At 65.5% G+C, this 66,931-nt stretch overlaps 3 protein-coding genes across 9 annotated transcripts; all 3 read left to right on the forward strand.

Annotated features, from left to right (window-relative positions):
• Positions 1-411: 411 nt before the first annotated feature.
• Positions 412-7,079, forward strand: TH (tyrosine hydroxylase). Of its 3 annotated transcripts, none has more exons than XM_037156341.2 (13): positions 412-514; positions 1,816-2,031; positions 2,841-3,015; positions 3,283-3,371; positions 3,561-3,628; positions 3,881-3,931; positions 4,269-4,414; positions 4,515-4,650; positions 4,739-4,808; positions 5,251-5,307; positions 5,515-5,610; positions 5,811-5,944; positions 6,678-7,079. In XM_037156341.2, exons 1-13 carry the CDS (start codon positions 425-427, stop codon positions 6,835-6,837), a joined length of 1,488 nt encoding a protein of 495 aa, XP_037012236.2. In that variant the 5' UTR covers positions 412-424; the 3' UTR covers positions 6,838-7,079. The 3 variants fall into 3 exon arrangements, with proteins under 3 accessions (XP_037012236.2, XP_053514502.1, XP_053514503.1); XM_053658527.1 differs by having other exon boundaries at positions 5,515-5,562; XM_053658528.1 differs by having other exon boundaries at positions 5,531-5,562; positions 6,678-6,784.
• A 1,795-nt stretch (positions 7,080-8,874) lies between these two features.
• On the forward strand, positions 8,875-9,899 carry INS (insulin). Its single transcript, XM_037156349.2, has 3 exons — positions 8,875-8,902; positions 9,042-9,245; positions 9,714-9,899. The coding sequence occupies exons 2-3, from the start codon at positions 9,059-9,061 to the stop codon at positions 9,857-9,859; spliced, it is 333 nt and encodes a 110-aa protein (XP_037012244.1). The 5' UTR covers positions 8,875-8,902; positions 9,042-9,058; the 3' UTR covers positions 9,860-9,899.
• Positions 9,900-25,422: 15,523 nt separating this feature from the next.
• Positions 25,423-33,189, forward strand: IGF2 (insulin like growth factor 2). Of its 5 annotated transcripts, none has more exons than XM_037156356.2 (4): positions 25,431-25,516; positions 30,535-30,697; positions 32,191-32,348; positions 32,438-33,189. In XM_037156356.2, the coding sequence occupies exons 2-4, from the start codon at positions 30,541-30,543 to the stop codon at positions 32,669-32,671; spliced, it is 549 nt and encodes a 182-aa protein (XP_037012251.1). In that variant the 5' UTR covers positions 25,431-25,516; positions 30,535-30,540; the 3' UTR covers positions 32,672-33,189. The 5 variants fall into 5 exon arrangements, with proteins under 5 accessions (XP_037012250.2, XP_037012251.1, XP_037012248.2 ...); XM_053658530.1 differs by lacking the exon at positions 25,431-25,516 and adding an exon at positions 27,722-28,141; XM_037156355.2 differs by having other exon boundaries at positions 25,423-25,516; positions 32,191-33,189.
• Positions 33,190-66,931: the final 33,742 nt, after the last annotated feature.

Genomic DNA, 66,931 nt, shown 5'->3' on the forward strand with positions numbered 1-66,931 from the left:
TCTCTCCATTGAGGTGGGAGCCTGGGTCACTCCTCTGGCTTCCAGGTTCCCCGCAGCGGGGTCCTGGCGTGGCACCTCCCTGCGTCCCCTCCAGCCACCCCACCTGGTGGGGCTAGGGGAGCTCCAACTGTCCCCAGCCCCAGAGCACGCCCACCCCAGGGAGCAGAGATGACTCACAGCAGGGCCAGGCCGCCCCTGCCCCGGGGGCTGGTGACCGTGGAAGCAATTAGATTTAATGGGACAGTCTCGGGCGCCCGAGCCCACCCCGCCTCCCTCAGGCGGCAGCAGGCAGGAGCGGCATGTGAGGGAGGTGGGAGGTGGGAGCTGGGGGACCCGGGGGGGCTCTGACGTCAGCTCAGCCTATAAGAGGCCGCCTGGCTGAGGGCTGCGGACAGAGCCCAGGGCCCCAGACCTCGCCGGCATCATGCCCACTTCTGGCGCCGCCACGCCGCAGGCCAAGGGCTTCCGCAGGGCCGTCTCCGAGCTGGACGCCAAGCAGGCCGAGGCCATCATGGTAAGAGGGCAGGCTGGTGGCTGCTGGCCGGGACCTGCCAGAAGCCCGGGGTGCCCCCAGGCTCAGGGTCCACGAGGGTGACTTGGACACAGGCTGGGTGTGGGGTCCTGGCCGGGGCCCCTCCTCCGTCCAGGCTGCTGGTGGGCTGCGTGACTCTGGGCAAGTGGCCTGTCTGGGCCCGGCACGTGCGTGAGGGTGGCCCAGGCAGCAGCACAGCTCACGGTGGGGGTGCCAGCCCCTGGGGTCTCCCAGCCTGAGCCGAAGGGAGGCCTGGGCCCTGGGTGACCCTGCCTGCCAGGCACCCGTGTCCCCCAGCCCCTTGCCCTGCAGCCCTGGGCCTTCCGACCCCCGGGACATCCCCAGCCCCTTGCGCCCAGGAGCCCAGAGTCCCGGGGTGTGCACCAGGCAGATGCCCTCCGCCAGCCCCGCCATGAGACTGGATGGGGGGAGGTGCTCCTGGGCCTGGAAGGGGGGGTCCTCAGTTCATTCTCAGGGGCCCCAGAATAACCAGCTCCCTGCACGTTTAAAATGGGTTTTTGCTTTTAGACCTTCAGTGAAAACACGGTTTGAGTTCCAGAAATCTAATTCATGGGAACATTCTTAGCTGAGTCCTGCGTGGAGGCCCGGGGTCCTGGCTTGGTCCATACCCCCGAGGCCGAGTGGGGCCTCAGAGAGGGGGCCCCTGCGCCCTCCCCCGTGTTCCACACCTGAGCCCACCAGAACCTTCTTGGAAGTTCAGCTCCAAGGGATGAGCCCCACCCCATGCAGCTCCTCCTTTGTCCAGGCCTGGGGGGCTCTGAGTACGGGGGGCCAGACACACTGACCCCAGGGGCTGACAGTCTCAGGGACAGGGTGTGGACAAGGGCCCGCGAGTCCCAGGGGAGGGGAAGTGTGGCCAGGTGTCCCTGTGGGAGGAAGGGCTGTGAGGGGCCATGAGGAGGGGTCACTGCTATGGGCAGCTCCGTGGAGGGACGTGCTCCAGGTGGGGCGGCGCCCTGCCCAGCAGCCAGACGCCACGCTCAATGTCCCCCACCCTACTGTCCATCTGGGGGCCGAGGGGCGGCAGATGCAGCTCCTGAGTCACTGCTTCCTGCCGCCTAATTCAGTTAGGGCCAGGCGACACAGCATCTCGGTGCCATGGGTGCCCCCCCGCCCCACCCCTCATGGCGCCGGGAGACCTGGACTGGGGTTCTGCCCCGCCAGCCGGTACCCCCCCCCCGGGGTACACAGCAGGCTGCACAGCTGGGCTGGCAGGTCAGAGGCTCAGGACCCGGGAGAGCTGGGCTGCCCTGTCCCCACAGTCCCCGCGCTTCATTGGGCGGAGACAGAGTCTCATCGAGGACGCGCGCAAGGAGCGAGAGAAGGCAGAGGCGGCGGCGGCGGCGGCCTCAGAGCCCGGGGAGGCTCTGGGGGCTGGTGCCTGGGTGGAGAGAGATGGGCAGGCCCAGCTGAGTCTGCTCTTCACCCTTCGGGGCGCCAAGACCACTCCGCTCTCCCGGGCCCTGAAGGTGTTCGAGGTGAGGGAGTCCGGGGCCCACTGTGGGCCCCTGGGGGGCCAGGGTGGGCAGGACTGAGGGCTCCGCCCAGGCCACTGAGGGCCACAAGAGGAGAGGGTCCTAGGAGTCCTGGGGGCCCCGACAGCCCCTGTCACACTGCCCAGGTTCTCAGGAACCCGCTGAAGCGTCCCAGCTGCTTGGGTGGGTGGGTGGTTGTGGCCCCCAGCAGGGCCGTCAGGGCTGGGCTGCCCTGCCCGCCGGCCCCCAATGGGCGCCGTGGCGGTGGTTGCACTGGCAGCCCTGGACACAGGGCAGCCAGCCGTCGGCACCGGCTCCCAAGTGACATTACAGCCAGACTCCACTTCCAAGCTCTGTGGGGGCTGCGTGGCCCGAGGGCCACGGAGCCCCAGCACCCTCGTTGCTGGGTGACCAGCGCTGGCAGAGGAGAGAGGAGTGGACCCTGCCTGCCAGCCCCCGGGCTCAGTGTCACTCAGCAGGAGTCTGAGCCTCCTGGCCTCACCACAGGGGGGTGCAGGGCCCACCCCAACCCTGGCTGTGGCCGGCGGGACCTTCTGACCAGTGGCCAGGAAGTCAGGCTGTCTGAGTATGGCCGTGGGACCAGACAGCACTGCCCAGAACAGGGGGCAGCTGGCGGACACACGTGGCAGAACCCCGCTCCCTGCCCAGGCCGGGGGGCTGGTCTCAGCCTGGAGAGCCGGGTGCCCATCCAGCAGGGCAGGGCAGGCGACCCAGGGTGCTTCCCCCCACCCCCACCCCCGTCTGCCCATCTCTCCACCTCTCCCTTCCTCTCCCTGCTTTTCTTCCTTAAGACTTTCGAAGCCCAAATCCTGCACCTGGAGACCCGGCCTGCCCTGAGGCCGAGGGCAGGGGTCCCGCACCTGGAGTACTTCACACGCTGTGAGGTGCCCAGCGCCGACCTGCCCGCCCTGCTCAGCTCCCTGCGCCGGGTGGCGGAGGACGTGCGTGGCGCCGGGGAGAGTAAAGGTGTCTGTCCTGAGAGCTGCCCTGTGACCCCAGAGCATGGGGGAGGGGACAGGGAAGGGGACCCCCTGCAGTGACCGGGTGGCATGGTCAGGGACTCCGTCCCTGCTGGTTCTGCCCTCCCGTCCCCCACCTCTGTGTCCTGGCCTGCGCACCTCAGTCTGTCACCATCTGGGGCCCCCTCCCGTGGGCTGGCCAGGGAAGGCCACTGCCAGGGTGGGCTGAGCTCTGCCCGCAGCTGGACACTCACTGGGCCCACCCGCTGTGCAGTCCTCTGGTTCCCAAGGAAAGTCTCCGAGCTGGACAAGTGCCACCACCTGGTCACCAAGTTTGACCCGGACCTGGACTTGGACCACCCGGTGAGCTGGTGCCTCTCCAAGGCCACGAGGCCCCTGCCCTGGTGGCTGGGTGGTGGGTATGGCCCCCGGGCTGACCCCAGAGGGGGTGCCGGCCCCCAGCAGCTCCTGCCCAGACATGGTCACGCCTGGGCCGAGGGGCGGGGGAGGGCCATGGGGGCGCTTCCTGAGGTGCGTCCACTCTGCCACCAGGGCTTCTCCGACCAGGTGTACCGCCAGCGCCGCAGGCAGATCGCTGAGATCGCCTTTCAGCACAAGCAGTAAGGACGACACTGCTGGGGGCCTCGGCCCCGGGGCCAGACCTGATCTGGGGTGGGGGGCGCCTTTGTCAACGTCCCTGCCACCTCCACTGTCCCTGCCGTCACCCTGTGACTCGGGGTCCCAAGATTATCGAGGTGCAGTGAGGCTAACCAGAAGCTACCTGGTGGCCAGAGGTTCAGCCCCACCTGGCCCTCCCCGCCCACCCTGACGCTGCCCCGGAGGGGCCCTGACAGACTGCTGCCCCTCCGCAGCGGTGACCCTATTCCCCGTGTGGAGTACACCGCGGAGGAGATCGCCACCTGGTGAGACCCCACGCTGCAGCTGGGGCAGGCTGGGGAGGACAAGGGGGCCTCGCTGCACCCCGCAGTCCCGTGCTCCTGGGCAGAGGCATCCGGCAGGGCAGACAGAGGCCAGCAGAGGGGCTCCTCCCGAGGCCCCAAACATCAGCCTGGGAGGCAGGGCACCGCCCTCGGGTGGGTCATCCAAGGAACTGAGGGCCCCCCAGCCCTGCCTCTGGGCCCTGGTGGCCCCCAAACTACGGGCAAGTGTCCTCCCGATGGCCGAGGGCTCCAGGGGCGGAGGTGGGGCCCATGGGTGGCTCTGCGAGGGCTGAGCACCCGGCCCCACCCGCCCGAGCAGGAGGGAGGTGTACACCACCCTGAAGGGGCTGTACGCCACCCACGCCTGCCGGGAGTACCTGGAGGCCTTCGGGTTGCTGGAGCGCTGCAGCGGGTACCGCGAGGACAACATCCCCCAGCTGGAAGACGTCTCCCGCTTCCTGAAGGGTGCGCACCCCCGAGGGCGGGTCCAGGCGGGGCAGGCCCGGGCACGGCCCGCCCCCTGGTGCCCCTCCTGAGGCCCTGACCGCCTGCCTGGCCCGTGCAGAGCGGACCGGCTTCCAGCTGCGGCCCGTGGCCGGTCTGCTGTCCGCCCGGGACTTCCTGGCCAGCCTGGCGTTCCGCGTGTTCCAGTGCACCCAGTACATCCGGCACCCCTCCTCGCCCATGCACTCCCCCGAGCCGTGAGTGCGGCCTGCCCGCGTGTGGGGTCGGGGGGCAGGGGGCCAGGCGCCCCCACCCCGGTGCACCTCCTTCTCCCTCCCCCCACAGGGACTGCTGCCACGAGCTTCTGGGACACGTGCCCATGCTGGCCGACCGGACCTTTGCTCAGTTCTCCCAGGTGTGTCCTCGGGGCCTCCGGCCAGGACCTGGGTCAGCCGAGGGGCTGTGGGCCCGGCCTAGGGCTGGGGCCACCCGGAGCTTCGCTCCCCCAACCCCGGCACCGTGCCTGAGTCTCCCTTGGCTGGCCTATGCCTGCTGGAGCCCGTGGGTGGGCTCCGCCCCCAGCGGGAAGACCACCCCATACAGACAAACAAGCAAGTACCCTTCGCCAAGTGTGAGCCAGGGCCCTGCAGCCAGGGGACGGCTGGGGTGGGTTCCTGCAACCTGGGCTGCCCCCTGCTGGTTCCCCGAGGAACAGCACAGAGCCATCCAAGGGCTCCGGCCCACCTGAGTCCAGGGCCCTCTGGGGCTGAGGACATCCCAGTGCCCTCAGCTTACGCAGGTTCCCCGGGCAATGGCGGGGGAGCCCCTCCTCCGTCAGCCTCCTCCTCCCTCCAAAGGACATCGGCCTAGCATCCTTGGGGGCCTCGGACGAGGAGATTGAGAAGCTGTCCACAGTAGGTTTCTTCCCCGGCGGTGCCTGTGGGTGGGCCCTTCCGTCTGGGCTGAGGGCTCTGCTTCTGTGCAGGGAGTCTGACCCTCACGCTGTGACCGCCGGGAGCCTGGCCTTGCTGCCTGGGTGGGCGGCGTCCTGGGGCCGGGTAGGGGGCAGGAGGGCAGGGGCAGTGGGGGGCAGCCGCCCTCCAGCCCGCGTCTCCCCGCAGCTGTACTGGTTCACAGTGGAGTTCGGGCTGTGCAAGCAGGATGGGCAGGTGAAAGCCTACGGGGCCGGGCTGCTGTCCTCCTACGGGGAGCTGCTGGTGAGCCCCCGCAGCGCCTGTCGGGCCCCTGGGGAAGGGCAGCCCCCTCAGCAGGGCCAGGAAAGCTTGTCTCAGCCCCTCCCTGCGCGCACTGCCCAGGCCCAGGGCGGTGGACCCGGGGGGGGGGGCCGCCAGCCACCCACAGTCGATCCCCAGGGGTGCTGGGGAGCCGGGCCCTGCGACCTGCGCCCTCCCGCCAGCACTCCCTGTCGGAGGAGCCCGAGACCCGGCCCTTCGACCCCGAGGCCGCGGCCCTGCAGCCGTACCAGGACCAGACCTACCAGTCCGTCTACTTTGTGTCCGAGAGCTTCAGCGACGCCAAGGACAAGCTCAGGTGGGCCAGCCCCCCGGGCTGCGACCACCCCCGGTGCCCTGAGACTGGGCCGGCCAGGTGGGCAGGCCGGGCCTGTGGGCCTGGTTCCAGAGGCAGACACCGCAGACGTCTCAGTGGTGATGCCCCGCCACGGCAGCACCCCGAAAGTTCCGGGGCGGGGAGACCTGGCAGGCTGATGGCCAGGTCAAGGCCAGGCTTCACAGTGGCAGAGTCTGCCTTTTGTGAGAAGGGTCTGTGGGGCCCCTCCCAGCTCCTGCCTCCGGAGTGGCTGAGGCCAGGGCCTGGGGTGGAGAAAAGGGGTAGGGAGTCCGGGGATGGGCGCCCGAGGGAGTGAGCAATTCCCAGGGCAGGGGGCTGGGGTGCAGTGGGGGTTGGGCAGAGCCTGACATGCCCCGCCTCTTTGTCCCGGGGAAGGGCCAAGCTGTTGCTGTGCCAGGGGAAACTGAGGCCCACAGGCTGTGCACCCCGGAGCAGGGCCAGGGGAGGGTTGGGTCCCAAACAAAAGCTTAAGGATGGAGACAGAACTGGACTGTCCAGGGCATGTGGTCAGGGAAGGCTTCCTGAAGGAGGGGGTCTGGCTGAGCTGGGCCCTGGGGAGGAGCAGGGAGGGGTGGGGTGTATTGGAAGCTACAGACCCCGCCCCAGGCTGCCTCAGCCCCTCCCTGCCCCCCGCCCCCAGAGGCTCCCCGAGTCCCCACCAGGTGACCAAAGGCCCTTGACGGCCCGTCCCCAGGAGCTACGCCTCGCGCATTCAGCGTCCCTTCTCTGTGAAGTTTGACCCGTACACGCTGGCCATCGACGTGCTGGACAGTCCCCAAGCGGTCCGGCGCTCCCTGGAGGGCGTCCAGGACGAGCTGCAGGTCCTCGGCCACGCACTGAACGCCATCGGCTGAGTCCAGCGGCAGACCCTGGAGTCCGGGGGGCTGGCCTTCGGTCTCTCGGCCCTTCCTGGCCTCCCTGGCCCCTGTGGGGGACTGGGTCACAGCTCCCCAAGTGCTTGCCAGAGGCCCTCCCTGCAGAGAGCACCTCGTGACCCCGCTGCCCTCCTTAGCTCCGACCGCCAGTGCCCTCGTCCCGTGTCCCCCGCGATGCTGTGTGCTGCCCCTTTGCAACCCTAATAAAGAAAGAGGCCCCATGCCTGCCTGTCTGGTGTCCACGCCACGCGCCCCCCAAGCCCAGGCCCGTGGGCCCTCCCAGCCTTGCTCAGAGGTCGCTCCTCCGCCCTGTCCTCCTGCGAGGCCTTACCGGGCAGCATCACCCTCGCGGGCTCTCAGGCCTGCCCCCTGCAACTGCAGAGGGCAGAGGGGGTTCGGGCTGGGAGGTCCGTCTCTGTGGTGGCGCAAAGTCAGGGCAGGGCCCACGCGAGCCCCATGGGGGGTGGGCGTTGGGGGCAGGGCCACCACGGTCCACACGGAGGAGGTCAGGTTCCCGGGGTCCAGTCTGTGAGAGCAGGTGGGGTGCAGCAGCCTCTGACCCCTGCACCGCACCCCACCCGAGCAGGGCCTAGGAGCTCCCCAAATGGGAGCTGGCTCCCAGGTGACCTCTGGGCCTCCGTCCCTCCAGCAAGGCGGTGGCGGTCTGGGTTCCAGGCTCTGGCCTGCAAGGTCCCTCGAGGGGCCCGACCTGCCCCTCCATCTAGGCCCCTGCCCCCTCTAGGAGCAGCCCGGGGCTGCCGGGCCCCTTCCTTCCCGCGGCGTGGGGACATGCCAGACCCCCGCCGGGCCTTGCCCCAGCCCCCCGCTGCCCCAGTGACGCTGCAGAGCCCTGGCTCTGACCGCTCAGGGTGTCAGGCCTGGAGAACCCCCGCTCAGCCGTCAAGTCCCTCCTGGGCAGATCCTCCTCCCCCAGCCCACCCTGGGGGTCGGTCCTTCCTCAGCTCTGCCTCGGTGCCTGACCCTTCAGCCCTGCGAGGCCCGAATTTGGGCTGGGAGCCCATAGAAACCGAGGGAGGGGCGTGGCCGGTGGCTGGCCTCACCTCCCTCCGGCCCCACCGACCCCGGGCTCTGTCCTTCACCTGCCCTGCTGCCCTCTCTGACAGGCCCCGGGCCAGCGTGGTCCCTGGAAGGCAGGGCTGGGCCCTTGCGCTGCCTGCCGCCCAGAGGGCAGGAGGCAGCAAGAGGCAGGTTTCGGGGCGGGTGGGCCTCCCTTTTCTGCCTGTTTGGAGGGGCTGAGGGGCAGCGCAGGGGCTCAGCCCAGGGGATCGCCGAGCGGGACGATGGGGTTGCGGGGCCAGGCCTGAAGGGGTCGGCACAGGGAGATGGCAGGGACTCCAGCAGGAGGTGCAGGAGCCGCGAGGGCGCCTGGGTGGGACGGGGCCGGGCCCGGTCCACGGAATCCTGGGTCCACAACGCGGAAGGGGAGCGGCTGCCCCCACACTGAGGCTGAGACACGGGGTCCTCTGCTGGTCTCAGGGCCGCTGGTCCCCAAGGTCAGCCTCCCTGCAGAGCTGGGGGCCACGCCGGGCAGGGTGGGGACCAGCGGCAAACAGAGAGCTGTCCCTCCCTGTCCCTCCCTCTCCCACACCCATAGCCTAGACCGTCCAGGGGTCCTTGAGGGTGGACCGGGGTCGGAGGGCAGGGATCCGGGCCTGGGGCAGGAAGAGCCCCTCCTCTCACCCCCTGCTCCCTGAACTAATGTGGAACCTTGCCCCAGCTCCTGGGGAGCTGTTTGCCCCCTGCCGAGTGGGGCACAGGGCCATCAGGCCCCTCATTACGATTCTAATGAGCCCCGGGGCCCCAAGAGCTGCTGACGTCCAAGGCCCAAGGAGAGGCTCCTGCAGACCCGGCATCAGGCAAATGATCCAGAAATTGCAGCCTCAGCCCCCCACCCCTGTCCCCCCTCAGCCATCTGCCACCCCCCGGGGCTCTGATGGGCCAGGCGGCCGGACTATAAAGCTGGCCTGGCCCAGCAGCCCCCAGCCCTCCCGGACCGGAGACATTCAGAGGCCGAAGCAAGCAGGTCAGTCAGGGGACTGCGAGTCAGCCTGGGTGGGGGCCGCCCTGCTGGGGTCCCGGGTGTCTGGGCTCTTCCCTTAGGGCACTTGGGGGCCAACGCCGGCCGCGTGCCCCTCACTGGCCTCAGCCCCACTTGTTCCCAGGTGGTCGACGCCCCGCCATGGCCCTGTGGACGCGCCTCTTGCCACTGCTGACCCTGCTGGCCCTCTGGGCGCCCGCCCCCTCCCAGGCCTTCGTCAACCAGCACCTGTGCGGCTCCCACCTGGTGGAGGCGCTGTACCTGGTGTGCGGGGAGCGGGGCTTTTTCTACACGCCCAAGGCCCGCCGCGAGGCCCAGGACCCGCAGGGTGAGCAGCCGCCCGGCCCCTGCCCGGTGCCTCGGGAGGGAGTTTAAAATGGCAGCGACGCTCCCTCGGTCACACCCTACAAGTGGCCAGCTTACTGGTCAGTGGGGGCAGAGGCCGGATGCCGCCCAGCGGTGGGCTCGTCCACTGCCCCATCCGCCATCGGCACCCGGCCCCTCGCACAACTGCCCCGTCCGCTCCTCCCCACCTCTGGGTGCCGGCTGTCTTGGGGAGACCTGGGGGCCGATGGGGGTGCCCCACCCTCACGCCCAAATGCCCGTGGAGCCCAGGAGCTGGGGCAGGCTCCGAGGAGGCCAGGATGGGGGGGCGGGTCCGTGGCAGGCACCAGGGGCACCTGCTCAGGTCCCCTCAGTGGAAGGCACCACCCCAGGGCCCGATAACAGGGTGACCCGACCCGGGGCGGGGCGACGGCCCTGCTCTGGGCCCTGACTGCGCCCGTCTCTCCCGCAGCCGGGGAGGTGGAGCTGGGCGGGGGCCCGGGTGCGGGCGGCCTGCAGCCCCTGGCCCTGGAGCGGGCCCTGCAGAAGCGCGGCATCGTGGACCAGTGCTGCACCAGCATCTGCTCCCTCTACCAGCTGGAGAACTACTGCAACTAGCGGCGGCTGCCCCGCACCTGCCCCGCACCTGCCCCGCACCTGCCCCGCATCCCCACGTCCCCGTGTCCCCGCGTCCCCGAGACCCAATAAACCCTCAACCAGCGCTGGTGCGATTATTGTCTCTGTCCTGTGGCCACGGCAAGGCTGGGGGGCCAGGTGTGCCAGGGTGGGGTGGGGTGCGGCCCACCCGCCGGTCCTTCCAAGCTTCCTCCAGGCTTGCCGGGTGCCCGTGGGCACGTGGCGGGGTCCCCCAGGAGGCCAGCTCCTGTCAGCTGCCCACGGTTCCCTGCCCCAGGTCAGTAGGAGGACTCAGGGCCCCCTGGCTGCTTCAGGACGGGACAGAGAAGGGTTGTGGGGGTCCCTGGGAGGCTGGGGGTGGGGGCCGACTGGGAGGCGACACTCTCAGCTCAGAGGCCCCCGGGAGCTTCCCTCCCAGCTCGCCCCAGAGGTCTCCCTGCAGGGCTGTTCCTGACGGAGGCCTGCCTCTCTGAGGAAAGGGCCTGGGGTGGGGGTAGGAGGCTAGGGGCAGGGGACAGAGAAAGGCACAAAGGCACAAGGCACCCAGTGCTGGGTGGGCCTGGGGCCACCAGACACCCAGCCCAGACCCAGTCAGAGGAGCCCTCTGGGCCCAGTGGGGGACTCCGGAGCGGCCAGACAGAATCCCCGAGCCAGACAGACTGCCACTGACTCTGGGCAGGGGCCTGGGACCCGGCGAGTGGGACATCCTGGCTGTGTCCCCCGGAAAACAGTGCCCGGGCCCTCTCCTCTGACCACGAAGCCGCATCGCTATGCTCCGCACAGGCGGCCCCCGCAGAAGCCCCTTCGGGGCCTGGGCATGTGCCCTCCAGGTGCATGTCCTTGGGGTCCTGACCCCTCCTGGGCACCCACTGCAGCCCAGGGTGGCCCCACAAGGCGCTCTGGGGACCGCCTGGCTGGCTGTGGGCTGGGAGGTCAGCGGGTGACCCGGACCCCCAAGGCCAGCCTGACGGCCCCCTGGGCCAAACCAATCTGCACGGCTCCTGAGGCCCCACCCAGGCCTGGGCCCCGCTGCCGAGGACCACCCCAGCCTCCCGCAGGGGGCCCAGCTGTGCACCCTCCCTGCAGCCCTGAGCTCTGTCCCAGGTCGCCCCTGCCCACCCCAAAAGGGGGTGCCTCAGGCCCCCAGCTAGCCCCACCCCAGGAGCGGGGGCCAGGACTGAGCAGATGGGTGGACGCAGATTTGGGACCCAGAGGAGGAGGAGGAGGAGGAGGTGGTGGGATCATCTGAGACTGCTCACGGGGGCAGCCAGGTGCCCCATTAGCCCCGGCAGAGGCGGGGGCGCCCTGCAGGAGTTGAGGTGTGTGAGTTGGTGGGTGGCCAGGCCTGGAGCAGCTGGGGTGGGAAGCAGGCTGGTGGGAAGGCTGCCCCCCAGGTGGCCGCTGGCCCTGCTGGCCTGGAGACCCTGGGGAGTGGTCCGGAGCTCAGGGGCCAGCACACTCTGAGGAGGGGGCCCAGGGGCATGGGGGCCATGCCAGCTGGATGGACTCCTGGCCTGAGTGGCCTGGGTGGGGAGGACAGCCCACCCAGGAATCTCGGTCATGGGGTGACAGGTGGGACCCCCATGCTCCCAGCACGGATGAGACCCTGGCTGCGGAGTCTGACCCTGGGCTCTGAACCCCAGATGCCCAACTTCTCGGAGCCCCCCAGTCACCCCATGGAAGCCAGGCCCAGGGGCTGTGGCCCCACCGTTGGTCCAGGCCACGCTCCGCCCCTCCTGGGAACTGGGAGGACGGTCCTCCCGGGCCCTCAGGCCCTGCCTGCCTTTGGCACCGGCAGTGGGCTCAACTGCGTCCAGCCCTGTGCGCCACCCTGGTGTGGGGGGCAGAGGAGCAGCTGCCCCCAAAGTCCTCTGACACGGTTGGTCCCCTGCCCCCTCACGAGAGGCTCGGACCTCCCAGGGGACCGCACGGCGTGCTGCCTGCCGTTGCCCCCGTGTTCCTAGTGGGGACCCTGAAGCCAGGCCGGGACGCCTGTCCCTCTGGTGCTCACAGCCCAGGGACGCCCGGCCAGGGGCGCCGCCCCCAGGCCTCTCCCCAGCCGTCTGCTCCTGGCGCGGGTGAGCCGGCACCTCCGCCCGGCCAAGGGGCAGTGCTTGCCCCCTCCTGCTGGCAGTAAATATTTACCGTCCTCACAGGTCTCCAGGCCTGAGGGGCACCAGACGGGGTGCAGGGATGCTGGGCGGGGGCCCTGCCCTTGAGGGCCCAGTGCCCAGTGGGGGCCGCCTGGGGAGAGGGAGGGGGGCCAGGAAGCAGAGCTGCTGGAAAAGGCCCCCTGGCCGAGCCCAGGCTGAGCCCTGGCTGGCACCTGTGTCCAGTGAGGCTGTGAAGGGGCACCTGTGCCTCTGTCCTGAGGAATTCTCCCCGGGCTCAGGGCGGACCAGGCCCCCAGGACAGGCCGTTTTGCTAGGTCCATGCTGAGCAAGGTGGGCAGAGCGGCCTTTCACAGGAATGACCAGCAGAGGGTGCCAGAGCCCCACGTTTGGGGCACATCCCTGGCTATGGGGGGCTGTCCTCTCTGCAGGGTCAGCTGCCTACCTGCAGGGCCCCCCACCCCGGGGTGCCCAGGGGGCCGTCTGGAGGCCTGGCGGGTCAGGAAGGAGGCTGCATGTTCGGTCTCAGGCCCCACAGTCACGGGCCTGGGTGTCCTGTGGAGGGGGGGGCTGGACAGAGGGGCTGGGTCCCCGACATCCTGGGAAAGTCCCCAGTGAGAGTGGGACCCCAGGTGCCCAGAATCAGAGACGTGGCAAGTCCCTCGGGGCGACCTCCCCCAACTCCCCACATGAGAGCCGAGCAGCCGAGGCAGCAGGAGGCCCTGCCGGAGCCTGGGCTGGGGGTCTCTGGGCCCCGGGAAACCGAGACTGGCGCTGGCGGGTGGTTGTCACTGTCAGGCCAGGCGGCCCTCTCAGCCCCTGGAGCCAGAAGGCTCACGGGAGGTGGGGCTCTGGGGACAGGAGACCTCAGGCAGGGGTCGTGCTGGGTCGGGGTCAGCTCTTTCCCATGTCCTCCCCATGCCCGCCTCCCCGCCCAGTGCGGAGCAGTGAGGGGTCAGTTCCAGAAAGAATGTGGAGGGTGCCCAGGAACTGTGGAGGCAGCGAGCAGGGTGGGGGGCAGCCCGCCCCCGGCCCTGCAGGCACTGTTGCTTCTGGCTGCTGCACAGGAACCACCAGGCAGGGGCCTCACAGTGGAGGGACCCCCGCAGGGCCCCCCACGCCCTCCGGTCCTCAGCTCACCTTCTGCCTCAGGCTGCACCCGCCCTGCCCAGGCTCCCCGTCTGCAGCCCCCCCTCGCCTTTGGGGGACTCTACCCCCTACCCACGGATGGGCCTCTGAGGCTGCCCCCGGAAGCTGGGCTTGGGGTCAGTCCCCACACCCGAGGCCCCGGCCCACGTGCACCGGGCTGCTGACCTATCAGAGAGGGAGCCTCGTTCCAGCCCCTCACAGCCCATCTGTGTTTTTGGAAAACAGCCGGTGCCCTGCAACCTGCCGGCTCGGGGTTGTCCCGCTGCGACCCAAAGTGTTTGTTCTTCCAACTCTGTCCGGCTTCAGAACCGGCCTCCCCCAGCACGGCCGCCTCCCGGTCCTCGGACGGGCCCTTGCTGCTCCGGCCTCAGGCTTCGGGCTATGGGTCCGTCCGCATGTGGGCAAGAACAGGACGGGGAGAGGGCAAACCCAGACCCCCCGGGCTGAAGCTGTGGCCGTGAACCTACAGTCCCGGCTGCCCCGGCTGCCCCGGCTGCCCCGGCCCCTCCCCAGCTCTCTTCTCAGGACCGATACGCCCAGTCTGTCCCGGGTGCTGATGAGGGTGGGCTGCACATGTATCTCTTCCCTCGAGGCCGGCGGAGTGGGTTCGTCCTGCTGCCCGCCGGTCACCCGTGCCTCCCAAAAACCCTGGTCATCTGTGGGGAAGGAGGGGACAGAGAGGCCACAAACGGAAGAGGGGAGGGCTGCGCGCCCCTACCTCAGCTCCAGCTGTGGTCAGAGCAGAGCAGGAGGCCAGATGGGACAGGCAGCCTGGGGGGCTTCCTGGAGGAGGTGTTCCCACGCAGCTGCCTTGACCTTGAACAAGAGTCCAGGTGGGGCTGTCAGTGTTCAGGGCACAAACTCAGCCCAGGGTTCAGCTACGGTTCTAGCCCTCTCTCCCCTCCCTGGAGCCATGGTCCCCCAGACCCTCCCCCATGGCTGGGCATGGGTCCCACCGAGCCAGAAAAGAGGGAATAGGCTAAGTTTGGGACACAAGGGGCTCCTTCCTGGGGGTCCCTCATCTCCAGGCACATCCTCAGCATTAGGGCCCCCACACCGGTGCGAGGAGTGGAGGGGGGCAGCCGGTGGGCCAGGCAGGCCGGGGCATCTCCGGGCTCTGCCACACATGGCCGTGTGCCTCAGTATCCTCATCCATGCTGATGGACATGGAGGGCGTGCCCCTCCCAGAGCCTGGGACTCTGGTTCCAGCTGCCTCCCCGCCCCACACATAGCTCCTCCCCAAGTGGGGCACTCGGGCAGTCTCGAGCTTTACCCCCGCCCCCGTCCCTGCATGGAGCTTGCCCCCTGTGGGCTGGGCATGTAGGTGAGGGCCGGGGCAAGCCGCCGGTCGGCCATGGCCTCGGGGCACCCGGCTGCACTCTGGGGCTTCTCCCTTGTGTCTCTGGCAAGTGGCTCCCTCGGTGGGCCTGGATGCCTCGGGGACAGCCCCGTGGGCCTGGGTCTGGCTCTGCCTTGAGAGTTGCAGGCCAAAGGAAGCTGCAGGTAAAGCAACAGTGTCCCTGGTGACCAGCTCCCCGGGGGAGGCGGCCAGGGCTGGGTGAGAGGGGGCTTACCACATGGAACAGGTGGAAGAGGTGGAAGGCCCCAGAGAGCCAGGCCAGCGAAGAGGCCCTGCAGGGGAGGGCTGGGCAGCTCCCCAAACACCAGCCTGTCATCCCTTGTCCACCCTCAGAGCCCCCTTGGGGGCAGCTTGCCTGTGAAAGCTGCTGGAGGTGGAGGGTCTCTGTGGCCATCTGTCCTGGGCACAGCCCTCGGCTGGGTGGCATCTCCACGCAGCCCAGCAGAGAGCAGCCGGGGCAGGTCCGCCTGGGGGAGCAACACCAGGGGGAAGGCCAGTGAGCATCTCCTCCACGCCTGGCCTTGAGGTGTGGCCCCCCGGGCCCTGCACGACGGACCCCTGGGCTCATAGGGATGAAGAGGCCCCGGGGTGCACCGGCCTGGCCTGGGCCAGCCTCCAGGCCTCCTGGGACCCACTCCTGTGCCCCATCTGCCGCAGGGCCCCGAGGTCCCCACAGCAGGGCCCCAGGGTGCCCTGCCAGGTCTGAGGCCAGGTGCTGCCCGGGTGCCCTCTCCCTGGCCCGTCAGTTGCTCACTGAAGGCAGCAGAGCCCTATGTTCCCTGACAGAGCAGGGTTCTCAGGATGGGGTGCCGCGTCACCTCGCCTCTCAACCCCCCAGGTTTGGTCGAATGGCCCAGGTGAAACTCTTAAGGCAATGTTGATTCTTTCTGAGGCTGTGGCTGCACTTCTGCAGGTGGCCACAGGGTGTCAGGCTCGGGCCATATTTGGAAGCCTTGCGGGGGGGGGGGGAAGCAGTGCCCAGAGCAAAACCCCTCCCACCCTTGCAGTCTGGGGGTCCCTGCCTGCCTAGGGGGAGACCCCAACATCCTGCCTCTGAGGAACATATCTGATTATATTCTTATAAAAAACGTATACAGCTCTCTGTAAGTCTCAGAGCACAACGGAAGCTTCAGGAAGGTGACCCAGGTGTAACTGTTGGCTTTGGGGGCCCACCTTGTCACCCACCCCCCCTGGGGGGTCGGTGGAAATTTTCCCTTGGGCGTCCACTGCCCGCTGCGGAGAGCCTGGATGGGAGCAGACCAGAGCCTCAGATCTGAGTGCAAAGGTGCAGAACCCCCCGTACCCTGACACTGCAGGCCCCCCCACATTTGTGGGGAGAAACGTGGCTGGTTTGCACCCCCCACCCCCCTGTCTAGGGTGCCCAGAACACCCGCACCCGAGACCTTCGGGGTGTGCCGTTGCAATCCCAGAATCGACCGCCAGGTGTCAGCATGAGGCCGCTTAAGCAGCCAAGTGGAGGAAACCGAGTGGCGGGGGTTTGGGGGTCCCCCGACTCTCTAACCCAGCTAGACCCTCAGGAGGCGATGGTCCCTTCCTTCCAAGGCCGCAGACACAGTGAGGTAATGAGGCATCCCTGGCTCCTGCACTCCAAAGTCACCCCTTTTTGTCCCTTCATGACCCCAGACCCTCCGCAGGTCACAGGCCCCCGAATGCAGGCAGGGCTGAGGGGTGCTGCCTGCCACGGTACCTCTAGTTCTGCCTCAGCGGCACCACGGCTTCATCCGCTTCATCCTGGAGTGGGGGTCCCTCCCCACCCCGCCCCTCCCCTTGCTCAAACACTTGGGGCGTGTGCAAGGAAGGCTGGATAGAATGGAAGAGCCCCCTGTTGGCAGGAGACTTTGGGGGGAGCAGATCACTGCAGAACTGATTCAAGACTGTTGGGAGTGGGAAGGCCCCCGAGTCCAGGGCCACTTCCCTTCTGCCCCTCAGCTGCCCCCCTTCTCCGAGTGGGGACCCTGCCTCTCGGGGGGCCTCTCCTGCCACTCTCTCCTCTGGCCTGGGGTCAGCCCTTCACCCTCCCCAGCCCCACCTGCCCCAGGAGTCCCAGGACCTGGCCCCAGCTCCTTGAAATGTCCGGGCATCTTGCAGCCGGCACCAGGGGACAGCACTGACCCTGCAGCCCACAGGCCGCAGCGCCCGAAGCAGAGCCACAGCCTGCAGGGGTGAGAGGGGCAGCTGCACGCTGACTCCCACCCTGGGCCCCAGAACCCCCCCTCCCACAGGGCTCAGGGCAGCACCCCTCCCCTCGCCCTCCTCCCAGCATCGCTGTGGGCCTGCTTGGCACACCACCCCCAAGCTGAGTCCCCCTCAAGGCTGACTGCCATCCCCCGAGAGCCCCAAGTTCCCACTGAGGGCCCCTTCCACCAGCTAAGGCAGGAGCGGCGGGGGGGGGGGGGATATGAAGTGTGTATGTCTTCACCTCTCCATGTGTCTTTGCTCGGCCCCCATTTTCCCTGTGGGCTCGGGGACAGGGCTTCAATTCCCAGTGAGATTTAGTCCAATCAGGCGGCACATTCATTGACCGCCCCCCCCCCACAGTGAGATCTCTGGGCCTTGTGCCTTCACTGGAAGCTCTGCCCAGGCCCCAAAGGCTGTGAACCTGTCCACCCCCCGCCCTGGGAGTGACTGTGAGCTGGACACTGCTGCTGCCCCCCTGGCTCCCTGCCCCTTGGTGGGGTACCCTGGGTGCCTAGCACCTATAAGTGTGGGGGCCATGGGGACGGGGTGGGGGGAGGGAGATGGCTCCCAGGTGGGCCCCTGCCTCTGGAAGACAAGAGACAGGACCCCCACTATGCTGCAGCGGAGTGGGGACCACCTGCAGGGTGACTCTTGTGACCAAGCCTTAAATTTGCTCCTTCCCCTGTGGGCCCCTCCCCCATTTTACCCGTGCCGAGCCCACCCACATTCCAGGGTGTCAAGTAGCCGCCAAGTGGCCGCCAAGTGGCCACCTCGTGAAGCCCCGCCCCCCGCCCCCCCAGCCCTGCCTGCAAGCTGGCTGGAGAGCTTTGGCACGTGCGCAGGCCCACTGGCCCCTTCTGCACGTTTGGGGCGGGCCCAGCCTCCCCGCACCCCCCTCGCACTGCCCAAGTGCGGGGCCTCGCCGGAGCCAGCTGCCCCAGAAGCCCCGGCACCCCCAAGTGGGTGCAGAGCTACCCAAATTTGGAGGGGCCAGAGGAACAGCGTGGAGGGGACGAGGAGGTGAGGGACTGGGCACAGTTTCAGCCGGCCCGTGGGCAGGGGTCCCGCTCGGTGGTGGTCGCCCCCCCCCCCCCGTGAGGGCCCCAGTGTCATGCACTCTCTAAAACCGCCCCCCACGGTCTCCACAGCCTCAGCCTCGTCCCCCTCCTCCCCCTCCTCCTCCTCGGCCACCTGGCGCAAGGCTCCCGGCGCCTCAGCCGGAGCACCCTCTGCTCTGGCGGCGACTGCTGATATTGGCCCGGCCAGCGGATCACCGGCCAGGGAGTTTCAGCAGGGAGCTTGGGGCGCCGGTGACTCCCCGGTCCTCTTCATCCACCGCCCGGGGGCCTCGGGGACCACGCAGCGACTAGAGCACAGGTAACCGGGCCCCCTCCCGCTTGCAGCAGCATTTCTGGGCGTCCGCGTGGTGGGGGGAAGGGGCTTGGGGCCTGTGGGGCCTCTGCTTCTGCAGCAGGGCTGGGTGGGGGGAGCGGGAGAGACAGGTGGCCGGGCCTCAGCCACGGGGGCTGCCCAGAGCCAGAGGCTTTGGTGAGGAAAATCGGTTTCCCTCCACTGATCTGTGGGCGATATGGGCGCAGGGCTGCTCTTCCGGGCCCGGGCCGCAGCTGTCGTGGCGAGTGTGAAAGGCAGGGATTTCTCCCCGGCTGCACCCTCCCCTGCCCCATCCCCCAAGACACAGGACACAGTGTAGAGGGGCCAGAGGCCCGGGGATGTTGACGCAGTTTTTTATATTCCACTTAAAAAGTCAAGCCCCCCGCCCCCTGGCACTCCACAACTATGCCGAGGCCTACCAGGCCCTGGGGACAGCACGGCCGAGGAGCAGCGTCCCTGACACTCAGGGCTTAACGTGAAGCTTCTCCCTGCCTGACGAGGGGTCCAGTGCCCTCAGGGCTGAGGGCGGGCAAAGTCTCCCCCCTCGGGCCACTGTCCTGTCTGTCCAGGGTGGGGCTGGTGGACAGCAAGCTCGTTCCCCTCGATAAGCCCACCTTCCGGTGCAGAGCCACGTCCTGTTTGGGCCCCGGCCCCTCCTCACTTCCACCCACGGCAGGACCGTGGGGGAGTCGAGGGCGGGGTTCTGCGCTGGGCTGTGACCCGCCCCCTCCTCAGGCCTGTGTGCAGCCCCCACCCGGGACCGCGCAGTGCCCTTCCATCCTTCGCAGGCGTCTTCTGGGGCCTGATGGCCGGGCAGCCCAGCTCGAGGTGAGGCCGCCTCTCCGGTCCTGGCACGGCCAAGGGAGGGCTGTGCAGCCAGTGACAGGCCAGGGAGCCACCACCCGAACCCCGACAAGGGGGCCCGCAGGCCTCCCCCCCACCCATCGGCCAGGGGAGTGGTGGGGCCCAGGGCTCTGGCTTGGGGGGCACTTATTTTAAAAGATGTCACGGTCATGTCTTCCCAGAGGACGAAGAGTCACCACTGAGGCCCTGGAGGAGGAAGTGGACCCCAGTCCCCAGCCCCAGGACCCTGCAACTCAGCCGGTGCAGCCCCAGGCCCCCCCGGCCCCCCGGCCCAAGCGGAGGTCCAGGCAGAGGCAGGCCCGAGCGGCCCGCCAGCCCAGCCCTGAGGCCGGCTGCTGCAGCCTGTGGCCCAGGCGGACCTCACGCGCTCAGAACTGATTGAGGCCAGCGGCCAGCCCCGGCCCCACAGAGGTGAGTGTCCCCAGACCCTTTCCGTGGGGTCAGACGTGGTTCTTCAGCGCTCCCGGACGCCCAGGCTGTCGGAGAGCCGTCCCCCCTTTACAAGGAGCTGAGGCCCCTGGAGGCTGGGGACGTGTTTAGAGTCACAGGGCTGGCGTGCGGGGGTCCGGGTGGCTTTGCAGGCGCCGCTCCCTGGGGGGCTCAGGTGTGGGCAGAGCAGGGTCCCTGCTGTTGGGCTGGCCACGGAGTCCTCCACAGGCGGTCCTGGCAAAAGGCTGCGGGGAGAGGCAGGGGCACTGTGAGGATGGAATGGGGGAGGCCGGCTGAGGAGGGGAGGGGACGAGTGTGTCAGGGAGCAGTCGGAGGCCCCAGGGCTCGGCAGGGGCACTGAGGCAGCCCTGGGCTGGGGGCTGCGGGGCCTGCACCCAGAGCCCCTCCGGCTCTTCTGGAGCAGGCAGGGGCGGGGGCGGGGCAGAGCTCACGACCAGGTGCTGGTGGCGGGGAGCGCCGTGGGTCTGCGACCTCGTGCCCGACCCAGAAAGCAGCGGGGGCAGAACCACCCGGTGAACGACCCCCTCCGGCCCGTTTGCCCAGCCCAGAGAAAAGCCCCAGAACGTTCTTTTCCAGGCGTCTTTCGTTCAGACACCAAATCCACGGGCACAACAGGGCCGTGCCTGGGTCGCACGGCTGCCTCCCCGGGCCCGCGCCTGTCCCCCCTGCCCTGACCCTGACCTACTTTTGGTTTAGTGCCCGGGGGAGCCTGGGCCTCTGGTGGCTGTGCCGTCGTCCAGTCGGCCCACCGTCCCGGTGGTTGCCCTGGCTCGGGCGCCTGTCCCCTGCTTCCAGTGGGGGCTGACCCCAGCACATGCTTCATTGCCAGAGCCGAGTGCACAGTCCGAGCCCTGAGCGGGGGGTGAGGGAGGGGCGCTCAGGGACCCTCGGAGATGGAGCCGGGTTTGCAAACGCTGGGCTTGGGCCCAGGGAGGGGGAGCGGCCCGGTCGGAGCCAGAGCCGGGAGGAAGCCTGGGAGTGCGAGAGTCAGACTGCAGGGCAGGCGGACTGGAGGGCGCCGGGAAGGCCGGGGTGAGTCCGGATCGGACCCTGCAGGGTGATTCCTCTCTTCGAACCTGGGTTTGCGGCTCCAGAGGGAAGGCGAGTGCTGCCCGGTGCCGGGGAAGGAAGGGCGCGAGGAGGCCGGCGCTGGGGGCTGAGCTCTGAGCCGGAGACCCCAGGTCCACAAGGTGCCGCGGTTGCTAGCGGGGCTCTCTGCTGTGGGGGGCCGGAAGTCGGGGAGCCTGGGACTGCTAGTGCTGGCTGGGGGTGGCCTGTGCCCTTGTCCAGCCCTAGGGTAACCCGGATCTGCTCTGGCACGCCTGCCCCTTCGGCCACACTTTTGACTAAATAAGGCGAGGGTTCTTGGGCAGCCCCGCGGGGGAGGAAGAGCGTGGGCCCCCCGCCCCTGCCCCGATGGCTCAGCCTGGCACCCCAGGGTGGCCTCCACCTTCCTACCTGCAAGGTCCGGGCATGTCTCCAGGCAGCAGGCAGAGGCTTCTCCAAGGCGAGTGCCTGTGGGGGCAGAAAGCAGGGGGGTGGTGAAGGGACCGCTGATGTGCCTGCCCTCCAGGCCTCCCGACCGGGAGTAAAACCAGCAGCCTAACGGGGCTTTTGCCCCAGCGGCTGCCGGCCCCCAGCCTGGGAAGCGGACCAGCAGGAAGGACAGTGGGGGACCCAGAGCAGGGCCGGGAGCCCTGGGCTTGTCCGTCTGAGCAGCCACGCTCGGCCAGGACTAGCAATCTGCTCTGGGCCCTCAGTGCCCCGGGCCCACAGACAGGCACGATTCGAATGCTTTGCACCCCAAAATCTGCACGTCGCCTTGGAGTGGGGAGCAAGGTGTCTGCTGGAGGCTCCCCGCCCTCCCTTCCCGCTGCAGGCCCTGGGCCTGGGGCAGATGGGGAGGGGGCTGTCTTGGGGGAGGGGGACAGGCCAGATGTTCCGGGAATGGGACCCAGGGTGACGGGTGCAGGCTGGAATTCGAGGGGGAGCATTCCCCACATGCCGGGGCTCTGGGCAGAAAACAGGCTCTTTTTCACGGGGGTGGGGGGGCGGCCTTCTGGTGCTGGCGAGCCGCCGGGAAAGGCTGCCTCGTGCAGCCCCCACACCTGTCCTGCCGCATTAACCGCTGTCTTCCCAGTGCCAGGCTTCCAGCCACCCCTTCTCGCGGGGGGCCCTGTGCGGTGGGGGGACTGTGGGGAACCAGGTGCCCCCTGCCCTCTGTCCTGGCTTCCAGGCCCTCCCCGCATTTTGCTGCACACCCCCACCCTGGGGGGGGCAGCACCTTCTCTCTGGCAGCTTCTCTCCCGGGGTTCCCCCTGGGGTCACTGCCACACCCCCCAACACTGCCCAGTTCTGAGGGGTACCCCTGTTCTTGCTAACAGTGTCCCTGGACCTGTGGGTCCAGTGGTGGGTCCAGCGCTGGCCTTCCCTGCCCACCTCCATTCCCAGGGCGGTAGGGAGGCCGCGGGGGGAAATTCTCAGAAACCGAAAGAACGCACCTGGCACCCCACGGCCGCGCAGTCCTGCCCCCCCCCCCGTCCCCACCTTCTCCCCTTCGTCCCCATTTCCTCTCATGTCTTGCGCTACCCAGACAGAACTGGTTTCGCTGCCGTTTCGGCACTCTGCAAGACCTCGGCGCGCTCAAGGAGCGCGGGGGCGGCCGGGGTGGCCGCCGGGGGTGCTCCCTGGCCCCCAAGCCGAGCCGGGGACGAGCCTGCCCGCGGCGGCGTCCGGGTCGCGGCTTCGCCTAGGCTCGCAGCGAGGGAGCACGTGGGGCAAGGTGGCGGGGAGCCCGCGGACCTCCTCGGAGGCGGCCGCGCGGGGACCGGGGCGCCGCGGGGCGCCGCGGGGCGCCCGGAACCTGCGCCTCTGTTGCTGCCTCGAGGCTCTCGGGTTTCCCCTCCCACCCCGACGCCCGCTGAGCCTCCGCCACAGAAAACTCCCGGTGGCGAGAAGGCAAAAGAACCAGTGGCAATATTGCCCCAGGCGCGCGCCCCGGGGGCCCCGCGCTCCCCGCCGGCGCCGCGTCCCGGGGAGGGTGCGCGCGTTCCTCGAGTCCTGGCGCGTCGAGTCCCCAGCGGCGCCGCTTCCCCGACACCCCCACCCCCAGCCCGGCCTCTAAAACGCAGACCGGTGTCGGGGGTAGTAACCTACCCAGAGACTTCCCTGCTCCCCCCAAACTCCGGCAGGATTTCCCCCCCCCCCCGTGATCCTTCAGGTTACAGCTTTATTCCCAGGTCCCCCCACCCCCAACACACACACACAGTCAGCGTTTTCCCAAGTCACACGAGTTTTCTTGGACATTAATTTCCAGGACCTCAAAACCTCTGAAGCCGCCACTGTCCTCCCCAGACTGACTCGGGCGGCCCGAGGCTTCCAAGCAAACGGGCGATTCCTCCCAGGCGCCGGCCGGCTGAACCGTTCTACACGCAGTCGGGGTCCCGCGGAGGCGCGCCCCACCCGTCCGCGCCCCCTGGTCTCAACAGGAACGGCGGGCTGCAGGCGGCTTGCCTGGCTCCCCCGGAAGCTGGACAGGGCTTTCCTGGCACTTAGGTGTGCGTCCCAAAACAAGAGGCACCTTTTCTGCATCCCTACAGTGTGGGGCATGAACAACAAGGTCTCCCTGGCCCTGCCGTGACCCTCCCACGGGGGGCTGCCAGAGCTTGGGGCAGCATCTGCAGGGTTCCACAGAATTACTGGCCCCAACCTGGGCTCCCTAAATCTCACACAGACTCCTAGGTCCCCCCGCTTCCCCCACAACACTCTAAACAGCCCACCCGGAACACCTCCGGGTCGCCCTCCTGGTGTCCACCCGGCTTTGGGAAGTCCCCCAAACACACCAACCCCCTTTGTGAACCCTGAACAGCCTGCTTTCTGGCAGCCGAGTCCCCCCAAACTCGGAGGGCGGGCGACGCCTGCTGCCCCAGACTCCCCAGTGCTCTCTCCTGCCGGCCGAGCGGACCTGGGGCCCCCTTTCTGGGGCTCTGCCAGCTTCATGGACACGCAGGGGCCTTCCCACGGGGACCCTGTCCCCCAGGCCCCGAGAGTGGATGCGCTCAGCGGTGGCCGTGGGCTAGGCAGGGTGCCGGAACCTCCCGGGGGTCCCCCAGTCCCCCCCCCCAAGCTGTGCTCTGCACTCACAGCCAACCTGTGCTTGCTTCCCAGGCCCCTGGGCATGTCCCCAATCACCGAACGTTCTAGATATCTTCTCTGCCTCACAACACGTCGAGTGTTTGAACCCCCCTCGGTCCCACTGTTGACCGACAAGAACCCGGATTTTCTAAAATTCAGACGCTGACTGGCAGTCCCCGTCCTCATGGGCCTCTCTCCCTGACCGCCGGTGCTCGGGGCGGCTGGGCCCCCTTAACATGAGGCGCTGCCCCCCGCGCCCCCACACCCAGTGTTACACTTGGGGCGCCAAAAGGTGACGATGACTGGGGCTCCAATGCACCCAAGCTCCCCACTGGGTCACCCCGAATTTAAGCAACATTTCCTGGGTCCCCCACACAGCTCGCTGTGGGCACTGCTTCTCAGGCCAATGACCCAGGAACACTTCATCCTCCCCCCGAAAGTCAGACACGGAGCCGACTCTCCTGAGGACTCTGGGCAGCTTCCCTGGACCCCCAGGTTCCACATTATGTGCCTGGGGCCTCACATCGAGGGCCTGTCCCCAGCCCTGCACAGGAAACTGAGATTTTTTTCCTCCACAAAATGATGGAGCTCTTTCTGAACATTAATTTATGGGCCCCCTGACTTAATGGACCCTTTCCCTGAGTCCCCCTAAATTTAGGTAAATTTTCCACGGCCCCCCAGATGAAAATGTGCAGGCGCTGGAAAATGCCCTCAGGCCAACGAAACCCCAGGCATGGGCCAGCGCCTACCAGCTGCCTCTCCGCCAGCCAGGGACCCTGAAATCCAGCTGTCAGTCTCCACTGGACGGTTTCCAGGGACCCCCAAAACCGGGGCTGTGTTTCACTAGGGTTTCCCAAAGGCAGACCCCGCTCAGGGACACAGGGCGTTTTCTCCTGCTCACTAAAAATAAAGCAATGGTGAACAAATCGGTTTAAAAAAATACAGTGTTAAAGATGTTGACTTTCCGCACTCCCCAAATGCACCGATCACACCCCAGGTTCCCCCCAGTTCGGATCGTGTTTCTGAATTTGGTCTGCAAAGGTCACCGAGGACTGGCGCCGAAGCCGAGATCAGCATGTGAGTTGCTCTCCCCGAGCACTGGGGCTGCCTCCGGGCCGAGGCCGAGGACTTGCGTTTCTGAGCTGCGGAAATGAATCTCCACTTTTCTCCACCTCGCGGAGGGCTTGCCTAGGTCCCCCAAATGTGCCCACTGTTTTCTTCCCTCGATTTTAGACTGTGTGCCTCTCAGGTCGCCCCCCCTCCCCGAGTTTCATGTGAAGAAGTTTTCTTGAGGGATCACCCAAATCCTACCGTCTCACAAATCCATCTGGGGTTCCCCCAGGCATACGGACCCGGACGCCGGGTTCCCCCCCTTTTACACCGAGGTCCTCCTCCCCCAGTTGCAGGGAGCAGTTCCCTCTCGTCCTCAAACTCGGACTTCATTTTTCTGGAGCTTCAGATTCAGTCGTTAACTGCAGTTCCCCGCCATAGGGGGCCTCCCCTGAGTCCCCTACTTGGGGGGCACTCATTCTTTCCGCCCGCAAGTCAGACAGAGCTCGGACCTGCGCACCCCGATATCTGGGCATTGTTCCCGACCCGCCCGCGGCCCTCCACAGCCCCCCGACCCCACCCACGCTGGGCACTGGTTTCAGGCCTCCCGGCCTCTCCAACGAAGTCTCCGGAGCGCTTCGGATTTAGGAAATGTCCACGTTCCCCAAACACCCTTGGCCTGGCAAGTGTGTCCGCCAGGACGTGGGCAGAACTTCTCCCGCGTCCAGGAAAACGACTGGGCATTGCCCCCAGTTTCCCCCAAATTTGGGCATTGTCCCCGGGTCTTCCAACGGGCTGGGCGTTGCCCCCGGACGTTGGGGACTGCCTCCGGGGTCTCGCTCACCTTCAGCAGCGTCCACAGCCCGCCGCAGAGCGCTTGCTTCTGCTTCGGCTCCTAGAGCGCCCGAGGACGCAGCCTCCAGCCTTGCGGTGAGTTCCCCGCCGCCTCCGCGCCCGAGTCGTCCTTCTAGCCTACACCGGCAGCGGTCCGGCCGGGGCTGACGCTCGCCTGAGCCGACCGCCGGGGAGACCCGCACGGGGAGCGGTAGTCCCCTGCGGGCTTGCCGCTGGGCGGCCGCGCTCCATGCCGCCGGGTGTCCCGAAACCGGCGCCGCTTTCGTTTGTTGTTTGCAAAGATCGTTAAGTGTGGGGACAGCGCCCTGGCAGTCCCGAAGCAGGGCAGGCTAGGCGCTGGGTCGCAGGGACGCCGAGGAGAGGCGCGCCCTGCTCGCGCGGCGCAGCGCGGTGCCTCCGGCCGCCGGGCGGAGGACTCGGGGAGGCGCGCGCGGAACGCGGGCGAGGTGATTGATGGCAGAGTTAGGGGCGAGCCTCGTGCTGGCTTCTGCCGGCAGCCCCTTACCCAGGAGGGGCGCGGGCGGCAGGGGCTCTGGGGTGGGGGCGGGGGAGGGACAGGCGGGGCGCGGGGTCCTGTGCGTGGTTGCGACTTGGTAAAAGTCACAACGAGTTCTTACATCGTCCAAACTCTCCAGGAGATGGTTTCCCCAGATCCCCAAATTATCGTGGTGGCCCCCGGGGCTGAACCCGAGTCTACGCAAGTCCGACGCACTGAGGACGGGGGAACCATTATCCGGATATTTTGGGTGGGCCCCAAAGGCGAGTTGCTTAGACGCACCCCGGTGAGCTCGGCCATGCAGGTAGGATTTATTTGAGCGATGTTTCCCGCCCTGCTGCTTTCTCTGCCGGCACTCGGGGCCTCGCAGGCCCCACGCCTGGCCCAGATTCGGGCCTGACCCGGCCGGTTCTCCCCACAGACCGCACCTGGCGGCCGCCGCGGCTATTTCCCGGCTCCCGCGCGGCACCGGGGGGCGCTCGGGCTCCGGCTGCGGCTCGAGACTCAGTGCTTGTTCGGGCAGGTGGCGGCTGCGCGCCGTGCGCGCGCCCAGGGACTACCCTCCCCCTCTGTTCGCCTGCTCCGCCGTTCCCAGCGGGACCCTCGAGCTGCGCCTAGCTACCTGCGCCCTCACTCTGACGGGGCGCCCCCATCGCGTAGCCCCGTGGCGCAAAGCAGGGACCCCCGCCACCACTGGGGCCTCGGACACCGCCCACCTTGCTGGTCCGTGCGCCCAGGGCACAAGGGCAGAGGTCCCGCACCTCAGAATCTGAGGTGGGGCCCCTAAACACTTTAGAATGGTGACTTGGAATTTCTTGCACACTCTGCGATCCCTGCCCCCACTCCAATCTGGTCCCCGCGCACCCTACGCCCCCTCCCCCACCGCCCGTCTCCCGGGCCCCCTGGCCCGCGCCCCCCTCCCCCTGGCTCGAGTTGCGGAGGCGGTCCGAGGGCGGGGCGAGGGCCCGGCGGGCGCCCATTGGTGCGGGCTCTGAGCCAACGGGGCCCAAGCGGGCGCCTCGCGGCGGGGTGGCGCGGCTATAAGAGCCCGGCGTTGGCGCCCGAAGTTCGCCTGCTCTCCGGCGGAGCTGCGTGAGGCCAGGCCGGCCCCCGGCCCCCCCTTCCGGCCGCCCCCGCCTCCTGGCCCACGCCCGCCCGCGCTCGGCCCGCCAGCGCCGCCACCGGGCTGGCGGCCCCGCGTCGACGTCGTCCGCCACGCTGCTGATCCCATCGCGGGCGTCGTCGGCGGGGTCGCGCTCCGCCGGGCCTGCGGACTCCCCGCCGCCTCCTCGTCTATCTACCTCAACGCCCGTCCCGCTGCACCTGAGGAGGCGGTTCCCCCCGCAGGCAGTCCGGCTCGCAGGCCGCCGGCGTTGTCACCACCCCCGCGCCCCCTCCAGCCCTCCCCGGCGCGCAGCCTGGGCGCTCTCACTCCTCGCTTCTCCCGGGGCGACTCCAGCGCTGCCGCCGCTCCCCCCCCGAGGCCCGGGCTCGCGACGGCCGAGGGCTCCGTCGGCCCAAACCGAGCTGGGCGCCCGCGGTCCGGGTGACGCCTCCACTCCGCCCCCCTCCGCACCGCCCCCGACCCCCGACGTGGCACCCTTCCCTCGCTTCTCTGTGCACCCCTCTCCCCCTCTTCGGCCTCTGGTCCCGGCCCCCCGCTCTCTTTTCTCCCGCGACCTTCCCTTGGCTCCCTCCCGTCCCCCCCAGCTCCGCGCCTCCAGCGCCCGCCCCCCTCCAGGCCCGCCCTCCCGCCCTCGTCCCGAAGTGGATTAATTATACGCTTTCTGTTTCTCTCGTTGCTGTTCTCTCCCGCTGTGAGCCTGCCCGCCTCTCGCTGTCCCCTCTCCCTCTCGCCCTCTCTTCGGCCCCCCCCTTTCACGTTCACTCTGTCTCTCTCACTATCTCTGCCCCCCTCTGTCCTGGATACAACAGCTGACCTCATTTCCCGATACCCTTTCCCCCCCTAAAGTACAACATCTGGCCCGCCCCAGCCCGCAGACAGCCCGTCCTCCCCAAACAATCAGACGAGTCTCCCCCCCCCAAAAAAAAAGCCATCCCCCCGTTCTGCCCCGTCGCAATTCGGCCCCCGCGACTCGGCCAGAGCGGCGCTGGCAGAGGAGTGCCCGGCAGGAGGGCCAACGCCCGCTGTTCGGTTCGCAACACGCAGCAGGGAGGTGGGCGGCAGCGGTGCCGGTTCCCAGGTAAGCGCCGCGAGGGCCGGCGGGCGGGGGGTGCGCCCGGGCGGGCGGCTGGGGGCGAGCCTCGCGCCCTCTGCCCTGCGCCGCGTGGGGGGCGGGCTGGAGGCTGCGGGAAACGCCGGGAGAGGTGTGAGCTGTCTGCAAAGGCGACTTCCTGGTCGGTTTTGGGGGGCCGGGGGGGGGGGCGGGTTGCTGAAAGTTTGCGATCTGTGCCGAGCGGGGGCGGGGCCGTTCCCCCAGGGTGCTGGGTAGCGAGGAGGGGCGCAAGTCTCCGAAACCCACCCTGGTATGTTGACTCCGCGCCAGCAAGACCGACGGAGGGGGGGGCGGGGCCAGGACGGAGCGAGGGGGCCGGGCCGGCCGGGGAGCCCTGCCAGACGCCACATTTGCAGGATTCCCCCGACGGCCCTCCCTTTCCCTGTCCCCAACTTTTCCAAGTGGGGACCCGGCGAAAGGGGCTGTTCTGGGGGGTCCCGGGGCAGCGGCACATTGTGCGCGCGTGTGGGGGGGGGGGTAACTGCCCCTGCGCCGTGTGCAGATGGAAGTTTCCATAAAAGGGGGTGGAAAGCAGCCCCCTCCCTGGCCTCCGTGGCCCTGTGCGGACTTGGGCTGGGGGTTCAGGATAAGCCCCCAAACCCCTCCCCCGCGCTCACGCGGTGCTTTGCTAAAGGGACGGCCCCGAGTTAGCGGTGGGGGCGCAGCGCCGAGGAGGGACTGGCTGGAAGCAGGGAGGGGGCGGGAGCAAAGGGGCGGGGGGAGTGGTCAGTGGGGAGAGGGGTGGGGGGTAGGGTGGAGCCGGGGCTGGGAGGAGCCCGCTCACACATAAAAGCAGAGGCACTGACCAGCCCGAGAACTGGACATTGGCTTCTCCTGTGAGGCAGCCGTCCAGCCTCCTCTTCCTCTGCAGCCCTAGGAGCCTCCTGTCCAGCGGCAGGTAACCGGCGCTGTTGAGCGAGAACCCCGCTGCCCTCCGCTCCAGCCCACCGGCCCGCTGGGCCCAGCCTCGGCCCCCTGCCTCCAGCGCAGGCACTCACTCCCCTGCCTGCCCCTGCCCCTGCCCTCCCCGGGGCATGCCTGTCCAGTCCTCCGCTCCCCGCCGGGGCTCCGGGCTGGACCCCACGGCAGAGAGGCCGGGCTTTCGGAAGGATGGAGCTGCCTGGCTGCTGTGTTCTTAGAATTTGGAAGGGGCAGCAGGCAGACCCACTGGGGTCCAGTCCCGGAGAGCGAGGAGGAGAGCGAGGTGGCCCTTTTATTTTTAGAACCTTCTTTGGAGCTGGCCACGGCTCTTGCCGAGCTTAAGCAAGACTGCTTCTCGGCCCCCTCTCGTCTCCCCGATTTATGGCATCGAGAACCCTCCGGGGCCCGCATGCCACAGCCTCGGTCCAGGCTGGGAGGCCCCGCTGCCCCGGTGCCCACTGGGTGTGGGGCCTGGGAGGGGCACGTCTGGGCAGCCTGCCCAGCCCCTTGCTCGGTCAGCATCAGGGTGCCAACGGGCTGCATGGCACTGGGCCCTGGCCGTGCCCCCAGAAGGGCTTTCACCTGGGTCTGCAGAGGGCAGGCTGGGGCTGCCTGCCTGGGGGGCCTCCACCTTCCGGAAGGCGCGGGGGCATCTCACTGAATCTAATACTTAGATCTGAGACCTGCCACTCCTTCCAGATCGGACCCTGAGGGGCTTGGGGTCTAGCCTCCAGGTAGCTTCATTTGCTCTCCCCAGCTCTCCGGGTGGGCTTTGGTACCCGAAGCCTGGCAGAGGGTCTGGTGGTCCCCAAAGGACTTTGAGGCTTTGGCTTTTCTGCCTGTGTTGGGGTGCCCAGGGCAGACTGGAGTTGGGGGACTCGGCGAGTCTGGAGAACAAGGTCCCTGGGCGTGTGGCTGGTGCCGCCGGGCTGACCACCGGACCCTTGACCTGGGCTCTGCTCAGCCACAGGCTGGGAGGGTGGGGCCGGCCCACAGGACCCTCAGCCGCTCGCTGCCCTGGGTGCACGTGCGGTGTGGTGGGGTGGGGCTGTCTGCCATCTTGGCTGGTGCTGGGCGGCCCAGGAGTGGCCGCTGCCTCGTACTGGCCCCGCCCTCGTGACATCACAGGATGGAGGCCAGGTCCAGTGTCCAGCCCTGGTCCCTGCAGTTCTGGGAAAGGCTAAGCCCCTGCAGGAATGCCAGTGGGGACAGTCGCCCCCATGGGAAATTACTGGCCAGCCCTTGGTTCCAATCAAAGGTGTGCTTCCCACAGGCCCCTGTTGGCCTCAGGAGTTAAAACACTTTAGTTCTCAATCCAGAACAATGACATTCAGGAGAAAGCCACGCTTTAAAGCTGCAGCTGAACTTGAACTTGGTCGAGGGCCCTGCCTCTGGGGGAGCCTGGCTGGCGGGGCTCACGCTTCTCTCCCCGCCCTCAGATTCCAATGGAGCTTCCGATGGGGAAATCGATGCTGGTGCTGCTGACCTTCTTGGCTTTGGCCTCGTGCTGCTTTGCTGCTTACCGCCCCAGTGAGACCCTGTGCGGCGGGGAGCTGGTGGACACCCTCCAGTTTGTCTGTGGGGACCGCGGCTTTTACTTCAGTAAGTAGCTCGGTGTGTGGTGGGGCGGGGCGGGCGGGGGGGGGGAATCAGCATACACGGCAGGTGCTCCATAAATGGATGCTGGAGCCCATTCCTCAGACACCAAGACGGCGGGTGGGGGTGGGGGAGGACTGGCTGAGGAGGAGGAGCCGGGGCTTTGGAGAGTGCTGCGAGGGGCACTCACGCCTCCTGACTCCTGACTCCTGCAGCAGCGGCAGGAGGGCGGTGCCATTCACACCAGGGAGGTTGTTACCGGTGGGCGGGGGGTGGGGTGAGCCAGGCTGGCTGGCTGGCCCTCGGCGGCAGGCAGGGCTGTGGCCACGGCCCTGAGGTGCCTAGCGTTTTGACAAGGGGCACATATTTGATGAAATGGGCTGAAAACCAAGGGGAAGAAAAGCACAGGTCGCTGGTGGGTGGGTGTGCACTTCCCACATGCTCAGGGTGCGCAGCTACCCTGGGAGGTGCAGGAGAGGTGACCAGCCCTGTGGACACAGTACCCCTTGGCCTGGGAGACCAGGGATCTGCGCCCCCTGGGGGGGCCCACCTGCTGGCCCCAGTGCTCTGGCTGCTCCCTGCGCCTCTTGATTTCGGACTCAGGGTATCCCCTCACCCTCGGGACCCCAGTTGGAGGTGAACTCTCCCTCTGGGGCGTGGGCCCTTGCCCCCCCACAACTCCCACCCCCCTCAAACCAGCTGGGCCTCAGTGTCTTTGCCTGCACTGATGTGGCCTCCTCTCCCACAGCCTCCACTTACCCAGACTGAGCAATGGGCCCACAGCGGCCAGTCTTGGCACTTCAGAGCTTCTCTTGGAAAAGCATTCTTGAGTCTCTGCCTGCCTGGCCTTACCCACCTGTGCCCCCTCGCTGTGCCTCGCCTCCCTTGGGGGTAGGAAGGGCACTGTAGGGTCTGGCCCCTTCACACCAGGTTCCCCGAAAGTGGTGCTGGGCTGAGCCCCCACCCAGGGGGACCCATGACAACCCCTTACTAGGGGCTCTTCCCTCTGCCAAGGGGCACCCCGAGGGGAGGCCTGGGTGCTCTCCCCTGCGGCCGAGACCTAGAGCCGGGGGAGGGAGGGGGAGGACGGGAGGAGAGGAGGGCGTGGTTTTTTGCAGCTCCTCACTCCTCTCCTCCCGTCTTCTTCTTCCTCCTCCCATTCCTACCTGTCTGAGTCTCCGGGCTGGGGGCCGCCGGCCCCTGCTCGGTCCAGGGGGGCACTTGTGTCCCAGCCTGGCCTTCAGGACAGGACCCCATGGCCCCGGAACATGGGTGCTGGACCCCTCGCCGGGCGGCCCCTGTGCCCCCTTTGCACACCTCTCTGGGCCTGGGGACTCCAAGGCCCTGCCTGTTTGCAGCCCCCAGGAGGGTGCCCCCAGGCCAGATGGCTGGTCCTGGACTGGGCCCCCCACTTCCCCTGAGGCTTTTTCTGGGGCCCCCTGCACGCCTCGCCTTGTGTGGCGTGTGGTGCTGACCAGCCCCCCCCATGGGACTTGCAGGCAGGCCAGCCGGCCGGGCCAGCCGCCGCAGCCGGGGCATCCGCGGCATCGTGGAAGAGTGCTGTTTCCGCAGCTGCGACCTGGCGCTCCTGGAGACTTACTGTGCCACCCCCGCCAAGTCCGAGAGGGACGTGTCGGCCCTTCCGACCGTGCTTCCGGTAAGACATCGCCGCTCCATGGCAGGCTGGTTAGGGGCTGGAGCCAGGGAGCTGGCATCCCGTGACTGGCCCTGCCCCCTGCCCCCCAGGACAACTTCCCCAGATACCCCGTGGGCAAGTTTTTCCACTACGGCGCCTGGATGCAGTCCGCCCAACGCCTGCGCAGGGGCCTGCCTGCCCTCCTGCGTGTCCGCCGGGGTCGAGTGCTGGCCAGGGAGCTGGAAGCCCTCAGAGAGGCCAAGCGTCACCGGCCCCTGATTGCCCTGGCCACCCACGACCCAGCTGCCCGCGGGGGTGCCTCTCCAGAGGTGTCCAGCAATTAGAAGTGAGCCAAACGGTCGTGATTCTGCGAAATAGCCCCGCGCTCCTCCTGCTGTCCTCTCCACCGGCGGCCTCACCATCCGGCCCTCCGAAAGTCTCTCTGCGTCACCTGCCCCAGCGCGCTCCCTGCCCCGCCCCTGTGCCCCAGCCTCCCCAAGTCAGGCTGCTCTGCTCGGCCCTTCCATCGGCCGACGGTCGCGTCCCAACAGCTTCCAAAACGTACAAAACCAATTGGCTTTAAATACCCCCAAATTAGTACCCCCAAATGTCTGCCAAATTACCCCCCCAAATTACCCCCAAAACATCCCCCCAAATTATCCCCCAAAACATCCCCCCAAAACATCCCCCCAAATCACCCCCAAAAAACATCCCCCCAAATTACACAACAAAATTGGAAAACAAACCCCTCTCTCTCACACACATACCAGCCCCTTAAAATCAATTGGCTCCTTAAAAACACCAAAAAACCAAATTAGCCTAAAAAAAAAAAAAAAACCCTAAAAACAAAATTGGCTGAAAATACACTAAAAAACAAATTGGCTTAAAAACAATTGGCAAAATAAAATAATTCGGCGCCCCCCCCTCCCCTCCTTCTCTTCCCCTTGGACTCGGTCACATTGGCCACGCCTCGAACTCCTGACCGTCCAAGAGAAAGGAGGGGACCCCAAATTCTCCGCTAGGCATGTCATTGCTCAGCCGCCTCCCTGCTCATGCAAAACTCTGCACTGGCCTCGAACACCAGCGGTCACCCAGCCTCGCGCCGCCCGGGCCCCACCAGCCAGAGTCACCATGAGGGGACACGGAACATGAAAACCAAAATTGGCAAGACAAAACCTAATTGGCACGAACCCCACACCAAATTCTTACAGATCCATCCCCACCCAAAAGCAAACAAATACACACATCCCCACAGAAACACAGCCTCACACGCACACACCACACACACACACCACACACACCACACACACACCACACACACACCACACACACACATACACCACACACCACACACACACCACACACACACATACACCCACATACACCCACACACCACACATACACCCACACACCACACACACATTCACATACATACCCATGTACACCTGCACACACCACACACACAACCACACATTCACATACATACCCATGTACACCTGCACACACCACACACACTCACATGCACACCCATGTACACCTGCATACACCACACACACTCACATGCACACCCATGTACACCTGCACACACCACACACACTCACATGCACACCCATGTACACCTGCATACACCACACACACTCACATGCATACCCATGTACACCTGCACACACCACACACACATACACCCCACACATGCATACCCATGTACACCTGCACACACCACACACACTCACATGCATACCCATGTACACCTGCACACACACACACAGCATGCACTCACACGCATACACTGGCATAGCACACACCCTCACGCACGTGCAGGACAGTGAAAACGATGAGAGTGGCCACTGTGCCCATCAGTCCGCTTCACCCCAAATTCTCTCCACGAGGTTTTCATGTTCCCAGCCCCCCTCCCGTCCCCTGCCACGCACCCTTGGTGGGGAGGGGTGCGTCCCAGGCCTGGCCTGGCGCTTCCGTCTCTGAGATGAGGGAGGCCCCTTCCTCCTCCGCGTCGTGTCCACGGCTTCCGCGGCGTGAGCCTGGTGTCCCCAGACCCGCCCCGCCCCCGGCACGCCTCGCCACCGTGCGTGCCAGCGAGGACAGGGTATGGCCAGCCTGGAGGTGCTGTTGCTAAGTAAGACATGCCCCCACTGTAGCCTGACCCCCGGGTGTGCCCCCGTGAGAGATCTCGGGCCCCGCGCCCGGCACACCTGGGACCATCTCTGCCGGCCTCCTGGGCAACCCCCCAGCAATGGGGGGCCCCAGGAGGCCGGCAGAGATGACGGGGAGTGTGGGAAGTATGGCGGTCGGTGGGGTGGGTGGGGGGCAGTGGGGGTTGGGTGGGGGGTGCTCTAGGGTAGGAAGTGGCCCAGTCAGGTTTCGGCCCAAAGTCAGAAGAGTGTCGGAGACTCGCAGAGTCACGGACACGGATCAGAGACCCAAATTCACGCCAATTGATCTGTCTCCCCCCTTTAATTCCATTCTCCTGGGGCTTGTTTCCTTTTTTTTTTTTTTTTACCCCTCCTTGGCTTCTCGCGCTCATGTACCCATGTAACCTCCCACCCTGTAACAGGGGAGCAGCGACCCAAGTGAAAACGCGCCAAGTGACCGTCCACCACCATCAGCACGTCCTGCTCCCCGCCATTTATCTCCCTGCGTTTGTTCAGTCTGTCCCTGTCGCTTGGGTTGAATTGAGAGTGGAGCCTCCCTGGGGTGCTCGCCACGGCACCCCTTGGAGAAGAAGTAGGGGAACAGAGACGGGCCGCTGCCCGGCCTGGCCTCCGGGGACAGTGGCTGGTCTCCGGAGGTCCTGGGGGGCGGAGGAGGGGTGGGGCGGCGACTCCCCAGGTGTCAGGAAGGTGCTCGGTGGCCATCAGAAGGGGCCCCCGGCCGGCCAGGAGCTGCCGGGGGGGAAGGGGCACGGACGTGTGACGACAGGGCTCCATCGGGCTGGAGCAGGTGGCCGCCTTCCGCACACTTGGGGAGCTCTCCCCTCACCCCTCGGTGACACCATACCCGCCTCCCCAGCGCCCGGTCCTGTCCCAGGAGGCTGGGGCTCTGCAAGGCCTCCTGGGAGCCAGGCCGGGTGAGGCCGGGCAGGAGGGGGGGTCAGAACGGAGCCCCGCAGAGCAGAGAGCCGTGGGGTTGACCCATCGACCCCGGGGTTGCTTGGGCCCCAAGGCCCACGGGTCTGGTACCGACCCAGCCACCCTCATGTCGGTGCCTAGGGATGCCCCGGGGATCCGGGCGGCTGGGAGGCCTACCTCCCCCCACTTCTGCCCCCAGCGCAGCCCCCCCCCGCAGGCACCCCGACTAGCAGTCTAGAGGCCCGAGGCTTCGGGGCCCTGGCAACAGGGCTGGCGTGACCCCGGGGGCGGTCCATGCCAGCCTGCCCTTGGCACAGAGGGCCCCTCGGCACACGCCCGGGGAACGGGCCATTCGGACCATTGGAAAGAAACCCAAAGAGCCAAATTGTCCTGATTGGAGAACCCAGATTGGCCAGCGACCCAAAAAGACTTAGAGGCACCCCAAATTGCCCGCCCGTTCTGCCGGACACCCATCCCCCCAGTGTTACTCGCGCCTCTCGGGGATGGGCGCGCCGGGGGCGTCTGCCGAGGCGGCCCCTCTGTGTCCCCCAGCGTGCGGCTCTCGCGGGTCCTTGCCACCGACCCGGGCTCCCCCCGACCTCCCGTGCCCCTGTTTGTGGCCCTCCATCTTGTCTCTTCCCCGAGTCCCCCCCCCCAACAGTCTTCAGCGGGACCCCCTCTTGGGTCCCTCCCTGCGCCATCACCTGAAGACCCCCCACGCGCAGAACACACCGAGTCACCTGCCGCTGCCAGCCCACCGTCCAGCGGCCGTGTTCGCCTCAACTCAACTCCTCTAACATGCTGTCTCCAGCAAAACTCACTGCCTGGGTTTTGCCTTTAACCTTAAACGCTCGCAATCCCAATAAAGTTCTGAAATGCATTTTGTTCTGAGTGCTCTGCTCTTTCACTGGGGTTTTGGGGGAGAGTGCGGGGGAGACTGGGAGACGTGGACACCGGCCCTGCCCCCCCGAGGCTCCCAGAGAAGTTGGAACTCGCCACGGCCTGTGCCTCTCAGGCCACACTCGGGCCAGGGGCTCTGGGTCAGTTGCAGGCACCAAATGCTCGAGAGGTGCCGGGGGGCGGGGGGCTGTGGGCAGCTCTCCCAGAAGCCCACTGGTGAGGAACAAGGTGCCCCAGCTGCAGGGGACCCTCGGGCCGGGGGCAACAGGGGCTGGCTGGGTTCAAAGGGCGCTGGAAACCATGGCTGTTGCTGGAAATGGCAACTCAGAGCTGTGCACGTCTGGGGGCCCACCTGCCGGTAGACACACTTACCCTCCACTGGAGACTCAGGCCGAAGAGGGGGTCGCAGGAAAGCCTCTCCCCTGCTCATCCAGTACTAACCACTCTGTCCTCTGACCCATAGGGTCCCCACTCGGTGAGACCGGCCTGGCGCCTTCAGCCACGCCACCCCAGCCCACAGTTAGCAGATGCGCCCACCTTGGGGAGAGGGGCCTCTGGGTTGGGGGCTGAGGAAGTGGGGGCTGGGAGCCCTGCAGCACCTGGTGGGCTGTTTTCAGGCCTGTCCTGGGGGCCCTGGAGTGGCATCCTCGGGCCAGGCAGCTGCTCAAGCTTCTCTGGGAATTCATCTGAGTGGAGGGTCCGCCTGGAGGGGTGCATCGCCTTAGACCCTGGGGGGCTGGGAGGGTGGAAAAGAGAGAGCTGAGGGGCTGGACAGGCGAGGCCAGGGGTCTGGGGCTGGCAGAGGGCCGGGCTGGGGCAGGGGGACTCTCAGAGACACTCTGGGGGTGGGGGTGAGGGTGCAGCTCGGGGCCCCTGCTCACCCCTCAGACCAGAGCCCCCTGAAGGACCTGTCTCCTCCCAGAACCCTCCGGCGCTGGGCTCAGAGCCTCCCTCCCAGCTCTGTGCAGACCACACCACCTCCACCACCCTGGCCCAGGCCCCCTCCGCCGCGGCCTCCCCTTTCAGCCAACTTGCCCTCTCCGCAGCCCACCCCAGCTGCACCCTGCCTTCCCCAAGACCCCCACGACCTCCACGACTGCCCTCCCCCAGCTCTCCTGCGCTACCCTGGACGCCCCCACCGCACTCTGCTTGGCCCAGCCACAGCCCCGTTATTTTGGAACTGCCTGGTGCCCCTCTCTACCCTTCCCTCCTGCTCCACAAACTCCCAGCTCGCCCACGGGGCTCCATCCATCCACCCCCACTTGACCCACTCAGGGGTGCCCAGGCCCAGCGTCATGGGGAAATGTCGGGGTGCTCTTTGGAGAGGGATGGGACTCAGGCAGTGACGTCGGCATGCAGGCCTGGGGAGACCGGGGCAGGGGCTGCAGCTGCAAGGAGGGGCCCGCGTGGAGGCGAGGTCGGAGCCATCAGGGGCACCCACGGTGGTATGTGGGAGGGGGCCCCTGGAAGACAGGAGCCGCCTGTCCTGGCCCCCGGGATGTTTGCGCGTGGATTCACTCTCAAGAAGGGTCTTTGCAGACTGGATCAGACACGATCAGGCGAAGGATCGTGAGATGTCGTCCTGGATTTGGGGGGAGGGGGTCTGAACCCGATGACGTGTCCCCATAAGAGGAGAGTGGGACGCAGAGGCAGAGACCGGAGGGGCACAGCCGCAAGCCCAGGAATGACGCCTGGAGCCCCAGAAGCTGGCGGGGGCGTGGGGGGCAGGCAGGAGCCCCAGCCCTGGAGCCTCCGGAGGGAGCGAGCCCGGCGTACCTGGTGCTCAGGCTCACGGCCTGTGGCGTGGGGAGAGAGGGTGCATTTCTGCTCTTTTTAAGCTGCCCCGTTAGTGGTCACTCGGAAAACAAACCACAGCAGGAGGCAGCTCCTCGGACCGGTCCTTGTTCCAGGTGCCGAGGATCCTGGGCCAGCCGGGCAGGAGGCTGCGCCCGGTCCCTATGTGCCACCCTGGCCCCGGCCCAGCACCTCCTGCCCGGAAGGTCCTTGTCTCTGCCCTGCTGACCTTCACGCAGCGCCAGGTGGTCTTTTCAAACCGCAGACCTGGTCTGGCCTCTGCTCTTTACTTTCCTGGGAACAGGTGAGGCCTCCTGGTGACCTGCAAAGCCGCCCGGGCCTGCGAGGCCCAGGGTCTGGGTGAACCCCTGCCCACGCTCCCACCTCGGGCCTTTGTTCGGCCGGCCCTGCCTGGGCGGCTTTCCCTGTGGACGGCCTGGGCCACCCTCATCACCTTGAACTCTTTGCTGAATTGCCCCTGCCTAGTGAAGCCCACCCTGCCCACCCCCACCCGGGCCTCTGGTCTCAGGAGCCTCCCCCCCCCACAGAGATGGGACTCGGGCACTCGGACACCCCCGTCACAGGCACCAAGCCAGGTGCTCCCGAGCTCGCCAGGGCTGTCCGTGCGGCACCCCAGCTCAGAGCCTCCCCACCTGGGCCGTGCTCGCCCGGCCCTGTGCCCCGGGCCTGATCCCAACCACCGGTGTCCACCTGCCCGACTGGCCCTGGCCCCCGGGTCCCTGTGCCTCCCAGCTGCTCAGGCCTGGCCCCCAGCTGGTACTCCCGTGCAGGGGTGGCCAGCATGGTGGGGGGGGGCCCTGATCAAGGGGCCACCCAGAAGGCTGGGCCTCTCTACCTGCCCAGCCTCCCCCGCCGGGGCCCGCTGCCGCCGCCGGGCCTCTCCCTCCCGGCCCAGCCCGCTCAGGCCTCGCTCGCCAGAAACCACAGAGAAAATGCCTGTTTGTGCCAGTGCTGCCGAAATCAAAACAGTTTGTGGTTTGTGACCCAAATTTTTTGCCTTTTTTTTTCAGAACATAACAAAGCTCAAGACGACTCCCTCCCCTAGCCCCCACCCCCCGGGCAGACAGAAATGATCTGTTTACACTGGCAAGGACCTTCCCGCCCAGTGGCCTCTCCCCCAGGCCGTGCCCTCCGCTCTGGGCAGCCTCTGAGGAGCGGGGTGCCGGCCTGGCTGGGGCGGGGGGAACGGAGGGGACACTGGCTGGGGTGGGGACTGCCCTGGGGCTTCCTCGCGGAGCTGCAGTGGGGGTTCCACGGGGCCCTGGACAGGGAGGAGGGGGAGACAGCACCCCCTGCTCCCCTCCAAGGGAGCCCCCCGCCCGAGCCCACCTAAGCCCCGCAGCCCCAGCCCGCCATGCAGGCACGAGGTTCCAGGGCCTGGGTCTCTCCCACGCCCCCATCCTAACACCCGAGGCCTGTGTTCCCTGACTCAGCTCCGCCATGGAGCCCACAGGGTAGGCTCATTCTCTGCCCCGGGGGCTGGCTCCCAGAATGGCTGGTGCACGAGCTGGCAGGTGCGGAGGCTGGCGATGCCAGCCCAGGTTGGCGGGAGCGAGGCAGGACCCCTCCTCCAGGCCCAGGGCTCCGGAACTCACTGGGGCACACGGGTGGGATGCCTGGTGCCCTGGTCTGGGGGAGGGACAGGGCCCATCCCCATGGAGACTGTCCCCAGGCCTGGGACCTCCTGTTCCCAACAATGTCCCTTTCCACTGCCTCCCTCTTCACCCCTTCCTCCCCCCCCGCCATCCCCTGCACAACTCCTGCTGTCCCCGCTCCTCTCTGCACCCCTGCCTGAGCTGGGAGCTCAGGAGCCGGAGCCTAAGGAGAAGGGCTTCCTGGGGCTTCTGGGCCCTGAGGGCTGGAAGGGCGTTCTGGGCAGAAGGAACAGCCCAGCGGGTCTGAGGCCATCTGCCATTCTGCATGGGCAAAGCACAGGTGTGGATGGACAGGGACACAAAGGTGCATGGTGTGCTTGGCCAAGAAGCTGAACTTGACCTTGAGAGAGATCTGGACAGCAAGGGTTCTCAAAGGGAGCCACTCAGATTCGAATTCTGGAGAGGGTCAGTGCGGGTCAGGAGCAGTGGCCCAGGTTCAGGTGCGTCAGTGTGTACATCTGGGTGTGGGAGCAGGAGGAAGGACTCCTGGTGGCCCAGGGTCCCCACATGTGTGTCCCTGATGGCCCGGGGACCCCACAGTGAGCAGTTCCTGGCTCCCCAGTGTCGGGACGGGAGGCATTAGAGGAAGAGGGCAGGTCCCGCTGGGGCCCTGGACATAAGCCCCCTGGAGACAGGCCGGCTCCAAGCCCCAGCAGCCCCGCTGGCGGCCCTGCGCCCTTGCCGCCCAAGCATCACCCTGGAAGGCCTGGCCTCTCCCTCGGCCCCTCGCCGCCTGCCACCCCGGCCTCCCTATGATCAGGAGCAGATGTGCCTCTCTCTGAGCAGGAATTCTAGCTGTTTGGTTACCCAGTCACGGGCAGGAGTTCCTGATAAGGAGCCCCGAGTTGGGGGGGCAAGGACATGCGGTGCCCACCCCCACCTTTCTCGTGCCCAGGGGGCTTGCCCCAGCTTGGCTTCTCTGAAGAAGAGAGGTTTGCAGGCCCCTCGTCACGCTGGGGTGTCTGCAGGAGGTGGGAGCAGGTCTCCTCCCCAGGACCTGGGTGCGAAGCTTCGATGGGTGGAGAAGGGACCTGGCCGATGTCAGGCAGCAGCCTCCCAGCCCTTGCATGTGTCTACGGGGTTCCAGCTGAGGGCAGGACCCTGCACTGCCTCCTGGCTGTCCGTCTGTCCTTCCTCCTTTACCCACTAAAGGTCCGTGCGGTGGCTTCAAAGCCCCGGAAGCACTGACGTACACCAGGTCCACCTGGCCCTCTGTCTGTCCTAGTGATGGAGGCGACCATGAGCCAGCGAACTCAAGAGTGACAGAACCAGCGGGGCTGAGGAGGTGCCTGGGGCCACCTTTCCAAAGTCCTCCCTGTCCCAGGTGGCCCCGGACACCTCCTCAGTCTGTGGTGGGCCGGCAGCTGGGAGCCTGGGGATGACACACCCCAGAATTAGTCACTTGGGTCTGCCGGTCTGGGTGCCTGGGTCTCCGGACTTGAGTGTGGCGTCTTGTCCTGCTCTGCTCCATTCACGCTCTTGTTGGTTGGGGCCACTTTGAACCTCTGTTTGGTCTCCCACCCATAGGCCCCAACACTGAGGCTGTATGGGAGGCGGCGTGGGCTCCATGAACGGATAGACCCACGGTGGGCTGGTCGGTGGGCAGTGGGCGCATAGGTGGGCGGATGGGCGCATGTGCGCAACATGCATGTACATGGGAACAGATGTGTGGTGGCTGAGCTGATACACGGCAACACACATGTTCACGTGCATGTGTACACACTAGACATGCAACGTGTGTGGGTGGGTGGGCACACATGGCACATGTACGGGTGCGCACACATGCATGGTTTGATGGGTGAGTGTGTAATGCACGTGTGTGCACATGTATGTGTGGGTGGATACCAGTGTGTCGTGTGTGTGCACACATGTGTAATGCACACACCTATATAGATGGCGGGTAGACCAATGGCTGTGCCCATGTAAACTGTACGTGTGTACAGATGCACACGTGGAGAGATGGGATGGATGGATATGCACACGGGGGAAGCCCACACAGGCCCACAGGTCCCTGCCTGCGCCCGCACCCGAGCCGGCCCCAGTGGGGGCGGAGGCCGGGGTGGAGGCTGACTCAGGGTCTGCGCCCCAGAGATCCCACGTGGTGAGTCAGACTGCGCTCTGTCCTTTGTGGGGTCCGGCTCCGACGATGGGGTTGGCAGGCGAGAGGGGGCTCAGGTCTTCCGTGGGCACTGTCTGGGAATCGCCTCCGCGTGGAATACCCGGACGCACCAACAAGCAGGCTGTTGACGGGCGAGGGGCAGTCCTGTCCCAGGAAAGGCACAGGGCCCAGAGGGGTGTACAGGCAAGCTGTTTTTTTTTAAATGTTCATGATCATTCCTGCACTATCAAAATGTTTCCAGGGTGGACAAAAATTCAGTCCACTCTCTGTGCAGTGTAACCCGAAACACAAGCCCGGTCATGATAGCAAACAGGAAGGAAAATCCACAGGCCAAGTTCACTTGTGAAGATAGACGTGAAAATTGTAAATAAAAGAATTAGCAAATTAAATCCAGCAGTGGGTCGAATTAGAGTAATAATACACCATGACCAAGCAGAGTTTATTTCCAGGAATTCGAGGATGACTCAGTAGTAAGAAATCCGTTAATAACACCATGTTAATAGGCCAGGAGAAGACGAACCATATAATAATGTGGACAGGTGCCCAAAAACCAGTTCATAAAACCCAACATGCACTCCCACCTGTAGGACACGTTTAATGGGCTAGGAATAAAAAGACGCTTTCTTAACCCAAGAAGAGGGGTTCGTGGCCCACTCCTCACCTTCTGCCCCACGCCGCTACCCCACCCCAACCCCGCATCCCTGCCCCCAAATTCAATGAACATTTCTGTCTTTAGCAGACAGCCCCTCCGGAGCACTTGCTGCTGCTGACCTGCCCTTGGCCCCCCTCCCCCGCCAACCAGCCCTCCTGCAACAACAGCTACAAACCCTGGACAGCAAACAACCGGCAGGAACGACCCGGGGGTTCCGGAGCGTTGGTGAAGGCAGGGGGAGGGCGGCTGGGGCACGGTGCCAGCATCTGAATCCCCCAGGGCAGACCTACCATCTTTCTGGCTGGAGAAACTGGAAGGATGGGCTAGGGACACCGCTCGAGAGTGCTACGGGAACCCTGGCAAGACCCGGAGGAGGGGGCAGCCCTCCAGGGGCGATCGGAAAGCAGTCTGAATGGAGTTTGCAGCCGGAGCCTGGCTGAGTGAATTGCGGGTTAGAGAAGGTGCATTGGCGCTCTTCAGAGAAACAGCACACCCGGAGGCTCCGCAGCCTGACGTCCAGGGCACCGTCCAGAATCCCGTGACATCTGTGAGGGCCAGGGACACCTGCCTTCTTCTCCAGGGGAAACACCTTCCCTGTGTCCAGCTCTGAGGTGGCCGGTTGTTGAGAGCATCAGACGAAGAGCTATGATAACGTGTGTCCGTGGAGATAAAGGAAAACATATTCACAATGAGTGAAAAGACAGGAAATTTCAGAAGGCAAATAGAACATATTAAATATGTCTGAATGGGTATTTAGAACTGAAAAATACAACTTATGGCATAAGAAAATTACTGGATGATATTAGTAGCAGAAAGTCGGTGAGCAAAGAAGTCTGTGAACCTGAAGATAGGTCACTAGATGTTATCCAACATGAGCCCTGGCTGGTGAGGCTCAGTGAATTAAGCACCAGCCTGCAAATGAAAGGGTCGCTGGTTCGATTCCCAGTCAGGGCACATGCCTGGGTCGAGGGCCAGGTTCCCAGTAGGGGTGTGCTAGAGGCAGCCACGAATTGATGTTTCTCTCTCTTTCTCCTTCCCTCCCCTCTCTAAAAATAAATAAGTGAGATATTTTTTAAGAAGAAGTTATCCAGTGTGGACCAGAGACAGGAGACTTTTAATGAAAGAACAGAGACCGGGGCCTGTGGAAGGTACTGATAGAGTCAGAGAGTGGGCAGCAGGGGTCCCAGAAGGCGAGGAGAGAGAGACTGGGTGGAGGAAGATGGAGGAAGGGATGAGTGAAACCTTCCAAAACGGACCGAAAACCCACATCCCACCCACAAGCAGTGTGGCACATCCCACGCAGGGCGGACCTGAAGAGAATGGCGCCCCGACTCGCCACAGTCAACACGGTGAGAAGGGAAACCTGGCAAGTGTAGCAGCGACGGAAGGGAACGCAGAGTTCTGACCGGAGGGGGGGGGGCAATATTGGGAGAGGCTGTGCTGACCAACCCACAGGAGCCTCGTGCAGTAAAAGTCTCCTTCTGAGTACGTCCCAGACGTCAGCGGCCGCAGCTCCCCGTCCACCAAGGGTGGCCCTGACCACGGGGGGCTGGGCGAGCGTCGGCCACTCTCATGAGAATGGCAGAGGTGCCGCCTGCACGTCCGGGCGTCAGCAGGGACCTGCGGACGGAGCAGAGGACCCAGGTGCTGACGCACGCAGGAGGGGTCACGGACACCCTCCCCAGGAGAGCGGAGCCGAGAAACTGCGTGTCCCCAGACATTCCTTGGTTCCCCTCTTCCCGTGGTTCTGCTGTGTAACCTGGCCAGGACGCCTGAGATGCGGAGAGGGGCGTTGGGACGAGAGTCCCTCGTCTTCCAGGTGGCCGGCACCTGAGTAAAACCAGTGTCCTCCACACCAGCACCTGCCTCGCGGGTATGGGCCTTGGAAGCGGTGGGCAGCCGGACCTGCATTCTGTCACAGTTTTTGGTGACTCTGGTGGGTCAGTGTGGACCCCAGTGAAACCTGGGCATCCTGACTGGGGTCCCCGTTGTTTGTGGCAGTCCATGGCAGGGACGTCATGGATTTCCCAGCAGCTGCTGAGAGTTCTTTATCTTGGGGACTCTCTTGCTCTCCTTCCCAACCAGTTGGCTGCCTTTAAACACTTTGCCGAGGAAGAGAACAGGTCGCCGGTGGGCTGACGAGCCCAAACCGCGCCAGGCCCTCGCGTGCCCAGCCGGAGCCCTCGGCCTCACCGCCGGGGAGGAATCCGCAGGCGCTTCAGGGCGGTGGGCAGGGCTCAGGACTAAGAGAACCCCCAGTTCCCCGCTGGGGGGTTCAGGGCGTGCTTTCGGTGTCTGGTGTGTGGACCTCTGGTTTTCGAGCATGTGTGTCCTGTCAGAAAGCCTACGTCTGTCCGAAGTGCACCTTGGGCTGTGGGTGTTCTACGCCCACTGTCTGGAGGACCTGGAGGGCCCTCTGCTGTTTTGCTCGCAGGGGGGCCTCCGTCCTTGTCACTGGGTGTTTGTGCCACATCAAAGGCGTGAAGGTCACTCTTGCTCATGTCCCAGTCCGTTCTCTCAGAGCATTTCATTGGACAGTACTCGCTGTTTGAGGTTTGTCTTTGTTCGGGACACAGGTTTTGTTTTTCTGTTTTTTTGTTGTGTTTTTTTTTAACGGATGGCTCAATTTCAATCCCATCGGAAAACTCATTAGGCCACGTTTTAGTGGGCTGGTCCCCCTACAGCTGTAAGTCAAGGACTAATTAGAATCGTTTTGCCAAAGGTCTGGTAAATGGGATAAGATCTCTTACTTACAAGCTTTCATGTTGCTACACCGTAAGGGTTCTACTCAGAAAAGATTCAGAGTGATGGTCCAAAGAGCGGGGGGAGATCTCACTCCCGACCCCCAGACAGCAAACTCAGAAAAAGGAAAAGTGAGGAGATAAGTTTTGACTCACTCTCGGTTCTCCTCCTGGAGGGGCGGGGGCTGTGGGGACATTAATGCCACCCTGAAACCCCGTGGAAAGGTGCTCATGCCCCACCTCAGTAGGGAGGGAAAAACACAGGCACTTTAAACCCAAAACGGTACAGCCAGCCCCGCCTGGCGTCTCCCCTGCCCCTTCCCCAGCCGCGTTCAAGTCGCAGGAGCAAAAAGAAAACCTCACTTTCTCACGATCCTCGATAACACCGTTGATCTGTGTGGTGAATAAGCAAGAACCATCTCAGATGTTCTCTCTTTTTTTAAGGGTCATGTGGTCTGGAAAAATATTTGATATTAAAGCCGGTTAAAATGTAATTGACATCTTTTAAGCTATTAACATAAAATATATGTTTGTTTTACCTGTTTGCTGACATAAGTTCATGTTAGCTGTGCTATAGAATTTGTCGAAGAGTGGCTTGGGTAATAATTGTCTTTTAAGATTTTAGAAAATCGTTAAGGACTAATAAAGAGATACAACTAAAAGGAAAAGTTTTTAGTAAAGCTTTTCAGAAATAATTATGAATAGACCTGAACATAATTTTTCGACATCTTAGGTGACTTGAGTCTTTGGCGTTTGGTTGGGTTGAATGATAAAAATTATTAGATGTCTGGATAATTTGAAATAACAGGATAGTAAAATATTAATGATCTGAGCCTGCTATTTTCACCTTTTTTACTGCAGAGACGCTGGAAAGTGGATTTGCATCTGTTAATGAGTATACTTTGTGCTTTATTCAAAGTATGTTTCTTGCAAATGCAAATGTGCTTGACAATGAGAAAACCTGTTTTTAGAAGTTATGATAAAAATATCAATTTACAAACCCTGACTACTTCCTTTTGGTTGCCACGAAATATCAAAGTTTCTAAGAATTAAGAATTCTAATTAAGTAGAAGAAATTGTACGCTTTGGTAGTAGAAAGTATAAAATATGAAAATACTTGTTGAAGAAAAAGAAAAATAATATGTTTTCAAGTTAGTTATTTCTTTTTTTTAAATTTCATTTAGTTATTTTTCGAGCACAGATTTTTGTCTGTTTCTCCCACCCCTAAAGTTAGTTATTTCTGAATTAATTTTAGAAAACAAGCTAAAAGGCACTGTGTGCACGGCGAAAACCCATACACAGTGAGGACGGTGTATAAAGATCTTAGGAGGAAATTGCATAGTTAAGCCCAATAATGAATTTAATTAGGTAAATGAGTCTAAGTATCAAGTCTAAGTGCAGAATGTGTTGGCTTCTTCTTTATTCTTTGGAAAGAGAAAGAGTTTTTCCTCTACTGCCTACCTAGAAAGAAAAGATTCTATTGAAGAATAGTTACGTGTTCTATTGTGTTAATCGGAAACTTGATTACTTAAAAATCCATATTCTTCATCCTAAGAACTAAAGTTTTGCTCGGTGTGTGTTTATGTTTGAGCCCCATTGTCACCTTGGGTTAATAAATGACTGTGCTTTCATAAGCACTATTGAGGCATTTATATTTTTCTCCCTACCTGATCCCTCTGGAATTTGGAAACTCGTAATGGGTGAGTGTTATTATTTCCATGGCAATGCGTCTTTGCATAAACCCAGTAAGAGTTCGATTTCTCTCTAAGAGGACACATCCAGCCCGATTCCGATTGTGCTTTTATTGACCTAGACTTTGACTGGAATGTCGTGTCTGAGAGAGACCGGCCTGATGTCTGTGCGTGTCACCAGGAAACTTCAAGGAGTGAAGACCGACTTTGAAGCCAGTGACAGACAAGCCCCTGGGAGAAAGGGTGTTCAGCAGGCTCATGGCAGGCTTTCCAGGCAAGGAGCGAAGGCTGCTTCCCCGAGAGATGGCGGGGCGGGGGGGGGGGTTGTCAAGAAATTTGGGGAGAGCCTGAGGAACGCGTCCCAAGTTGTAGGATGGCTTGGTTTCCTTGCTCTAGCGGGCCAATTAAAGCTTAATCCGGAAATTCCTTATTAGATTCCAGCCAAGTACGTTCAAGAGAGCCTATATGGCCCTGGCCGGTGTGGCTCAGTGGATGGAGTGCAGGCCTGTGAACCAAAGGGTCACAGGTTCGATTCCCAGTCAGGGCACATGCCTGGGTTGCAGGCGCGTGAGAGACAACCACACACGGATGTTTCTTCTCTCCCTCTCTTTCTCCCTCCCTTCCCCTCTCTCTAAAAATAAGTAAATAAAATCTTTGAAAAAGTATCTCTCCAAGACTTTCACCAAGCCTGCTGCCTCACCTGCCAGTCTCTCTGGACTCTCCAGCCAGTGTCGAGTGTCGTCTGAGATAGCAGACTGCCTCAGACTGTATTCAAGCAGAACCAGGAGGGTTTGCACGCCCCCCCCCCCTTGCTGTTCCTACGGTGGGTGACACCTCGGCTCAGAGGAAGACAAGCATCACCTGAGTCCGGCCACAGGCCACCTGGCGTCAGAGACCTTGCCCGCCAGGCCCTCCCTCCGAGGGCCCTGGAGACGGGTGTGCGAGCCCGTTCTCATGGCGCCTCGGGGACTCGGGCCCACGGGGAGGAGGGATTTGTAATTTAGGCTTCACCGTTCTTTTCTTGATCATGCTTGTCTTTACTGTTCGTCAACGTCCTTAGAACTCTCTGGGGAAGCCAGCCAGGCCTCAAAGGTTGTACCTGCTCAACAGGCACCTCGAAAAAACCCTCTGCCTTTAACTCACGAGGGTTTGCTTTAGAACGAGCTAAATTTTTTCACTCCCCCAGAAGACTCAGAGGACGTCGATAGCTCCACGGATGTGGAGGAAGAATCAGCAGTGGGGAAGCGTAGCAGCGACGGAAGGGAACGCGGAGTTCTGACCGGGGGGCAATATTGGGAGAGGCTGTGCTGACCAACCCACAGGAGCCTCGTGCAGTAAAAGTCTCCTTCTGAGTACGTCCCAGACGTCAGCGGCCGTAGCTCTCCGTCCACCAAGGGTGGCCCTGACCACGGGGGGCTGGGCGAGCGTCGGCCACTCTCATGAGAATGGCAGAGGTGCCGCCTGCACGTCCGGGCGTCAGCAGGGACCTGCGGACGGAGCAGAGGACCCAGGTGCTGACGCACGCAGGAGGGGTCATGGACACCCTCCCCAGGAGAGCGGAGCCGAGAAACTGCGTGTCCCCAGACATTCCTTGGTTCCCCTCTTCCCGTGCTTCTGCTGTGTAACCTGGCCAGGACACCTGAGATGCGGAGAGGGGCGTTGGGACGAGAGTCCCTCGTCTTCCAGGTGGCCGGCACCTGAGTAAAACCAGTGTCCTCCACACCAGCACCCGCCTCGTGGGTATGGGCCTTGGAAGTGGCGGGCAGCCGGACCCGAGTTCGGTCACGAAAGGGGAAGAAGACGGCATTTCACCTCGTAGCAGGAGACGATGAGTCGGGTCCTCGCCACACGCGTCCCCGGAGCCGTGGAGACCGGCAGACAGTGGAACTGGCCTTCCCGGGCCCCGGGCGGGCTTTCTCCTGGGCCGCTGGGGCCGCCGGGCTCAGCTTCCCTGTCCCCCTTCAGGGGTTTCTGGGCTCCCTTCCTTCAGTGTTGGGGTGCCTCTCCCTGAGCTGGCCCGCCTCCCACGTCCCCTCCGGGGACCTCTGCCCCTGGGTGCGGGCCTCCGCGCCCTCGGCCTGGTGGTCACGTAGGTCCAACAGTCCCCCAAACTCAGATGCCTCTGTCACTCCCGAGGCTGGAGCAGGGACCCCTCTGCTCAGCCTGCCCCGAGCATCGCAGCTCTCGGCCTTTCAAACTTCACTTTCCCCGGGGCGTCCCGTGGTAGGGTGATGGAGGTCTCAGCCCCCTCCTGGCCCGAGCTGGGTTCGGGGTATGTAAAACACCCATCCCAGCCGCCGGAACGTCTGAGGCACCTGTGGCCTGGCCAGCCTTACCATGTACAAGGTGTCCTTATTCAGGGCCACCCGGGGCCGTCTTTTAGTCCTTGAAGGTGGAGCCTGTTCCCCCTCCTCACAGACGGGCTGGCCGGGGGCCGGCACGGTGCTGGCCTCGCCGAGTCGGCCGGCAAGCTGCCCGCCCCGGGAGCTCACTGTCTGGAGGGAGAAGCCTGGCCAGTAACAGGCGTTTAATGAGCCGATTACATAATTACGGCCGCGGAGGGCGACAGGGCTCACCGCCGTACCCCCCCACCCTGCCCGCCTCTTCCCGGCGGTCCCGGACTCAGCTCACAGACAACACCCCCAGGTGCAGGCAGAGCGGGCAGCTCCCCTGTCCTCCTGCGCCCGGCTGGGCCACCTTGGAAAGGCGCCGCCCTGAGGCCGGGACAGCTCTCCCCAGGCCGAGGGGCTGAGGGGCTTGGGTCTGCACCCCCAGGGTGGGTCTGCGGCCCTGTATGATGGGGGTGGGGTCGAAGCTCCGGTCTACAAGGGGTCCGGCCCCACTTCCAATTCTGTGGGGCGCAGAGGGGGACAGAACCTGCTGCCGATGCCCCTTCTCTGCGGCCCCAGCCCCCACGGGACGACACTCTCCAAGCTCACAGGGGGAGGGGCCCAGGCCGTCCCTCCAGCCCTCCTGCATGGTCCAGGTACCCCACGACACTCCTCGGCGCCCTTCCTGCCCTCCCAGCCCCCCAGCCTCTCCTGCACTCGGGGCCCAGGACGCACCCCCGGCAGCCCGGAGGCGGGGCCCAGGTGGAGGGCCACACGTGTCCCTGTGTCTGGGCTTCCTCCTCTGAGTCACGGGACAGGCGGGTCTGCTGTGCTGGGCCAACCGCTTGGGGCAGATGTGACAAAAAGCAGGTGACCCCTGGGCCCGGCCTTGTGCCACGCAATTGTGTCTGGCTCTCTGCCTTGGGCCCGGCACCCCCACCCGGGGGCCTGGTGCAGGCCGGGCCTCGCAGGGGCGCAGGGGTGCAGGGGTGTCTGGGCACTGCCCTGCCTGTAGTTCGGGGACACGGGGTCTCTTCCTGTGGGTGACAGGGTGCAGCGGAGAATACCAGGGGGCCTGCCCTGGTGAGCACCGCGTCCAGGCCCAGCAGGACCCCGGCCCCTTGCAGGAGAAGCGGCCGCTCTGCGGTGGCGTCCGGCCTGGAGCTCACAGCGCCCTCCATGCCGGGGGCCCCTCCACCCCGGGGCCTCCCAGGAGCCGCCGGCCTGGGGACTCAGGGCTCCTAATCCGGGTCATTCCTGCCACCTCAAGTCCCATGGAAACGCCTCACGCCGCTGGGTGTCACAGTTAACGCCTTGTGACGTGCTCGGAAGTCCACCACCGAGCCCGGTGTCTGAGAAGAAGCCCGGGGTGGGCCCTCCAGGCAGGACTCTCCTGCCCTCTCCGCTTGTAATGAGCTCTCATGCGTCCCCAGGGGGTCAGGAGAGTTTCCAGAATCGAGGAGGTGGCCGCTGCCCGGCTGGGGCGAGGGCCCCCTGGGGGGAGAGCTCGGGGCCCTTCCCACCCCGACAGTGGGAGACCGTCCTGTGGGGGTGCAGGGGGCTCTGCCCCCCACAAGTCCACGCCCTGGTCTGTGGGACATGGGAGCACAAAGGGTGGTTAGGGAGGGGACACGGGTGCTCCCAGAAATGGGTTCTCCTCAGCCGGGCTGGTCAGGGAGGGTCCCCTGGAGGAGGAGACAGCTGTGCGGGTGCGAGATAATTGAATCGGAAGGAGGGGGAGGGTACAAAGAAGAAGGCAGGTCTCCAGGGGCTGGGATGCTGCCCCAGCAGGACCCCTTACAAGAGAGAACTTCGGTTTTGGGGCTGGGGTGGGGCTGGGGTAAGTCCCCCGCGTATGGGGTTCTACTCTGAGAGTGTCCCCCCGATGAAGCAGAGAACTTTCATTCCGTGGAATCTTGCCCCGGGCGTGCGTCTGTAGTGCCCCTCGTGTGGCCACGGGCCCGAGTGGCTGGCACGGCAACCCCGGTGTTTCCGAGGACGGAGCAGCGCTACAACCCAAGGAGACCTCGGCAGGTCTCGCGGCAGCCGCGCTTGGCTGTCGGAGCACAGAGACGAACCGGGGCCACGCGCTCAGGTCTCAGCGGAGCCCGGCCGCAGGTTAAGGAAGGAGACCGGCCTCCTACCGCGTGGGCTGGGCCGGTGCAGCTTTCCTCCGAGAAGCCTTTCGTTTTGGAATGCTGTTCACTCCGCAGGCAAATGACAGAGCTAGAGCGGGGTCCCGGGGCGCCGCATGGGGACGATCTGGCACGGCCGGGGCACGCGGGTGACAGTTGGGGAGACACTGGCCCTCTCCAGGTCCCATTGGAACCCCTCGGGGTGGGGGGGGCGCCCTGCTGGGCTCCCAGCGAACCCATCTCGGCTCCGAGTTCTCCCTCCGCAGCCGCCTGCCCTCGGCCTGGCCCCTGCCCACCGCCACCCCTGCCGCCCTCTGGGAGGACCCCCAGGGAGCCCAACCCTGTGGGACCTCGGGGCTGGGGAGGGTGGACCTGCCGCCCTCCTGGCCTGCAGTCGGTGGGCGTTCAGCCTTCACGGGCCCCAGCCCGCTGGCAGGAGGCCCCTCCCGCGACCTGCCACCCTGCATTCTCCTCCCTCGCCCCCCAGAGGAAACCCTCCTCAAACTCACGTGCTCTTGGGTGGGCCTCAGCACCCCCAGGGGTGGGCAGACTGTGGGTCCGAGCCCCATCCTCCTCGGGCTCATCGGACGTGTCCCCGGCTCCCGAGGCCGGGGTCCCGCCTGGCCATTTCCTCGAGGGCCGACCTGACAGCCCATGCGGCTGAGCGCCTGGCTCCAGTCCCACAGGGTCGCAGCCGTGCCCCGGGGACCCCAGCCCAGCCCCCCTCACGTGGGGAAGGCAGCTGCTCCCTGCGTCCACGGCCCGCTCACTGGGCACGCGGGTGGTGGCGAGGGCCGCAGCTCCCCGCCTTCGTGGGCCCTGCCGTTGGAGGAGAAACTTAATCACTTTGTTTTCTTGGTTTAGGTTCTGCTTTTTAATAAAAAAAAAATGACCCCGCTGGGCGCTGGCTCTGGGGCCCTGCGGTGCTGCTTGCACAACAGGCAGCGTTTCAACCCTCGGCCGCCGCCGCCGCCGCCGCCGCCACTGCGGGCCTGGCCAGCACTCCCAGGAGGGCACCGGGCCGCCAGGCGGAGGACGGCTGTGTCCAGGCCCCGGGGCTGGTCTGCCCTGTGGGAGAGCGGGAGGGCTGCCCAGCCAGGCTCTGACGCCCCCCAGCCCCAGGTCCGTGCCCAGGGAGGAGGGCCCTCCGAGGCCAGAGGGGCCTGTGGGTAAAAGACAGGGAGGTCTGGGGGCCACAGGCGGCGCCTGCCTTCCAGGCCAGCCCCTCCATGAGTTGCCTGCTCCCCTCTCCATGCCCTTTCCCAGGGGCCCAAGCGCAAAAACAGTGGGGAGGGGCCCGGGCACCCCCACTCCCCCTCCAGCCTCCTTCCCCCGAGGCCCTGGCCGCAGGGTCTGGGCCCCTGCGGTCCTCGCTGAGGGGGTTCCTGATCAGGGGTTGGGAGGACGATGCCAGAAGGCAAAAGGCCTTGGGACCCGGGCCCAGCCCTGGGGTGGCCAGGCCACTGCCGGCCACTTGCTGGCCCTGGCCAAGGGACACGGTGTCACCCAGCCCCCATGGCCAGGACCTGCTCGCACCCAGAGAAGAGCAGCGTGCAACCCAGCTTGGGGGGCTGTTCAAGGGGCTGTGCTGGAGCTGGTCGAAGGACCCTCTGGGCGGGAGCAGCCTGAAGGGACCAGGACCAAGCTGGGAGAGGTGAGGGCAGCGGAGAGGAAGCGGTGGCAATGGACCCACATGGGGCTGCAGGCCTTGCTGAGAGCCTTTCCTGAGTGACGGGCTCCCAGCCCGCCCCTGGGTCTGCCTGGAGCACCTGGAGGACCGGGGTCTCCCCACGGGGTGGAGGAGGGACGGGCAGGAGCAGGCTCAGGAGGGCATGGGCGGGGCTGGGGCCGGGGCTGGCCAGGCAAGGTGGCCTGGAACATCTGGGAAAGGGGACTGTGGTGAGACGGTGCCGGACAGGTGGCGGGCAGGGCCCACTCCCAGGGACCGGGAGGCCCTGGCTGCTGTTGGCCCCCACCTCTAGCTCCGTGCACCCTGTCTGGGCTGGCCTCTCAGATCCTCCCCCGTGGGGGGCCCTGTGTCCTGGCCGCCCCCCCGGCAAAGGCCAGCTCCTGGCCCTGGACTCCCAGCAGCACTGTCCCGCACGCCATACAAGGCAGAAGCAGTAGGGGAGGGGGGTGCAGGGAGAGGAGTCCTGAGTGGCAGCCTGGGGCTGGGGCTGCAGAGAAGAGGTTCCAGGGGGAGCCCTGGGCCGCGGGGTGAATCGGCCCAGTCGTCCTCTGCATCAGGGTGCAGGGCAGTGAGGGGGGCAGAAAGGGCTCCGCTTCCACCTCGGGCACAAAGGGATGGGGTCCCTCGCGGGTGTCCCATTATCTGGAAAATGGCTGGTTCTGGAAACCTAGGACCTTCCGGGGCGGTGCGTTCTGCGGAGGGGCCCCTGGGCTGCGGCCGGGGCTCCAACCCTGCTCACGGAGCTCGGCCAGGTTTCTATGGCGCCCGGGCACCCTGCGTGGGGCTCTGGAAACTTGCTGGGCTAATCTGGCGCTAATCCTAGCGACCGGTGGGCCCGAGGTGCGTGACAGGGACAGCATGGGACACGGGGTGGGCACCGGCAACCTTCAGGGGGGCCTGGCCGCTGAAGCGCCTGGGCTCTCTGGACCCCAACATCGGTGAGCCTCTCTGGGACCCAGCTTGGGCCCCCTTCCTGGTGCCCCCTGAGCCACTGGAGTCCCTGTGGCTGCTCCCGCCCCGAGGTTGTCAGGATCAGAGCAGATTAGGACGCGAGAGACCAGGACCCTGTTGGACAGGTGGCTCCCCGCTGACGGAGGGAAGCCCCCCAGGGGCTGTGGGCCGCTCCAGGGCCATGGCCTCTGGGTCTGCCTAGTCTCTGAAGGCCCGACTGAGGGGCCACTGCATGTGTGTCGGGGTGCGTGTGTGTGAGTGTGGGCACACGTGAGTGCACCGCGATAGAGTTTGTGTGAGTGCGTGCATCGGTGAGTGACCGGCACACGTGCGCATGTGTGCACACACGAGTGTACGCATATGCGAGTGCACAAGTACACACATGTGAGTGTATACACACAGGTAAGTGTGTGCGCGTGGGCATGTGCACATGTATAGTTGAGTGTATGTGCATACATGCGACCACAGGAGTGTTAGGTATGCGTGCACGTACTATGTCTGAGTGGGGGCATATGGGTGTGCACACACGTGTGACGATGGGTGCACGTGGAAGCTTGTGCACATACGAGTGTGAGTGGGCACAGCCATGCACGGGCATGTGTGTCTGCACATGTGTGTGTGACTGTGTGTGGTGCACACAGTGTGTGCACACGTGAGTGGGAGAGACGGTCAGAGGGCTGCCCCCCGGAGCCTCTGCCCCGGGGCCTGCCCTGTGCGTCCCCCGGAAGCAGGTTCCTACCTGCGCGTCCGCCACCCCTCCACCTGCTGGTCACCACGAGAGGCAGGTGCTGCTGCCCGCCGTCTCCGCCGTGTCTGCCAGATGTGCCTGAGTGGCAGCGGCAGGTTGAAAGGGCTTCTTCCCTGTGACCCCCATGCCCTTGGCCTGCTCTGCACCAGGCAAATGGCCCGGGGCCACAGTCCCTGGGCCTCTCACTCGGCCGCCTCCTGGACCCTGCTGGGCTGGTTGCCCAGACCGGACCCTGGACCCCAGCCTGACGCTGGCTTGGCCTCCACCTGGTCAGGACGAGGTCCTGGGTCCCCCGTGCCCTGTGACAGGGCCCTCCCTCCAGAGGGTCATGGACGCAGGCCCGCAGTTCGCAGCAACGGGGACCCCCATCAGAAAGCCTCAGACAAGGTGCTGCCTCGGTCTCCCCTCCCCACTCCCCCCTGGCCTGGCTCACTCTACTCTTCCATCACCGGGTGGTCTGCGGGAGGAAACCCCATTCAGACTGGCCATGGTGGGGAGCGGGAGGGAGGGGAGGAGGGGTGACCAAGGACAGAGGAGAGCAGAGGGCAGTGCTGGGCCTTCAAATCAGTGACTTCGAGAGGAAAGACAAAAAGGGACCCAAAGCGGCATCTTGGACAATGTGGGGGAAGCGGGAGGTGGCACTGGCCCCCTGTCGCCCCCGCTGTGGAAAGGCCGTTCTCTTTGGGCGCCTGGACTCGGGCAGGGCGTCCGGGCCGGGAGCCCCAGCCCGAGGGCTCCTCTCCTCAGCCCCGCGATCTGCCAGCTGTGAAGAGCCCTGGTCCTTTCTGCCGTCCTGCCCCTGCCCCGCTCCCTGGCATCCAGCTCCAGGGGCCCCCACACCCCCCTGGAGCGGGGGCAGCCTGGGTGGAGTGGGTGGAGGAGGGCAAAGGCTCAGTCCGGGCCCATTGTTCAGAAGAGGAGGAACTGACTTCAGGTCCGGGGGCTGCGCCTCCCGCCCCACCGCGCTTCCTGCTCCCGGCTGCCAGAGTGGACTTTGTCCACCTTATTTGGGGATTGAGCGGCCATGCTGCCCGCGTGGTCCTGGGAGTCGCAGCGTGGCACCGCAGGCTCGTCGGGTGGAGGGGACCTCTGCAGCCTCTCCACGACCCAGCCTTAGCAAAGACAGGGCTGTTTGGGGACCCGCTGGACCGGCCGCCCAGTGCCTGTCTGCCTGACCACATGCTCACCAACCCACCCCCAATCCCTCCCCACGGGTTCACATGCCCACACCTGTCCGCAGGTCTGCACTCACCCGCGCAGCCCTGCCTCCGTCCACCCCCCACCTGCCCGTTCACCCATTCATTTACCATTCTCTCCATCACACTTGGTAGCACTTGGTTTACTAATCAGAAGCTCGCGTTGCCAAGAGGAGCTCTTGAATAAATTTCTTGGCGGAGAAACCAAACCCTGCCGCATGCTGTCCCCTGACTCTGTGGCCTGTCGGTTGCCAGCCTTCACATGCCCTGTCTGAGGCTAGGGCCAAGCCATGAGACTGCCCCGCCAAGGCCTTCCATTTTCCACGACATCAGTGACAGGGACATGCGTAGGGCACCAAGGAGCTGGGGTCCCAGTGCGGCAGGTCCCTCCTGGCTCTGCCTGGCCTTGGGAGAGCATCTCACTGCTTCGCTCTTAGCCCGCTGCTCGGCTCAGTGGGTCACCTACATGGCTGTGACCGCCAGTGGGGACAGGAACCGGCCTGAGCCCGCATTTTCAAGGTGTCAGGAGCAGACTCCGAGATGGCGCTGCCAAGGCCGCCAGTGCGGCGTGGCCGAGGCAGGGCCCCGATTCCCTGGAGCCCGTCCCAGGGAAGGGAGCGCGCAGCCTTGGGCGCCAGCAGCCAGGGCCGCGCCCCGGAGTCGTCCGCACATCAGAGGGTGACACGCAGCTTCGGACGGCAACTGGGGGGCCACGCCTTTGACTGGTGTCTGCTTTTCCAGCAAATGCATTCATGGCCCTGAATTCCACAAATTTTGGCTTGGACGACACAGTATGTGGCTGTGGGACCGGGGACTTGTCCCACCGGAGCAGAGTTCTGAAGGGTGGATAGGAACTTGTCACATGGGGGAGGCAGGAGGGACATTTCAGAGGAGGGGACAGAGCTGACGGAGGGACAGTGGCTTTGGGGGTTCCCGGGGAGTCTGACGGAGCTGGGGCAGACTTGCCGCTGGCGTCCGGGCCTGGCGCGGCGGTGAGGGTGGCCAGAGAGGACGCGGGGGCGCGGAGTGTAACCAAGCGTCTCCTGGGCTGGACGAAGGATTCAGTGCAGCCGGGAGCCCAGGACGGCGAGACCACAGGCCAAGACGGGCTTCCCGGAGGAGGAGGTAGGAGGGGGCCCATGGGCCATGGGCAGCTGGCTCGTCAGGGTGGGGAGCTGTGGCTGTCCCAGGGGGGTTCCAAGAGGGAAGATGGGAGCCCTGGAGCCCTGCTGGGACACCAGGCATCCCCCCCCCCCCAGGACACTCCTGAGGCAAAGTGTGGTCGGTCTGGGCCCTTCCTTTGCCATTTCCTCCGAGTCCGGCCCCAGCCTCCGTCTGTAACCCCAGCTGCCCTGCCAGCCGTCCCGACACTCCCGCCTGCCTGACGAGCTCACACTCTCCTCCCCATCCTCCTCTCAGCTCTGTCCCCACTGCCAGCCCATGAGCTCCACGGTCCCCAATGCCCATCTCCACTCAGTAGCCACGGGCATCCAGAAGGTCCCCTGAGCTGTGGTCCCAGGCCACCATCCCCCAAAACCTGGACTCAGAGGGCTCCACAGAGCATATGGGGCCGGCAGCTTCCTAAGGGCCACTGGAGGCTGGCCCTTGGGACCAGGGGCTGAGAGGAGGGAACTGGCTGCCCCGAGGTGGCTCCCGGTTCCACGGGCTCAGGACCTGGGAGATGGGCCTCACAGCCACACTGGGCAGGCTCCCTCTCCGGTCCTGGGACGTGACCGCAGCAGAGAGTGATGTCAGTGTCCGAGGTGACAAGGCAAGGTGCTGGCACGCGTCCCGCACATTGGCACAGCCGTCTGTGTGGGCCTTGCGGCACAAGGGCCACCTCGTCCTGGGGGAAGGCTGCCTCTCTGTGCTGGCTCCCTGCCAGGACAGCGCCGTCACCCGCCATCGGCACACGGGGCCCGAGGCCCAGTGACTGTGCGGATGAATGAATGGGGTCCGGCCTCCATGCAATGAGTCCCCGTGTGCAGCAAAGCGGGACAGTGGGAGGCTGGCAGGCTGGTGGCCCCCAGGGCCCTGGGAATAAATGCCTGGAGCCGGTGGACAGGCCTCTGTCCTGCCACCTCACACCAGCCTCCCGCAGGGCTGCCAGGCCTGGCCAGCGTGGTGGCGGTGAGGCAGACACACTGGGCCTGGAGTCTCCAGCCCCACTCCCTGTTGCCTACCCCACACCCTTGCACTGGGGGGCCTCCGCCAAGCTTGGCGTGCAGCTGCCTGGCCCTGCGCCAGCACAGGTGCTGCAGTGAGGGGTGGGGCGGGCAGGAGAGCGGGCAGAGGGTCAGGCCCCACAGCTGGGGACCAGAGGGCCCTTTGGCACCCAGAGGACACTCCCAGGAGGGCACCTGATACCCACTGGCAGGGCGGCACGGAGACGTTCCACTGCTTTTTCCAATGGCTCCGGCGGGGGTAGGAGCCATTCCACTGGGGCCAGGAGCTCCCCAGGGCCCACTCGGGAGGAGATCCAGTGAGGGGGGCAGGGTGTCCCGTCCAGGCTGGGCTCTGCTCTCGGGAGGGTGGGCTGGCTCCTGTGGGTTGCTTCCCTGAGTCCTGGACGCTCATCACGGGAGGTCCACTCTGGGGTGCCGGATGCTGGGTCCGGCAAGGAGAGTGTGGAAATGGTCACAGGGCACAGTAAACTGCCACCTGACTGCAGGGGTGAGGCAGGAGCCGTGGCTCCCAGGAAGGGTCTGAATTGACTCTGGTTGAATTGGGGGTCACAGCGGTGTCCTCAACAAGGAAGACCAGGGTCCCATCCAGGGACCCTGGGGGCCACCAGGGGAACTGACCGGCAGCGGGGAGCAGATGCAGGGGAGGATCAGAGCCACCTCCTGGCAGAAGAGGAGCATCCTGAAGGCTGGGACCTCGGCGAGGGTGGAGGGACCTGCCATGAGCCATGACGCACAGCTTGGCACGGGCAGGGACGGAGAGGAGTCGGCTCGGCTGCGGGAAGGTGGCAGGGGCTGGGGGTGGGGAGGGCAGAGGAGAGGCCTGGGCGGGGTGGGCAGTCTCTGGCAGGCAGGGGCCAGGCAGCCCTGGAAAGCCATTAGAAGGGCCCCTGGGGACTGAGGGGGACCGCGTGTGAACAGCTCGTGTGTGACATGGGCCGAGCTAGTGGTACAGACGTTCCCCAAGGACATGCCTCCCTTTCACCTGCAAACGACTCTCCAAGGTCCAGATGTTCGGGGGCGCCCAGGCCCGCCCACGCCACATCTTCACCCCTTGACACATGGGTCCTGGGTTTGGGGCGTTTCTGGACATTGTGGTGGCTCTCCGAGCTGCGCGGCGGGCGGGGACCTTGGGCTGTCCGGAGAGCTGGGCCCGGTGGCCGCGGGGCCGGGAGGAGCAGGAAACCGTGGGTCGAGGGGAGGAAGGGGGCGTCTGGCAGGAGCGCGTGCGCGCCAAAGGTCTGCCGGGCGCTGCCGGGGCCACGGCTTGGAGCCAGCCTCGGGCGGCGGCTCCCACCCCTGGGCCCACGCCTTGCGCTGGCTCTGCACGCTCAGCTCCGCTCCGCTTGACTGGGTTACAGCTGGGTGCAGCTCCACACACATGCAGGGCGTGGCCGTCCGCCCCGGTGGGTCTGCCGGCTCAGCCAGCCGCGCTCAGCCCAGCTCCGGCCGTGCTCCGGCGGCCAAGAGGGCCCGGTGAGCTGGCTCCTCCTCGGCATCACCTACGAGGCAGCCCCACTTTCCTGAGGCCGCCCGGGCCGCCGGGATCGCCCGGGGCATCCTGGGGATGTGGGAGGCGGCCGGGCAGGGCTTGGCAGGCCCGTCACCGGCAGCGGGGAGGGTGGGTGACACTGGGTGGGGTACTGAGGTGCACCCGTCAGCCCTTGTGCCTAGCTCCTGGCACAGGGTCTGGGAGGACCGGCATGTGGGCCCAGCCGGCCTCCCTCTGCCCTGGCCCGGACCAGCCCTGCCAGTGTGGGGCGCTGCAGAGTCCCGGTGCTGCCAGCGGGCTGCAGTGCGATCGGAGCCCCCCTCCGACCCTTGCTCTGTAAAGGCTCTTTCCTGAGCCCACCGGCCAGCAGCCCCCTCGGGGGCCTTCATGAATTTGTGTGATGAGGACAGCTCAGAAGAGTCGGCCAGCTGTCCAGGGCCTGGGTGCGGCAGGGTGGCAGGCAGCCCTGTCCCTGGGTCCCAGCCGGACCCCCACCTCCTGGCATGGGACCTGGCGGGCCTAAGCCCCGAGGCCTCCCGGGCCGGGCAGAGGCCGCGGGCCTGGGCTCCACCTGCCCCCTGGGAGTGAGTGTTCACTCCTCGTCCCTGGAGCCCTCGCATGGGGAACTCGTTTCCTGGTGTGGCAGACGTTTCGGCCAAGGTCTGCTCCTTCCTGTCTCTGTGCCAGCAAGTCCCCTGAGCCCGAGGGCTGGCCCCGAGCGGAGCCGCTCATCCTCCCGGGGCCGTGATCTGGGGTCCGAGACCCTCCCCTCGCCCCCGGAGTCTCCCCAACTGGGGCCTCGCCCCGTCCGGCTCCCTGTGGGCGAGCTTGGCTCCCGAAAGCTGTGTGTCTTCTGCCAAGGAACTGGGCGCCTCTGGGGCAGGCTCCGTGGGCAGAGAAGTAGAGGGGCGTCCCCCCCACCTGAGCTCTCTCCAGGGACAGGGTCACCTCCCGGCGGTGTGTGCATGTGCACAATCACGCGTGGGAGTGTGTGTTGTGTCTGTGCGCATACATGTTTTCACATGTACATGTGCCCATACACACATGCAGGTCCTGTGGGCACGCGTGGGCACTTTTCTGTGCTCCTCATCCCGTTCTGTTTGCCCTGCCGTCTGTTTTCTTATACGTGTTTGGCATTTTTTGCTGCTGAGTTGGGGGGCAGTGGTTTGGGGGGAGCTGGGCAGTTGGGGGAGGGGTTGTTTATGCCAGTCATCCAGCCGGGCTACACATTCTTGTGGTTGTGTCTTTAACTTGGTAAAAATTTGGGAAATTTCTAAATAAAACAAAACAAAGGAAAAACATTTTCAGAAGGATTTCAAAACTGGAGCGGCTGCTTCCCCCACTGACCCGGCCCACGGGGCCCAGGAGACGCCCCAGAGTGGGGAGCGGGGAAGGCAGAACTTCCTAAGGACTGCAAAGAGCTACGCTGTGGAGGGATGAGCTCCCTGTCAGGACAAGCAAACAAGCCACTCAGACCCCTCAGCTGTCTCTGTGACAGGAGTCCAAAATGTCAGGATTTGGGGGACAGGCTTCAAGTCTTACAGTGCAGTTTCCGGTTGCCAGGCAGGGGGTCCTGCACCCCCCCCCCCCCGGTCTCTCTGAGGCTGATGGGGGCGGCAGGGGGGCTGGGCAGTGGACCTGGTTATCTGTCTGGGCAGCTGAGAGGGGAGGCTGGGAGACAGGAGGGCAGGGCAGTCGGTGGGGTGAAGACCCCAGGGGTGGGTGTGCACTCACAGGGCGGCAGCCAGGGCTGGCCGGAGAAGGGTCTTTGGTCACTGCGGAGGGCAAGTGGGTGCTGAGCGAGGCCCTGTGGGCGTGGCCCTGGCCAGAGCACCGTCGGGCCCCAGAGACTTGTGAGCACATCGAAGCTACTCATGCGGGTGGGTAGGGGTGGGGGCTGAGCCTGCTGACGACGGCAGGGTCTGCGGAGGGGCCCGGGGCAGTCTGGGTGCAGTGTCTGGAGGCTGGGCAGGGGGGATCCCATGGCAGGACCTGGAGACCTAGGCTGCTGTGGGCAGGAGGTGGACTGTGGGGGGCGGGCAAAGAGGGCCAGGCCGCCGGTGGGGACGTGTGGCATTGATACTGGGGACTCCGGGCATCGGGTGGGCCCGGAGTGATGCCCACGCAGACCCACGCGGCTGTGTGGACCACCTGCCTGTTGCATCCAGGCCCCTGCCCTTGGCTGACCCCACAGCCCAGCATCCATCCTGCCATTCCCAGAGTTTGGGGGGCCTGCCAGCCATTTGGGGGGCCCTCTGGGGTCCCAGCTCGGTGTTCATAGTCAGATCCCTGCTTTGCTCCCAGCGGGGTGCTCACCTCCCGACAGCTCCCACTTCCCTGGGCTGTGGGCACACGGGCCCCTGCGTGCAGGTGCCTCGCTTCTCCACGGCACCAGCTCGGGTCCGGGCTGGTGGCTGGGGCTCTGAAGGCCACGGGAGGTCCCCCGGGCTGTGTCCCTGGAAGCTGTCTGCTTGGGAGCCACTGGGGCTTCTCAGGCCGGGGCCGGCGGCTCCAGCTGCTCCCAACACCCAGAGCCTGGCCAAGCCAGAGAGCTCGTCCCTGTCCTCTGCCTAGGCAGTACCCCTCACCCCCTCACTGCCCTCACCGCCAGGGGCCTGCCCTCCAGCCCCGTCCCGCCCCTCCTGGGATGCCTCACCCGGGCCAGCTCCATGGCTCGGCTCGGTCACTTTCCCAGGACAAGGCCAGTTGCTGTGGTCAGCTGGAGGGGGCGCATCTCACCCCCGATGAGCGGGGCCACAGCGGAGGCTTTCGGACGTCTGGCTGGTGTCAGGTGGCCTCTGCCCTCTAGGCTGAGTGGGCCACTGCTCTCTCTCTGGGGCCCTTCATGGTTCCCCGGCACCCTGTGTTCTAGTCTAATCCCCCTGGCCCGGTGCTGTGGCCCTTCCCCCCAGCACCCCACACCCCAGACTCCTGTGGTCAGTCCTGGGCCTTTTGCTCAGCCAAGCCCCCTGCTTGGAACTCCCTGCTCCCCGTCTCTGTCCCCATGTGGGAGCCCCCAGACCCTCGCTTCGTCCAGCCTTGGTGCCCCCCAGGACCCCAGAAGGCAGCCTTGTGCCCACCTGCTGGCCTTGGGGTGGCCAGGCCCTGCTTCCTGGCGGGCTGCACCTCGCTGCTCTGGGCCTGGGGCGAGCCCCCCAGCTCCAGGGCCCAAAGCTGGTCATTGGCCTCAGCTGCCAATTTCTTTCTGAACTGGATACAGTTGCAGTGCAACATTGTATCCGTTTGGGCTGCACCACCTATGGAGCAGGTGTGCGTGTGCATTGCCCAGCGATCACCAGGGTGAGTCTAGTCCACCACCTCACAGGGTCACACTTTTCCCTCCAGAGAGGGTCCTGCTTTCGGATCTGACAAGCCCTTCAGGGTGGCTGGGGGCAGGTGGGGATGGGGAGGGGCCTCCAGTCTCCCGAAGAGAAGGTCTTGTCAGGTCAGTGCAGGTGGCCAATGTGCTTCAGGGCACTGGAGGGTGGGAGGGGCTTCCTGCTGAGGGAAGAGAGGGTCCCATGGGGGCTCAGTGCTTCCAGCCGCCCAGGGCCCCCCACGCTCAATGGCAGCAGGCAGTGGCCACCTGCACAAGAACCTGGGGGCCCCAGCAGAGCAGTGACCACTCGAGCTCTGTGGGTCCAGAGGCCGGTGGGGCCTCCACTTGCCACGCCTGCCCGAGACCTGCAGGCCCCGGGCATACATGCATGTGCACATGCATGTGCACACGCACTGGCTAGACGTGTGTCTGAGTGCACAAGTGCTGGCAGGGGGGCAGGGCAGGGTGGGTTCTCACCCGTCCAGGTGCTGGGGGCCATGCAGGCAGAGTGGCCTGCCCGCCGAGGAGCCCCGGGAGGTGGGCGGCGGCTTGGTGAGGCTGAAGGGGGTGTTGCGGCTGGATGCCTTCTGGAAACGCCCAGCAAACCAAGTTGACCCAGCGCAGGCCGTGCGGTGGCGGCCAGGAAAGCCGAGAGGGACCCAGGGGCCAGGAGGTCTGCCCTGGCCAGCCCGGCAGACCCAGGTGGGACCAGAACCCCCGAATCCTTGGAACAGCATCCCGGGACCTCCGGGCTTGTCCACACAGTCGGAGGCGGGTGGACAGTGAGGTGGGCGCTGCATGTGGCCGCCTCCTGTTTATGACTTCGCTGTTCCTCACTCTCCTCCCCCGACAGGATTATTTTTGGCTCGCCAGGTGGCCCCAGGGCCTTCACACTGACCTTATGAGCCAGATGGGCCTTCGTTTCCAGTCGGCATTGAGCTGCAGTATCTGGGGGAGCCAGCCAGTGGGGCGTGGGGAGGGGCAGATCCTCTGGCGGAGTGGTTTCTTGGACCGGGGACATCGGCCTGGCCCCAAGGGACACCGAGCTGGGCGCTCAGCACACACCTGCACTCGCTCGCCCGGGGGGCTTCGGCCTTGGGACCTCGCGGTCTGCACCTGCCTGGATGCAAGCCCCAGAGCTGGGGCCTGACCGACAGGCTGGGAAAATGGTGGTCATACAGCCCCTGGCCCCAAAGGTGCCCTAGAATCCAGTGAGTGAACACACGCCAGGCCGGACGCAGCCCAGTGGGGGACCGTCATGCCCTTCCTCGTGACGGTCATGGCCATCTCACCCTGAGCCCCAGCCAGGACCACCGGTCACCCATTCTGCTGGCCAGCGGCAGCTGCTCCCTCCCCTGGCTCAGTTGTCCCCCACCTGTACCCCCTTGGCTTCCGGGCCAGGCGTGGCTGCGATGTGGCCTGCTGAGGTCCAGGCCAGTGCCTGGGCTGAGAGTCCAGAGGGCCCAGGGTGGCTGGCCGAGGTCGGGACGTGGCTGTCCTGTGCGTGGGGAGGCGGGGAGCCCGCGTGTGGCCCGCAGCGCCCTGGCACTGGTGGGTCCCGCCCTCACGGCCTGGGGCGGAGAAGCTGGAGCCTGGGAGCGGGGCGCTACCCCGGGCCACTCTCAGACCAGCACTGTGGGCCTCAGCGACTTTGACTCAGTGTCTGTGTCGTCCAGGCTAACTCGGGAAAAAGCTGCCCACTTGCCCCTTTCCTTGTTCAGCCCGTTGGACTGGCTTCCAGTTGGCACCGGGTGGGGTGGGGGTGGAACAGCCCATGAAGGTGTGGACGGGTCATGGACAGTCCAGTTTCTGCCCATCAGCATTCGGGAATTTTCATCGGAAAAGGCGGGAAAAGCCAAGCGCTCCGCTCTCCAGGGGTGGAAAAACCTGAGTTTGGGTACGGACACCTTGGGAAGAGTGAGGGGCTGTCCAGGACCCTGAAGCCATCAGGACACCTGTGCGGTGACAGAGACAGGGCCATTAGACCTGAGTGTGGGGTGACCAAGGACGCTGTTCGGGGCCCCACCCCACCCACAGTGAGCCCCGAGGTTCAGGAGGGCTGAGGGTTCAGCCAGGCGGAGGCCGAGGCTGGTGGGCCCGGGGACCCCAGCCAGCCAGCATTTCCCGGGGCCGGCAACCCATCGGGGCCGGCCCGGCCTGAAGTCGGTCCTCACCCCGTCTCCCCCACAAGGAGGTAGCCGCTGGGCCTGGGGAGCAGGGCCAGCCGCGCGGCCAGCGCGCGCAGGCGTTGAGGGCACGGGTGTTCACTGTCGTAACAGACGCCAGACACGCTTCTTGAGTTAAATGCCACTTTGCTTTCAGCAGCTGCCCCTTGCACGGTGCTGAGAGACAGGGTCCAGACGGGCCGGCCACACTCTGTCACCGGCCCCTCCAGTTCCAAGGCCTCCTGTCTCAGCCGGCAGGGGGCCGAGCAGGGGCGGGTGGGGCAAGCCCAGGGAGGGAAAGAGTGTCCCACACTCGGGGGCCTGTCCCTCCTCTGGTCGGTGCCCGGGCCACCCTGCGGGTGTGGCCTCTGGCCTCTTGGGCAGTTCCACTGGTGGAGGTGAGGGGTCAGGAACATGAGTGCAGTGTCTGCCGTGGAAAGCATCTCGATAGGCCCCCAAATGGCCAGGAGTTGCAGTGAGTGGGGGAGCCCAGGACCCCTGGCACTGGAGCCCAGATCCAGGTTGGGGAGTGGGCCCTGCAGGGGGGGCTGGGGAAGCCGGGACGTCCCATGGCCGCGTGGCCCGAGGCCCCAGCTCCTAGTGTCAGTGAAGGAGGTCCCCACACCCCTACCTTGCTGCCACAGCACCGGCTGGCCTGTGTCGGATCTCCTGGCAGGGACAGTCCCCCGGACAGCCAGCTGTGACGGGGCATGTGGCAGCGTAGGGGACCCAGCCCTCTGTGAACCACATTCCTGCACGCTGGGCAGTCAGGGTCTCCAACACCTTCCACGGCTCCCCAGGACCAGGGCCCAAGGCTGGGGAGATAGCCGGTCCCCCCAACAAGAACCCTGAGAGCCGCAGCTCGGGCTCCGGGGCACCTGGTGTGTCCAGGGACAGCCATATTGAGGGCCCCGGGCACTGAGGGTGAGGACGATCCAGGCCTTAGCACCGCGGCTGCATTGGTTCTGCTCCCAGTGCTCCCTTACAGTGCCCGCAGTACTCCTGGCAGGTCTCTGCTTGATTACTCCCAGCCACAGGGAGCTCACCACCTTTGCTTTGATTGTACCCCTGCATTGAGGAGCAGTAGCTCTTGCCTGGTCTCTCAGTCTGTGGAGCTGGAACCTGCTGCCTGTGGTACCGGCCTGCCACCTGCTCTAACGGGTCCTGCTTCCTGACCAGGCTGCTGCCTCACCTTTTCCTGGCCCCCCCCCCCGGGGGGCCGGGCCCCTCAGGTACGGTTTCTGCCCCAGACTCCAGCTGTAAAACAGGCCAGCGGGGACCAGGCGGACCCCGGACCTACCTGCTCACCCCTCCCTCCTGTACCACAGGGACCAGTCGGAGGCCCCCAGAACCTCCTAGGCTACCTCCTCACCTCCCACCCTTGGGGGCCATGTTTGCTCCTGGCTGGAGGTGGAGATGTGTGGGAGGCCTGCAGACAGGGCCTGGCCCCTCTGGCTGTCCGGGTCACCCCTTCCCCAGGGCCTTGCTTGGGGGACCTGGGATGGGAGGGTGTCCCACGCACTGGCGAAGGACACGGAGACATCATCACAGAGCGGGCCCCACGGTTCAGCCACCCCGGACCTGGCAGCCTGCCGAACCCCGCAGATAGTTCAGGGGGCCAAGAGCAGTGGCCGGCCCTGGGGTTCAGAGGGCCAGGGTCTCCACTGGGACCCACTTGGACAGGGACGGTCAGAGGTGGCTCTCACTCACTTCGGGGCCCGCCCAGCTCCTGCCTA

This window comes from Artibeus jamaicensis, unplaced genomic scaffold, assembly GCF_021234435.1.
Source record: "Artibeus jamaicensis isolate MK-2021 breed Jamaican fruit bat unplaced genomic scaffold, CSHL_Jam_final scaffold_537, whole genome shotgun sequence".
NCBI lineage: Eukaryota > Metazoa > Chordata > Mammalia > Chiroptera > Phyllostomidae > Artibeus > Artibeus jamaicensis.

Excerpts from the sequence above, each read along its gene's own strand:
- TH (XM_037156341.2), top strand. The coding sequence starts at position 425 with ATGCCCACTTCTGGCGCCGCCACGCCGCAGGCCAAGGGCTTCCGCAGG. Across the intron at positions 2,032-2,840 it reads GGGCCCTGAAGGTGTTCGAG|ACTTTCGAAGCCCAAATCCT; the intron begins GTGAGGGAGTCC and ends TTCTTCCTTAAG. Across the intron at positions 3,629-3,880 it reads ATCGCCTTTCAGCACAAGCA|CGGTGACCCTATTCCCCGTG; the intron begins GTAAGGACGACA and ends GCCCCTCCGCAG.
- INS (XM_037156349.2), top strand. The coding sequence starts at position 9,059 with ATGGCCCTGTGGACGCGCCTCTTGCCACTGCTGACCCTGCTGGCCCTC. Across the intron at positions 9,246-9,713 it reads CGAGGCCCAGGACCCGCAGG|CCGGGGAGGTGGAGCTGGGC; the intron begins GTGAGCAGCCGC and ends TCTCTCCCGCAG.
- IGF2 (XM_037156355.2), top strand. The coding sequence starts at position 30,541 with ATGGAGCTTCCGATGGGGAAATCGATGCTGGTGCTGCTGACCTTCTTG. Across the intron at positions 30,698-32,190 it reads GGACCGCGGCTTTTACTTCA|GCAGGCCAGCCGGCCGGGCC; the intron begins GTAAGTAGCTCG and ends TGGGACTTGCAG.